Here is a 72,089-nt window from a genome sequence, read left to right as displayed (position 1 = left end):
ATTAATAGCATTTTCCATTATAGAAACTTGAAATTTGGTACCACGTCACATCTTGACAGTACTTCTAATATAATCCAAATAGCCTGATTAGTTGGTGTCTCTATAAGATGAGAGACATAGGTCCTTCGATTTTTTCAGTTGGGCCCAAACTGGAAAAACCAAAGTCCAAGATTTACTGGAAATTTTAGAGTCCAAATTGTTTGAAACTTTGATTTTTTGAATGCCTGTCAAGAATGCCAAGAAGGCTCAAAATCCAAAATATCTGGTTGAAATAAGATTCCTTAAAATCATGACATAACAGACCAAATTTGATCATTGTTACAAGGTGATTATTCAAATCTTTGAAAATAAGCACATATTTAAATAACCCATAGCTCTTAATAAAAATGCAGCTGTTTTTGAACAATTAGAATTTAACAGACATCAAGAGAACATAATAGATTACTTTAACACATTGCTTTAACAGAGCATCAGAGTTTAATTCTATGTCAAAGAGAAATTGAGCTTCCTGTGATCTTTTGCTGTGAGGTTTCCTTCCTTTACCTTCTTTCATATTGATGACCAGGTTTCTGTGTTTCTGTGTGTAACACATCTTTAAGCATCTTTTGCAGGGCAGGATGAGTGGCAACAAATTCTTTCAGTTTCTGTTTGCTATGAAAAGTCTTAATTTCACCTTCATTCACAAATGAGAGCTCTGCAGGATATAATATTCTGGGCTGGCAGTTTTTCTCTCTTAGTACCTGGGCTATGTCTCGCCATTCCCTTCTAGCTTGTAGGGTTTCTGATCAGAAGTCTGCTGTGAGTCTAATTGGAGATCCTCTGAGAGTAATCTGACATTTCTCTCTTGCACCTTTTAGAATCTTTTCTTTATGTTTCACTGTGGTGAGTTTGATTACAACATGTCGTGGTGAGGATCTCTTTTGGTCATGTTTATTAGGGGTTCTATAAGCTTCCTGTACTAAGATGCCTCTGTCCTTCTCCAAACCTGGGAAATTTTCTGCTAGTATCTCACTGAAAATGCCTTCTAATCCGTTCTCCCTTTCCATGCCTTCAGGAACTCCCAGAACCTGAATGTTAGGTTTTTTAATAGTATCCTGTAGATTCCCGACAATATTTTTTAGATTTCTAATTTCTTCTTCTTTTCTTTGGTTTGCCTGTTTCCTTTCCAGTTCTCTGTCTTCTGATATTCTCTCTTCTGCTTCGCCCATTCTGTTTTTAAGGCTCTCTAATGTGTTTGTCATTTGATCTATTGAATTCTTCATTTCATTATGATTTCTTGTCACTATCACAGTTTCTTGTTCTACTAGTTGTTTCATTTCATTTTGATTCCTCCTTAATATTTCACTTTCACGAGAGAGATTTATCTTGTCCATTAAGGATTTCTGTAGTTCAAGAATTTGTTTTTGAGAACTTCTTAATGTTCTTATCAATGTTTTGAGATCCACTTCTTGCTTTTCTTCGATCTCATCATCTTCATAATCTTGAATTGGGGTGTCTTTTTCATTTGGAGGCATTATAGTGTCTTCCTTGTTCTTGTTACCTCGGTTTTTGCGTTTGTTGTTTGTTTGGCATGTTGGAGATATTTGGTATCTTCACTGTGGTGTTTTTTCTTGTTACACTATGGCTCTATATTAAGTGGACTGTCTACTTTCGGTGGAGCCTTAGAGGCTTGAGATGGGTGTGGCCTGAGTTCTGTGTTTGGTTCCTCAGGGTTGAGGGTGTGCCAAAGGTGACACTCCCAGGTTAGGTGTGGTAAATCTCTCTCTCTCTCTCTTTCTCTTTCTTTCTTTCTTTCTTTCTTGATTCAAAAGGGGAGTAATTCCGCACAGCTGAACGTAATTGGAGTTAGTTAGCAGGTGAATGATATAGCCACAGGAGCCAGAGATCAGAAGCTCTTTCCCAAGGACCACACAGGGAATCTCTGCTGCCCTCAGTGTGGGCTCCAATTCTCCTGCAGTCTCCCACTGGGTTGCCAAGTCAGATCCTAATCTCCTGTTATTTCACCCCTCCCCCCAGAGTTAGGTTTTTCTGCTAGGCTCAGGGCCGGTGCAGACCTGAGGTCGCCCTGCTGATGACGTATGTCCAAAATGGCGCCTGCTCTTTGTCTTGCTCGCCCTTGAGGAGTGAGCGGAGAGAGAGAAACTCGTGTCGTAAAGGTCACTTTTTTTTTCCCCTCTCTCTCTTCTAGTTAGCCTGGTGAACTTTTCCCGACTGAGTTTCAAGCCTCGTTCCCTCTAGTCTCCTCTGTGTCTTGGGCTATTGAGGTTCGGCTCACCTCGTGTTCCAGCGCTGGTTTGTTGAGTCTGCCGCTGGTGTCCCAAACTTGGGCTCCCACGCTCTCCACGCAGGTCCACTGTGAATCACTAGTTCCGGAAGAGTTTCTCTGATGTTTCTTCCCCTACTCTTCCTTGACCCTGCAGTATCTCCACTTTTATTAACCTGTGTCTTCGTGAACTATCAGTGTGCTCCCTTCCTATTCCACCATCTTGTACAGAATTTTGTTTTACTTGAAATTTGTACTAAGATTTTTATGATGGCAATCAAATTTAAACACTATAGTATACACAAAATTGTTATATAATGTTAACATTTATAAGTTAATCTATTCCAGATATGACATTTAACTGTACGAAAAGATGTAAATTATAATTCTTACTGAATATTTTATAGAGTAGAATAAGTAGTTCTCTCTCTGGATTCATCTGTTCACCTCCACAGATAAAGGAGAATTTGCCTTTATTATGACTTTAACACATGCTGTATTTTAAGTTAGGTTTTTATTTAAATGCAAAACATTGCTATTTTAAGTACTAAACAAAATCTCATTTGTTCTCATCTTCTGTTACACATTCTAATTTAATTTTGTAGTCTATTGGCTCTTTCCCTTTATCTGTGGGAAGTTAGTAAGGTAAAAAAAGACACACAGATGTTGAAAATTTAGTCACTACTGCATAAAGTCTAACAAATCTGTTGTCTGTTAACTCCCCGTACAGGGGTACTCTGTGTTTACTCACAACCACCTCTCACATGTTTGGGGGGATTTGTACTCTTGCCATAAGGACGTGACTTCTGAGGTTATTTTTTCTTTATTTCTGTTATGTAACAGCATATGTGAATAAACATGAGAAGCCATTAAAAGTGTTCTCTTTGGGGAATAGTTTCTCTAATCACTTTCACAATAACATCTATTCTATTTCTTTTAATGTGTGATTTCTAATTTACTAATACAAGTTCTCTGGTAAGCTGTCTGGGGGCCTGTAACCTTGTTCCTCTCCTCACACTGCCCAACTAGTTATTGGCCTTGTGGAACAACAAAGCATTTTAAACAAATTTCCCATTTACCCCCAATTCCCTTTACAAGAGCCCTGAGTCTGACCCAGGCACAGATGGCCGCGTTTGACCAGCATCCCCAGCCTGCTGCAACATCCGTCACCATCACCTTTCTCCACAGTGAGATGGATGGAGTGGAAAATAGTATTAGTCTTCAAGAGCAGGATTCATGCATGATTGACCCTAGACAACCAATCATTTAAAAAACAATTTAGCATCACAAACTGGGTGTCATTTTGGAGAAACATAAACCAGAACTGAAGAAATGTGTTTCGAATGATTCTGCTGGTTGGTTTCAATGAAGCATTGTGTTGGGCTATCAATCTGATGTTTCAGAAATACAACCAAACCATATTCTGCCTGAAAACAAAAACAAAAACAAAAACAAAACACGAAAACACTAAGAGAAAATTGGCACTGGTGATTTTTTACCATAATTGGCACTGATGTCAAGACCTTTTTATTTTGGGGCCAGTGTTGTGGTACATCAGGTTAAGCCACTGCTTGTAATAACAGCATTCCATACAGTTATTTTGGGAGTGAAATTATATATGGAAGATTTCTCTCTCTCCATTTCTCTACCTGTCTCTCTGTCACTCTGCCTTTAAAATAAATAAAATAGATCTTTAAAAATTCTCTTAGTTTTAGATTATCATCATCATGTACTGCCTAAATGATTTTCCAAATGTTTTGTTTTAATTTGAAGGCCAGGGAGGGAGAGAGAGACAAAGAGAGAAAGAAAAATTTTCTCGTCTGATGCTTCACTTCCCCAAAGCCTTGAGTGGCCAGAGCTGGATGGGGCCACATTTGAGAGCTAGAAACTCAATTCAGATCTCCTGGTGAGTGGCAGCAATCCAACTACTTGAGCCATAACCTGCTGCCCCTCAGGGTGTGCATTAGCAGGAAGTTGGAATCCGGTGTAGAGTTGGAACTCTAACCCAGGGACTCTGATAGAAGACATAGGGAATTTCATCGGGTGTCTTAACCACTAGGCCAAATCCCCCTCCCCATTTTTGTTTGTTTGTTTTACTAAAACAGGTTACTATTACTGAATTGATTATTTCAACAAAAATTGAAACTAGGTTAAGTTATTAAATTCATTCTGTAAGTTATTTTTAAATTTTTTGTTTGCAATACAGCCATGTCCAGTGGCCTTGAACATTTTCTTTATCAGTTCAAGATTCTATAACTAAATAATACAAGCTGTGTAGCTTAAAAACAAACATTTATCTCACACTATGCTGTAGACTTGGAAGCCCAAGATCAAGGGGCTGACAAATCTGGCAAGGGGCTATTTCCTTGTTTGCAGATGGCTGCCTTCTGTTGTGTCCTTTCGTGGCTCCGGGTGGGTGAGTAGGGATAAAGGGTATTAGGGGGAGACAGTGTTCTAGTCTCTTCTTTTTATTATGATGTCACCCCCAGCATGCAGCTGCACCTTCATGACCTCACCTAAACTGAATTATTTGTCAAAAGCCCCACCTCCTACCACTGCACCAGAGGCTGAGATTTCAACATGTTAATTTATATGTGTGTGGCAGGGAGACACAGACATTCAGTTCACAATAAACATGAACACAGGGATTTTGTAAAGTAACTCAAAGAATATTTCTTTGCCAAAGTGGTGCTTCCTAGCATCTTTTTTAAAGATTATTTTATTTGAAAAGCAAAGTTACAGGGTGTGTGTGTGAGGTGGGGGAGAGAGTGAGAGAGACACACACATACACACACACAGACATCTTTCATCTTCTGGTTCACTCCCCAAATGGCTGCAATGGAGTTGGGCCAGGCTAAAATCAGGAGCCAGGAGACTTATCCAGGTCTCCCGTATGGGTACAAAGACCAGAGTATCTGAGCCATCCTCTCATTTACTGCTTTCCCAGGAGCATTAGCAGGGAGCTGGATCGTAAGAGGAGCAGCCGAGACTCAAACAGGTGCCCCTGTGGGATGCTGGCATGCCAGGCAGCAGCTTAACACACCATGCCACAACGCTGGTCCCTATCTAGCATCTTTTAAATGAAAGGTTTCAATCTCTATAGGATAGAAGGTAAGATGGGGTAATCAAAGAAGAATCCATCATTCAATTTTTGCTTTTGTTGAGGATTATCATGCTATCAATCCATTTATTTCATTGTTTAATCTACAAATCTTTCAGGTGGAAGATATTTAGGAATTAATTTTTATGGAATTTTTGGTGATTTTTCCCAGAAGACAGAATGCTGTTCCATGATTACCAGCTCCCCCCGGGGTGAGCTGTGTATCTATGAAGGTGTTTTTGAGAAGGGTTTTTTAAACAGGCCTTTTCTATGGCCTTTTGAGCATTGTAATGAGGTAGTTTTACCATAGTTTGAACTTGCTCTTGTGAAATTAGGGCCCACGCTCTTTATTGGGGTGGAGGGAGGAGGGTTTATGAATATCCAGTGATGCTGAAGCTGAGGCTGCCCTAGGGGATTGCTTAAATCTGGGATGAGCAAAGCTTCAGGGCATTGTACACCTCAGTCTTGCCAGGTCATAGAGCAAGGCTATTCTACAGGTCAACTGCCAAGGAGATGGCAGGTCTAAATCTCCTTTGGGTCAGATTGTTTCTAAGAAACCCTGAATGGAAGACAGATGCTCATTTGCTTGCCTGAGTGGAACTCATCCTCCTCTAAGATCTTCGGAGGAGGTAAGCTGCATCCAATATTTCTTTCTTTCTTTCTTTCTTTCTTTCTTTCTTTCTTTCTTTCTTTCTTTCTTTCTTTCTTTCTTTCTTTCTTTCTTTCTTTCTTTCTTTCCTTTCTCTCTCTCTCTCTCTCTCTCTCTCTCTCTCTCTCTAATATTTATTTGAAAGGCAGAGGTACGTAGAGAGGGGGAGACACACACACAGAGACCTTCCATCTGCTGGTTAACTCCCTAAATGGCCACAATAGGGAGACAGGCATTCCATTAGAGTCTTCCACATGGGTGGCAGGGGCCCACACCCTTGGGCCATCTTTTGCTGCTCTTCCATATACATTAACAGGGAGCTGGATAGGAAATGGAACAACTGGGACTACAACTGGTGTTCATATGGCAGGCCAGCAGTGCAGGCAGCAGCCTGAGCTCCTGGGTCACAAGTCCAGCACCCCATCCTGTCTCCTTGATTGAGGTTGAAGATACTAAAGAATTGGAAGCCCTGAGTTGGGACATTGTAAGGGGAGACAAGAAAAATCCAGGGAGTGGGAATTCTTCCTGTGGGAGGAAAGGTATTTGGAATGAAGAGGCTTGAAAAAGCTTTCTGTGCTGGACAGATGGTGATATTTCCCCTCCCACATGGTGATTCCTTTCTGAAAAGTCCCTGAACAAGCCTGCACGCCTGTCGAGTGTAGTGGAAAAAGGGTAGGGAAGCTTGTCCATCCCCAGCCTCCAGGGCAGGAAGACCTCAGCATGTCGAGGGGATGGTAGCAGTTTTGGAGGGGTGGATGAGGATATTTTTCAGGTCTAAGGAGAGTCCACTCCACAACCAGAGCAGCCCTGGGAGACCCTCCCAGGAGGCTGAGGGGGCAGCTTGAGAGGACGCTGCTGGATAACACCACCAACAGACTTTGTAGTAACCCTGGAAATATGTAGAGGGGCAGAGGGTGGTGCACACTCCTACACTGATCTCAGCCCAGAGGAAGAGAAAGGAGGCCATGCAGAAGAGAGACTAAGAGTGTGCACAGCCACCACTGCCATAAAATCTTAGAAAAAATGAAAATCATAACCACTGCTAGTGATCAGGAGCTGCTGTATTTTATAAATGGAAACAGGCACATTCTTTAAAAATAAAGGAAGTGGTGTTAAGTTCATGTTGATTCAGGTTTTATGTCTATCTCTTCTCTCACTCTGGGCTGCAGTCATACCGGCCTCTATCGGCTCCTAGGACTTTCCTGGCTCAAGAACTTGCTCAGGCTGTTTGCTGTGCTGGGCAGAACAGATCCCTTTTCACCCAGTTTGAGGCAATGTGTGCAATGTATTCTCAGAGCATTTCCTTATCAGCTTAAACCTATGTCTCTGCTGGAATCCTGCTTATCTCCTATCCACCATGTCTGCAAACCTGTAATTATTGTAATCATATATTTATTTTTTGCTTCCTGTTGGTCTAATCTCACAGAAGATAATGTTCTCCAGGGCAAGGATCTTGTCTGTCTTGCTTAACTTTTGTTATTAGTACCTAGCACAGCGCTTGAAGCTTGGAAATTGCTCCTCCTCCCCCTTTTTGCTAATTAATGAAAAAAAATGTATAATTGGTAAGTTTTTATGTTTAATTGACACAAAAGTGCTGACAGCAAATTCTCAGAAGTTACCTTTGTCTCAGGGGCTTCAGGAAACCCACCTTCTAATACAGTTGTTCTTTCGGTTTTAATTCCTTTCCAAATGAATGCATCTCCAAAAGAAATCTCATTTATGTCCTGTAGGTTTTTTTTTTTTTTTTAGTTGCCTGTTCTCCTGTACTGTTTGCTAATGACTTAAAGATGGTGCACTATGTGATAACTGAACTGAAAACACTGGTGCTGCTCTGTTCTAACGTCTGCCAGCCCAGTGATTATCACTGACTTCGCAGGCCAGGTGGGAGGCTGCTCATTCAGTAAAGGACCAGCTTTCGCAGGGGGAACAAGCCTTTCCTGCACAGAGATGGGCTTCCTACTACTTTCCCAAGAGTTGTTTCAAAAAGCTAACAGCTGACTGTTAGGAGGGAATCCTTTATAGGTTTCTTGTGTTTCAGCACAATTTGGGTCAGTGCTGATTCTCAAAAAAAAATTTTTTTTAAGGATGCTTAACAAATAGTCCTGAAAGAGACTATTTCTGTGCAGGCAGAGAGCAGGGTTTGCTGCTGTCCAATACAGCAAAGACACAAGATCTCCCCTAGGACAAAGGTTGAGTTTGATAGCAGCTCCATTCTGCCTTTGAGGGTTTCGTAAGGTCAGGGATTCTTCACAGGAGTTGAAACCCATTGAGTGCGTTGCATCCACACCAGCTGTGGAACCTCGCCTTATAGAACTGTGTGTGTTGGGAAGTGGCAAGGACACGGAGGGTGGGGTGTGGAGTTCATGTTGCCTGCTGCGCATTTGTCTTTGACCCACAGGTCCTGGGTTCGTTGCCAGCAACCATAGAACTGGCTTTGATGCTCTCTAGTTCTTAGGACTTAATCTCAAGGAAATCTTAAGCTGTTAAACTTAAAAAAAAAAACAACAATTTTTTTCTGAGTGTAGTTTTGCCTGCCTCCTTGTTAGGCAGGGAGATCTTTCTCCCAGGGACTCTCTCACCCTGGTTTGTAGTGAATTGTAACCAACACCCAGCTAACATAATAGAGATTTGGTAAAATAGAAAAGAAAGAATGTCAGCATTATAATCCTGCAGATAAATGCAAAAAGAGACTTTTTATATTAATTCAAAAAAGGTTTTTTGTTGCTGTTGTTTTTGTCTTGAAGATATTTCCTTTTGCGGGGGGACATCTTCTTTACCCACTTTGCCATCCATTGCTTCATATCTGCTGTACCGGATGGGCATAAAACAGCCTGCCTCCAAGCTCTGAGGAAGCAGTGGTTGCACTCGAGAGAATGCACCATGTGAAATCTCTCAGGGGCTGGCGCTGTGGCTGTGGTGTAGGGGGTAAAGCTGCCACCTGTACTGCTGGCATCCCATGTGGTCACTGGTTGGAGTCCTGGTTACTCCTCTTCCAATCCAGCTCTCTGCTATGGCCTGGGATATCAGTAGAAGATGGCCCAAGTCCTTGGGCCCCTGCACCCTCGTGGGAGACCCGGAAGAAGCTCCTGGCTCCTGGCTGCAGATAGGCACAGCTCCAGCCATTGTGGCCCTCTGGAGAGTGAATCAACGGGAAGATCTCTCTCTCTCTCTCTCTCTCTCTCTCTCTGCCTCTGCCTCTCTGTAACTCTGCCTTACAAATGAATAAATAAATCTAAAAAAGAAAAAAAAAGAAAAAACCGCTAATGCCCTTGGATTAAAAAAACAAAAAACAAACAAAAAAAAACTTCTCAAAAACAACACTGCTCCAATACGGAATACGGACAAAATATTTTTTTAAAAGTTTTAAAAAGCAGGCCAGTCGGCCGGCGCCGTGGCTAAACAAGCTAATCCTCCGCCTTGCGGCGCCGGCACATCAGGTTCTAGTCCCAGTCGGGGCGCTGGATTCTATCCTGGTTGCCCCTCTTCCAGGCCAGCTCTCTGCTATGGCCCGGGAAGGCAGTGGAGGATGGCCCAAGTCCTTGGGCCCTGCACCCGCATGGGAGACCAGGAGAAGCACCTGGCTCCTGGCTTCGGATTAACGAGATGCGCCGGCCTCAGGGGCCATTGGAGGGTGAACCAATGGCAAAAAGGAAGACCTTTCTCTCTGTCTCTCTCTTTCACTATCCACTCTGCCTGTAAAAAAAAAAAAAAAAAAAAAAAAAAGCAGGCCAGCGCCGCTGCTCAATAGGCTAATCCTGGCCGGCGCCGCGGCTCACTAGGCTAATCCTCCGCCTTGCGGCGCCGGCACACTGGGTTCTAGTCCCGGTCGGGGCACCGATCCTGTCCTGGTTGCCCCTCTTCCAGGCCAGCTCTCTGCTGTGGCCCGGGAGTGCAGTGGAGGATGGCCCAAGTCCTTGGGCCCTGCACCCCATGGGAGACCAGGATAAGCACCTGGCTCCTGCCATCGGATCAGCGCAGTGCGCCGGCCGCAGCGCGCTACCGCGGCGGCCATTGGAGGGTGAACCAACGGCAAAAGGAAGACCTTTCTCTCTGTCTCTCTCTCTCACTGTCCACTCTGCCTGTCAAAAATTAAAAAAAAAAAAAAATAGGCTAATCCTTCGCCTGCGGTGCTGGCACCCCAGGTTCTAGTCCCAGTTGGGGCACCAGATCCTGTCCCGGTTGTTCCTCTTCCAGTCCAGCTCTCTGCTGTAGCCTGGGAGTGCAGTGGAGGATGGCTCAGGTCCTTGGGCCCTGCACCTGCATGGGAGACCAGGAGGAAGCACCTGGCTCCTGGCTTCAGATCGGCGCAGCGCACTGGCCTGGCCACAGCACACCAGCCGTAGCGGCCACTCAGGGGGTGAACCAATGGGAAAAGGAAAACCTTTCTCTCAGTCTCTCTCTCACTATCTAACTCTGCCTGTCCAAAAAAAAAAAAAAAGGTTTAAAAAACAGGAAAGTATCCAACACCAAACAGAAACAAGAAATAACTTTGTTCTTGAAAAACTGCATCTGGGCGTGCTAACAATTGTGTATCAGGCCTTGATACTTGAGTGTTCCCCAAATCCTATGGAGGAGAGGGGACTGCTACTGTAGCAGTGGAAAAAGTTTGTGGCTAACAGAGTGGGTGAGCGTTTAAGAGGGAAACTCTGGAAATGAAGGGACTGCAGAAAGGACGAGACCTGAAAGCCTGAGCATAAACTCTGCCTGCATCTCTTTCCATTGTTAAATTTTGCACACACAGAGGAGACATCAGAGATGCAGGGGAAAAGCAGAGATGGACAGAGTTGTCCTGGGAAGCCTGTGTATTTTTGTCTGCGAGATGCTACCTGGCTTGAAATGTCTGAGCATAGAATCTGACTCTGGAAGAGTAGCAGAAAATTAGGGCTTTAAATCTCTCCCAGGGAAAAAATACACAGTGCTGACTCAGCAGTTGATGCAGCTTTCTCTGTCCTAGAGCGTGGGAGTAATATCTGGGAGTAATAATCCTCTCCAAACTTGAGTTCCTCTCAGGGGCAGCTACCTGCTTTTTGTATTAGCAAGAATCATGAAGGAGTAGATATGGAAAAAAAGGAGAAATAAACTCATGTTCACCAATAATATTGTAGCTTCATTCCCTGGAGTAAGTTCTTTTCTGTTTTAAATAAATAGAGTGCTTTCTATTTTTCTGGTTGAACCTTAACTGACACCTGCTATGTAAGGCTCCTCTGGCCAGCTGTATTAAAGAGCAGGGAAGCTACTAAGGCCAGAAGGTTAAATAAGCTTTTTTCTGAAACTAAGATAGGTGGGTCTGCAGAAAAGATTAAATGAAAGTTTATTTGTATTATCTAAAAGACAGAGACAAACAGGAATTTAATCCATGTCTTCCATATGGGTGGCAGGGACGCACATATTTGAACCATCACCTGCTGCCTCCCAGGGTGCACATTAGCATGAAGCTGGAATTGGGAGCTGAGCCAGGACTCACACCCAGGCACTCCGATATGGGATGTGGGTGTCTAAACTAGAATTTTAACTACTGCCCCAATGCCCATTCCCGGAGAGAAGAATTATCTGCTTAGTCTCAAAAGGAGTGGCTGGAATACAATGAGTACTGTGGACTCATTGCTATGAAAAATCAGGGCCACACCAATGTACTAATGGAAGAGACACATGGAAGAGAAGCAACAGAACACGACTACAAGTCTTTTAAGAAAAGGCAACCTTGTGGGGGAGGCTGAATCTGGAGAGGCCTAGAGGAAACTTCCTGAGCCTGCCTGGAATTTGAAAATCTGTCTTTAAGTTTCAAATCCCTGGTGGCAAACACCCCAGCCCCAGGGCGCTTCTGCCTAAGGATCATTAAGGTGGTACAATAGGAGTGGCTAAGACCCTTTTGCATCACATCACCCCACCCCTTGCCCCCGTCCTCTCATCCACTCTGTACCATCCGCTCTGTACCTCAGCTATATGTACACCTCCCTTTTACAATAAAGTGAGATCCTGCTTCCACTGGGCTCCCCACCGCGTCTTAGGAAAAGGCTGAGTGGTGGGTGGCACACTTCCCCTCCTCGGCCAAGGCAAGCTGCGGGCAGCCTGCCTAAATCTCCGGCGGTGGCGAGGAACAGTCACCACACAACTCATATGCAAGTACAATGTAGGCCAATAACCAATCTGTTGGTCACCTTCTCCTCTTCATAGAAGGGCAGAGTAAGGGTGAAGGCACTAATACTCATGGGGAAAGCTGAACATGTCCACCAGCTCTGAGTTGTGTTAGAAACCAGGGGAGATGGGAAATGCAGTCCTTGTTCATAATAGAAAATTCAACCAATCCTATCAGCCTCACATGAATAGAAGAGGTCCATGTCTATAACTGAGACAGCCACATAGGTAAAGTGATGAAATCTGTATCTCATTAGCTTTCTCTTTTATCAGCAACGCAAAAGCTGGCACGCTTCCTGTGTGACTGAGTCCTTGTGCGATCCCAGATTCCAAACACAACCAAGGAAATACTTTATGTCTGATGATTCTGAAACTCGCTTGAGAGAAAGAATTGATTGGAAATGGCTACAATTTTATATACTCTCGGATTTGACTCCTTGGCTTGGCACCTGTTAGAGTGCTGATTACAGCAGAAAGGAAAGGCGATACATACATTTAGACCTTGATGAAACCACGTGTACTTGGAATGGTCAAGCTAGAAGTAGCGTAGAGAAAGGGAAGAAAGTTGTAGTGTTTCTTCTAAAATGTGATTCTCCGTGTAACTTTGACATTTTCTCCCTATGTTTTGCAACTGGTCATGGAGCCAACAGACCTAGTTTCTTCATATAACAAATAATGTTTTCAGTGCAGTCAACTCCTGGTTTTTTGTATCTTGTGTGTGTGCTAATGCTTTCAAAGAATTCCCACTTCATTAATTTCTTTTAGAAACTGTAAAGGATGTTAACAATTTCAAAATGGTGCAGCATTTCTTAGCCAAGCAAAACTTTTCCTGAAAGAAAAATCTGGATTCCCCGGGTACATATGGGGCTCCTATGATTCTTGGTGCTGTGCTTGGCTCTACTGCTTGTTACATGTCAGCATGATTCACTATTTTTGATAGGGGCATTTGTTGATATAAAAAATCTTGGAAACAAAATCCTGAAAGAAGTTGTACTTATTTTGAAAGGTGTTTTTTTTTTTTTTTGGTCAAGAAATGGGAGTTAGGTGCAAAGTTCTTCCCCATTCCACAGTTTATTGGCTTTCCCAATAGAAATGCTTGTAACAAGTGGTTGAATGTCACATGGAACTTTGCTTTTTTGGGGAGAAGAGGAAAAATAAATATATTCTTTGAGTAATTTTGGCATTAGAATGGCTCATTTATAGGTTGATTTACCTGATGATAATTTTGGTTTTATACCTGAGATAATCTTTTGATGGAAGGTTCTGCAATGAAAAATATGTGTGCTACTCAAACATTACAAGCGCTTTGAATGAACTGCTGCTGGAGGGGGCCAAGTTTGTAAGTTTTCTGGTCCTGGATGGAGAAGAACTTTTATGCTCTGTAATGTAAATGGAAAAGCCAAGGAATATCGATGTATAGATTTCTGGCAATATGGCGGAGTTGTTGTGAAAGTTATTTTGCACAGATAAAATAGGAATTTGGATTTGCAATTCCTTCCCTGATAACAAAGATAGCACCAATGATTTAGACTCTGCTCAGACACCTTAACAGACAGGAGGACAAAAGAGAAGAATGGAGGTTGTTGTTTTACAGAACATTATCCTACTCTGGCCAGTAGAGTGATGGCAACTGTGATTCTGTTTACTGCAGGGAAAATGCAGGAAAAACTCAAATTTCCTCCTAGAGACAACTGTCTTTGTTGGGATTCAAGCTTTGAAAAATGTGTCACTGAGAGGGATTTTGTCACTGCCCAGTTTCTCCCAAATGTGGTGGGGCTGGTACGGTGGCTCCCTGCTAATGCGCCTGGGAAAGCAGTGGAAGATGGCCCAAGCACTTGTGTCCTTGCACCCACGTGGGAGACGTGGAAGAAACTCCTGGCTCCTGGCTTTGGCCTGGCCCAGCCCCGGTCATTGTGGCCATTTGGGAAGTGAACTAGCAGGTGGAAGGACTTTTTCTTTCTCTTCCTCTGCTTCTCTGTACTTCTGCCTTTAAAATAAATAAAATAAATCTTTTTTCTTAAAAAAAGAGTAGTGACTATTTGGTGCATTTTGGATGTGATATGTCAGACAAAGGTCCTGCTAGTGCAGGATGTCAAGCCCTCCCCCTTAGACGTGTAGTGCTTGAGCTTCCTGTGATCTTACTGGTGTGGCTATGGGGGGGGGGGGGTGGGTGAGCCAGCATTGGCTCAGCTCCCATCAGCCTCCCTATGGAAAGTGTGACCAGAATGAAATACAATTATTACTATTGGATAAAAGTAGGCAGTATGTCTTTGGGCACCAGTGGGTTTCCAAGCTTCAGAGAATGGCTGTAACTACTATGCTTAGTAGAAAGAGAAGAATTTAGACCCAAATAGTAGAGCTTTGATTGATGCTCAAAACTGTTGCTTGCTGTGATCCCTCTGCAAGAACCCTACTAAAGATTTAGTCAAATCTATTTTTAAAAATAAGATTTATTTGATTATTTGAAAGGCAGAGTGATAGAGAGAGAAAGAGAGACTGAGAGAAAGATCGATCTTTCATGTGCTGGCTCACTCCCCAAATGGCTGTAATGGCTGGGGCTGGGCCAGGCTGACATCAGGAACTCCACCCTGGTCTCCCACATGGGTAGCAGGGACCCAAGTATTTTGACCATCTTCTGCTCCTTTCCTAGGTGCATTAGCAGGAAGCTGGATTGAAATCTGAACAGTCAGGACTTAAAATGGCACTGCAATATGGTGTGCTGGTGTGAAAAGCTGAACCACCAGGCCAGACAATCAGTTAAATCTATTGTCATAGAATCATGGTGTGTAAGAAAGAGCTAGGATGGGGTCAGGGCTGGTTGGGACAGGGCAGTGTGTAAGAACACCATAACTTAGAGATGGAGGAGGTCAGACAGATGCTAGTTGATGCAGATGGCGAAAAACCTTGAAGTAGAGCTTTGGCTTTCCATAGGCTATGAAATTATTGAGCATAAGGAAATTTTACCTAAGATAAAGAGGGTAGTGAGGCTCCCGGCTGTCTCAAAGGTTATAATAATGTATATCTTTGTGATTAGGCATTTATTTGAAACAAGAAGTGGAACTACATTGGGTATTAAAGCTGCCAGTGTGTTATGTCAAAGATTTCTACAGTTTTACCTTATTCGTTCCAGATAACTTCTGACTTCCCATTTATGAGCAGTCATCAAATTAATTTATATTTCATTGGAACAATTTTAATTTATTTCAGCTTTTTCAGGAAGCTGTTATTAATTTCTGCAACAGGAAAAAGAAAATGTACCAGACAGTGTTGATGAAGCAGAAAATGATTTTACTGTAAGAAAATGGAATTCCTCTCAGTTTCAGGGAGGACTGTGACACACCTTGTGGTGAAGCCAGCAGGGACAGTGGAGGGTGAGGCAGTCAGAGCCACTGCTAAGATTGCACCCAGGAACCCACCTGGGGGAAGCACATTGCTTCACTGTTGCAGTAAAGGCAGTGAGCACTGAACCCAGATGCTCAGCTCCCACCAATGTAGCAGATTCTCTGCTGACCCTGCTTCCTTATCCAAAGTCATAGTACTGGGCTGCTGCATTTGTTTGGCCAGGTCTGGTTCAGTGGCTCATGCCTTACTTTCTAAGGGCTCTGGCAACAAGTTTCTGGGTTTGTGGCTCCCCTACTTGGGAAGTAGTTGTGAGCAGTGAATGAAGTTAATGTGAGGATAATACGATGGAAAGTCATTACTAAAACTGATTTCTTATGTAAAGAAATCATGCTATATGCTCCTAAGATAGCCTCAACAGCCAGGGGTGGGCCAGGCTGAATCAAGGAGCCAGGAGCTTCATCTGGGTCTCTTACATGGGTGCAGGGGCTCAAGCACTTGGATCATCTCCTGTTGCTTTCTTGAGTGCATTAGCAGGGAGCTGGATCGTAAGTGGAGCAGCTGGGACATGGACTGGCTCCCATATGAGACGTTTGTGCCACAGGCATCGGCTTTACCTAATACACCATTATGCCAGCCCCTCTTCTGCTTCTGACCCAGCTTCCTACTCTTTGGGAGGCAGCAGAAAATGGCCCAAGTGTTTGGGTCCCAGCCACCAACATGGAAGACCAGGATGGAGTTTCTGGCTTCTGGCTTTAGTCTGGCCCAGACTCTTCTTTCTCTGTCACTCTGCCTTTCAAATCAATCAACAATCTTAGCAAAAGAGAGAAATTTATTATCGCAGAGTTCTGGAGACTAGAAGTCCAACATCAGGTGTTCACTGGGTTTGTTTCTTCTGAGAGCCTCCCTGCTTGATGCATGCCTGTCTCTTCCCTGTGTCTTTGCAAGGTATTTCCTCTGTACATGTGTATTCTAATCTCTTTTTGTAAGGACACTGGTTATGTTGCTGTAGAGCAAACCTAAATAATCTCATTTTAATCTGACATTGAAAAAGATGCTATTGTTGCAGGAGTCTGTGGTTCTTTTTTTTTTAAAGTTTTATTTATTTATTTGAAAGTCAAAGTTACACAGAGAGAGGAGAGGCTGAGAGAAAGAGAGAGAGAGAGAGAAAGAGAGAGAGAGAGAGAGAGAGAGAGAGGTCTTCCATCCGTTGGTTCACTCCCCAATTGGCTGCAATGGCCGGAGCTGAGCCTATCTGAAGCCAGGAGCCAGGAGCTTCTTCTGGGTCTCCCACATGGGTGCAGGGACCTAAGGACTAGGACCATCTTCTACTGATTTCCCAGGCCATAGCAGAGAGCTAGATTGGAAAAGGAGTAGCTGGGACTAGAACCAGCACCCATTTGGGATGCCAGCACTTCAGGCCAGGGTATTAACCACTGAGTCACAGTGCAAGCCCCAAGTCTATGGTTCTAAACTTCTCTGGTTCCTGTCTCATGATCACAAAGAATTTAAGAGTGTGGATGGCCAAGAAAGAGTAGGTAAAGCAGAAAACAAGCAGAGAAAACAAAAGCAAAAGCTCACAGAAGCACAGAGACAGGTCTCTGAAGGTGGGAACTATTGAGGACTGATTGTCTAGGGTTTTTCTATGGGCTCCAAAAGGGGATTTCTCATGATTGGTCCAGGAGAGGTACTGAGAAGTGAGTTTTAATTGGTTAATTGGGTGAAACCTAAATCTTCAGTTGAGACTCAGTAAAGACAACAGAAAACATATGAAACTTTCCCTCAAGATGCATAAAATGCTCTTTACATAGGTCAGTTATAATAGCACAGAAAACCCTTGATTAAATGGACCAGCACATAACATTAACATCCTTCACAGAAGCTGATGGTTAAATTTTCTCAGGTCTTCCAGGACTAGAGATGGTGGGGAGGGGACCATGGTTCTCTTCTACCTAGCTGGGCATCTGTATCTCTACTACCAGCTCCAAACAGTGACATTGTGAGGTACTAGGAATTAGGAATCAAGATACAACTTTTGGGATCACACAATGCAGCTGGTGACCATGGATTTCATCAACCTCTCAAAATCTGTGCATTATCTTTCCTGCCCCATGCTAACTTTATTTCTCATTCTCCAACATCTGAAGTGTCTGAACACATCAAGAAAACCTCAACCTCAACGTGAGTTTTAATCTTTTAAAATTCAATTTACTTATTCATTTGAAAGAGAGCAGAGATAGACAGAGAGGACTCCCATCTACTGGTTCATTCCCCAAATGTTCACAGTGGCTGAGACTGGGCCAGGCCAAAGGTGGAAGCCAGGAAATCCAAGTCTCCTACATGGGTGACAGAAACCCAATTACTTGAGTCATTGCTGCCGCCTCCCAGGGTCTGCATTAGCAGAAAGGTGAAATTAGGAGTTGAAACTGGATATGGAATTCAGGTACTTGATATGTGACATGGGCATCTTAACTGGGATCTAACCTCCAAACTAACTTCCTGCCTTAAACATCTTAAAATTTTTAAAAAATGCAGAAGCTCTCTCAGAATAAGAAAAATGCAAATTGAAACTATAGTAAGGAACCATTTTTTTAATCAACAAGATTGGCAAATCCCTGAAATTTGGCAATCTACTGTGCTAGGGAAGCTGCTGAAAGCAGGCTCTTGCTTATATTGCCAATGGAAATACAACATTTTATTATCCCCATGGAAGAAACTTTGGCAAGATTCATATATAGCAAAATCACACATACACAATTTTCTTTGAGGAACCTAAAGAGGCATTGGCAAAAGTACAAAGTAACATACACACAGGGCTTTTCATTGTGGCATTATTTAATGTGCTAAACACAGCAGACAGAATTCCAAGATGGATCAAGATTCTTGTTCCCTGGTGTGGGCTTTGTATAGCATTTCCTTTTGAGTCTAAGCAGAATCCGTGAATATGACAACATGCTATTCTGTGGCAAAGGTTTAGAAATGTCTTAGATGTGCTGAAGGTCCCTAATTAGTTGACTTTGAATTCATCAAAAAGGAGATTTCACTGGGTAGGTCTGACTAGTCAGTGAGCCCAGAAAAGATGGAGTCCTGATGACTTTGGAGAAGTAAGCTTCATTTTTTTAAAGATTTGTTTCTTTGAAAGGCTGAGTGATGGGTGGGGGGAGAAGAAGAGAGAGATGAGGGGAAAGAGAGAGAGAGAGAGAGAGAGAGAGAGAGAGAGAGAGATCTGTTGAATCAACAGCCAAGTCTCAAATCTGGGCCAAGCCAAAGCCAAGACCTAGGAATTCCATCCTGGTCTCCCACATGGGTAGCAGGGGTGCAAGTACTTGGGCCATTTCTGCTGCCTTCCCAGGCACATTAACAGGAAGCTGAATTGGAAGTGGAGCAGCCTTGATTTGAACTGCCACTTCCATTGCAAGTTGTGACTTAACCTGCTGTGCCCCAGCACCAGCCCTGTAAGCTGTTATTTTGAGAGAACCCCTGGAAAGGTCCTATGGTAAGAATCTGAGAGGGTCTCTGGGAGTAGTAGCAGTTGACAGCTATCAAGAAAACGAGGACTTTGTTTTACAATCACAAAGCACTGAATCCTGCCAATAACCAGTGATTTGGAAGAGTACTCTAAGCCTTGAATGAGATCACAGACCCAGCAGCTGTCTTAATTTCATCTTGGTGAGATGCCAAGTGGAGAACCCAGCTAGTCTGTACCAATTGCTCCTGAGTCACAGAAACTCTGAGATAACAATTTTGTTGTTTATGTAGTTGCTAAACTTGTGATAATTTGTTATACAGAAATAGAAAGCAAATACATTGACAAAAATACCACTATATGCAAAAAATCAGAGGATAGAATACATTACAGTACATTCAGACAACGGAGTAATACGTAGTTGTAAAAGGAGTAAAGATCTGGGGGTGGACATTTAGCATAACAGTTAAGACCTCACATCTGGTATCTAGGGGTGACCTCAAAGATCTCTGAATGCCTTCAGTCTTTCATCCTCATTGTTTTGCCAGTTAGCACATGACTCCCCTTTATCTATGCTAATCTCTTTCTGTCCTGATCACAGAGAGTACCCGGGTATGATTCCTGACTCTGGCTTCTCATATCAGCTTTCTGCCAGTGCAGACCCTATGAGGCAGCTGTCATGGCTCAAGTAGCTGGATCCCCTCCACTCACCACAACATTTAATTCAAAATGGATCCTGGACCTAAATATAAGAGATAAAACTTGAAAATTTTTAGGAAAAAACACAAGTCTAAGTCTGTGACCTTGGAGTAGGTAAGGATTTCTTACCCAAACCACAACCAATAAAAGAAAAAATAGATTAGAATTCATCAACATTAAAAACTCACGTGCTTCAAAAGACACTGTGAAGAAAATAGCCAACAGAATGAGAAAAAATATTTGCAAATATTTCTGTGAAGGGCTTGTACTCAGAATATATAAATCCCACTCAACAGTGGGAAAGGACTCTGGATAGATTTTCTCTGAAGATAGAAAAATTGATCTATGAGCACATACAAAGATGCTTAGCATCATTAGTCAACCGAAAAATGTAAATGAAGTTGAGACAAGGATTGGAGAAACTGGAAGTCTCATACAAGACATGCAAAGTAGAACGGTGCATCCTCTTCAAAAAACAGTCTGAGTGTTCCCCAAAAGGCTAAAATAGTACTATAATACAACCCAGCAACGCCTCTCCTAGTTATATACTCAAGAGAATTGAAGACATTTTGCATTAAAATCATGCACATAAATATTAATAGAAGCATTGTTCCTAATAAAAACATTAAAAGTGATCTAAGTGTCCATCAACTGGAGAATGAACAAAATGTGCAATGTCCACACCATGAAATATTATTCATCCATTAAAAGGAATAAAATATGGTTACTGCCATATTCTACAACAGGGACGAACCATGAAAACATAAGTGAAATGATGCAGACACTAAAGATCACGTGTTGTATGAGTCTGTGTTTATACGAAATGTCTATTCTAAATAATTCTGTGGGGTCAGAAAACAGATTAGTGGTTGAGGGAGTGGAGTGGGACATGGGAGAAATGAGGAGTTGGCTTTGGTGATGAGTGTGGATTTCTTTCTGGAATAATTTTGAAAATGTTTCAAAATTCATTGTGGTTATGTTTACAGAGTTCTGTAAATACACTAAAAATGACTGAATTGTATAAATAGGTGAATTGTATAGTATATGATTTAAATCTCTTTTGTTATGATTTTTTTACAGAGAGTGAGAGAGAGAGGAAGAAACAGAGAGAGAAGTCCCACTTCTGGTTCACTCCCCTAAAGGCCGTAATGGCTATGGCTGGGTCAGGAGCAGGAGCCAGGTGCTTTCTCCGGGTCTCCCACATGGTTGCAGGGCCCCTAGCTACTTTCCTAGGCACATTAATAAAGAATTGGATTGGAAGTAGAGCAGCTGAGCCTTGAACATGTACCTATATGGGATGCCAACTTCACAGGCAGTGGCTTTGCCTGCTATGCCACAGTGCAGACCCCAATTTATATCTTAATAAAGCCATTATTTAAAAATGTCTAATGAAGTCATGATAAAAGGGTATAATAGGAACCAACTGGAAACTTTTCCCAATGGATGGGACAGTTTGAGCATCAAAATGACTGACTGCATTGAACTGAAAAACAGAACAAGCATAAAAAAATTCAATGTTTGTAATGATAGCAAATCAACACAACAAAATATGTCATCATTCACCACTGGGGGTTGCTAGAGTACCAATTATTTCTCTGAAAAATTGAAAAAGTAAAAGAGTCAGTTTCATCCTGTCTTGTATGAATTGCATATTTATAGAATTGAATACTTGATAAGAGAAAATTTTTCTCATGAAAGAACTGTAGCCAACAGATGCAAAAAAATGACAGAATTATAAATTCACTATTTTGGGGCACTATTACCATTTGACGTAGTGGTAAAGATACTGCTGAGGATGCGGCTATTCCATATGATAATGCTTGGATTCAAGCCCCAGCTCCACTACTGATTCCAGATTATTGCTTATGAACACCCTGTGAGGCTGCAGGTGATGACTCATGTACTTGGGTTGCTGCTACCCATGTAGGAGAGTGAGTTTGAGTTCCCAGGTCCTGGTTTAGACTGGCTCAGCTTCAGCTGTTGTGGATGTTTGGGGAGTGACCCATTGATAGGTGATCTCTCTTTCTCTCTCTCAGTTTCTCTGCCCTTCAAAAACAACATTTAAAAATACATTTGCTATTTTTCAACTTATGAGGAAATAATGCTTCTAGGCATCAATTACGTTTAAATGTTAAAGGTTTGAGGTAAAAGTTTGGTGGGGAATTTTGTGTCAGAAGAACAGGCTGATATAATCTGAATCTTCTGATTTCATCTTTTTAAAAAAATAATATCTGGGGCTGGCTCCGTGGCTCACTTAATCCTCTGCCTGTGGCACCAGCATCCCATATGGGTGCCGGGTTCTAGTCCCAGTTACTCCTCTTCCAGTCCAGCTCTCTGCTGTGGCCCGGGAAGGCAGTGGAGAATGGGTGCCTACACCCATGTGGGAGACCAGGAAAAGCACCTGGCTCCTGGCTTCGGATTGGTGCAGTGCCGGCTGTAGTGGCCATTTGGGGGATGAAGCTTTCTCTCTGTCTCTCTCTGTCTCTGTCTAACTCTATCTGTCAAATTAAAAAAAAAATCTATTGGGAAAATATTTTACATAATAAAGTTTACCCTTTATTTTTTATTTTCTAAATATTTATTTATTTTGAAAGTGAGAGTTACAGAGAAAGAAGGAGAGAGAGAGAGAGAGAGAGAGAGATATCTTCTATCCTTCCACCTACTGGTTCACTCCCCAGATAGCCACAATGGCCAGTGCTAGGCGAGGCAGGCAGAAACTAGGAGCTAGGAGCTTCATCCAAGTGTCCTAGGAGGGTGGAGGGGACCCAAACACTAGAGCCATCTTCCACTGCTTTCCCCAGGCCATTAGCAGGGAGTTGGATCAGAAGTGGAGCAGCCAGGACACAAATGAGTGCCCATAGCTTTACCGGCTATGCCACAATGCTGACCCCGTAAAGTTCACCCTTTAGAGTGTACAATTCAGTGGTTTTCAATATAGTCACAGAGTCAGGTAACCAGCATCATTATGGCAAACACAAAATTATCACAAGTTTAAGTGATGGATCTTAATAGACTTTTATTTGCAATTGAGCAACAGCTCATTCTATACAATGAGTGAGTGTTTCAGCGAGCTGATTAGAAAAGATCAGCTTCATAGGCAACAAATAACTGAAATAGAAACAGAGAATAAGAAGCACACTGGGGGCTCCCTTGTGTTGGAGACAGGGGTCAGCTTGCATCATGGAAGGTCTAAAGAAAACTGCATTTCAGGATCTATTTTTTTTTTTCAAGACACTCCAAGGACACTCCAACACATCTTTTTATTTATATACTAAATTTAAAAATACAAATCTTATGAAGAATGCTTATTGGCCAGTGCCGCGGCTCAACAGGCTAATCCTCCGCCTTGCGGCGACAGCACACCGGGTTCTAGTCCCGGTCAGGGCACCGATTCTGTCCCGGTTGCCCCTCTTCCAGGCCAGCTCTCTGCTGTGGCCAGGGAGTGCAGTGGAGGATGGTCCAAGTGCTTGGGCCCTGCACCCCATGGGAGACCAGGATAAGCACCTGGCTCCTGCCATTGGATCAGCGGCGGCCATTGGAGGGTGAACAAACGGCAAAAAGGAAGACCTTTCTCTCTGTCTCTCTCACTGTCCACTCTGCCTGTCAAAAAAATTAAAAAAAAAAAGAATGCTTATCAAACATTGTATACATAAGTACTGTCAAATACTATTGGATTATGACATTATGTACATTTGCTAAGGTCAATTAGAAACAGAACGAAGTAGCAAAACTTGGCTGATACTGAATTTCAAAAGTGAAATGTTATAAAGTTTGGCAACTGGGAAGCAGTGATCTGCAGAGGAAGTCTGCAGAGATAAATGCTAAGAAAACAAACGGAATCATGCAGTTACTCCTGCCCTAAGTGTTCACAGGTAGCGTGCTTCCTCTTCCTCTGAAGTCTCATGGTAACAGAAATTAAAGTGCACAAGACCACCAGGAATACTTGGTTTGGTTGTACCCTGAAAGTGTACTACAGCCACCTGTGCTGCCACACGAGGGTCTCGACTCTGTACGGTTCCTGAGGCTTTGAAGTGAATTTTGAATGTGGCGAAGGGCAAGGAGGACATCTTCTAAATTGCACCAAATGGCCTTACAGTCTAGAAACACCAAAGGTAAAAACACAAATTTGGGAACAGATGCAAGGAAGCGACCTCTGTCTATTTGGCCACAGTAATAAAATTAGGACAAAGACCTAGTTTCACCTCTGGAAAATGCTTACTAAAAATGTTTCCAAAAAATCAGACATGTACAGCAAGCACCACATACTGTCAGCTACTGTCCACTCACATACAGCGCCATAAATACCAGGTACAAACACAGAAATACAGGGAGAAGCGTGTTAGCACTTACACTCATTTTACTAACATTAAGTATAACTCATAAAAAATAGGTCACTAGGCCGGCGCCGCGGCTCACTAGGCTAATCCTCCGCCTTGCGGCGCCGGCACACCGGGTTCTAGTCCCGGTCGGGGTACCGATCCTGTCCTGGTTGCCCCTCTTCCAGGCCAGCTCTCTGCTGTAGCCAGGGAGTGCAGTGGAGGATGTCCCAAGTGCTTGGGCCCTGCACCCCATGGGAGACCAGGAGAAGCCCCTGGCTTCTGCCATCGGATCAGCGCGGTGCGCCGGCCGCAGAGTGCTACCGCGGCGGCCATTGGAGGGTGAACCAACGGCAAAAGAAGACCTTTCTCTCTGTCTCTCTCTCACTGTCCACTCTTCCTGTTAAAAAAAAAAATAAAAAAAAAAATAAAAAATAGGTCACTACCAAACAGTCAAGAAAGAAAAGGAAAGCTTCTATTCTACAAAAGTGCTCCTTTTAGCTCTCCAACCTGATAGTTTAATTGTGGGTAAAACAAGATTGCAGGGTAAGGCCATCAGCTCTAAATAAGCTGATGATACCATATGTACATACTCACATAGACATGTTGCAATCTCAATTCTGATTTAACACCAATCTACTAGTACAAACCATTTATAGGAATCATTTTATCAGTCTTATTTACAAAGAATGACAAAGATATGGAAAAAATTTAAGTGTGGATAAAAGTAACCACAGTTCACAAAGATGAGACATTATTTACGTAACTTTAAAAAAAAGAAAGAAAAAATTCTAGAAAGAAATCCCTACTATATATTGTTCATTGGACCTAATTGGCAAATAAATGCAATGATCATGACTGATTACTGTTTTTTATAAAAACATCAATCTGAGGTCTACTTAAAGTATTACCTACAAATACACATTCTGTCATGATTCAGCGAGAATATTGTTATTGAATACATTTTTTTCCTCTCATGGCACATCACACTTTGTAACACTAGTAAGGTAGGTTTAGATAACACTTAAATCATCATTATGAATGTTTAATTGAATATTTTCCTTTCTGTAGCTGTGAAATGTAAAGCTTAGATTTGCTTCCATCAGGTCTCTTAAACCAAACTTCATCATGGTTAATTGTTGTAATTACGGCACTTGTAGGACACTCATCTTTTTTATCAATACAGATGGTCTGTCCACGTATATACCACTTGCCATCGTAATACAGTCTTCCTTCTTCACATCTGGCACTGTGCAGATGTTTTTCCAGTTTCACAGGTGGTTCTATTTTCACTCTGTGTGGACCCAGTGTAGCCATCGCCTTCCTGATTGTTGTCCAGTCTTCAAGAATATCAAGATCTTGTAGCATATAAACTATATATGGACCTGAAACAACCACTGGCTTCTTTTTGTCGGGACTGAAAGGCTCCTTCCTCTTCTTTCTTGACTGAAGCTCATCATTCCACAGCTCTGAGGTGATGTCCTCTTCAAGCCTCCGGATCTTCTCCTCGAGCTAACTCTGCACCGTATCATACAGCAGAAGCTTCTCGCTCTCACAATGCTGGAGAGAGGCTTGGATTTCACATTCATATTTGTTCTTTACAGATTCTAAGCAGAGCTCTCTATAGATTCCTGCTACCTTTGTACGAATTTGCATATTTTCTTGTAGAGTTGCCAGTGGTTCCAAATATTCTGGTGCCTTCCCAGCTATGACCTCCTGTAGTTTTGCATCCACCTGACTTTAATCGCTCTTTATAAAGTTGATCTTTGAGATCGGTAAACTGTTTTTCAAGGTTGGACATTTCATCTAAACATTCCATTCTTCTTTCACAGTCTTCATCATCCATTTCTGAGCTATCGCCATCCTCCGAGACCGACAAGCTCTCGGTGTTCTCGTCCTCGGAGCTGCTCCCCTCGTTCTCGGCGTAGTCCACCTGCATCTCATCGTGATGGTTCGTCTCCTTCTTATCCCCCCGGGAATGCACCGGCATTTTCCAGCCGCGCCGTCGCTTCCCACGCGCGGCACCCAGCCCGGCCACCGCCGCTTCAATGAAGGGCTCGCCGAACGCCCGGACCCACCCAGCGGCCCCAGGATCTATTAAGGCTACAGTTCTACGTGGTGATGGCCCAAAACATGTCCCAGTGACCCAGCACTTTTCTACTCAGAATCTGGCATGTGTGTGTAATGGCCAGGCTGAGCCTGTCTCGTGTCCTGGTGATTTCTTCCATCATGCCGCTTCATAAGCACAGAAGCTCGTCCCTGCTCAGAGGCCTGTGCAGAAGTAGAAACAAGCACAGGCAGCCAGTGCACCTCGCCCTGCCTCCAAGCCACAGAATAACACCCCAGAGAGAGAGCAGCCCAGCTGTCAGCAAACGGAAATAATCCTGAAACGGAGCTGACATCAAACCAGAAGAACGAAGAATCCAAAGCAGGCAGTGGACAGTGGACTTTGGAAGGTTTTGACATTGGTAGCCTGCTGGGTAAAGGAACGTTTGGTGATTTTTATTCGGCAAGAGAAAAGCAAAGCAAGTTTATCTTGGTTCTTGAACTGTGGTTTAAAGCTCAGCTGGAGAAAGCAGGAGAGAAGCATGAGCTCCGACGCTATGGCTATTTCCATGATGCTGCCTGAGTTTATCTGATCCTGGCACATGTACCACTTGGAAGTATGTATACAGAACTTCTGAAACTTTGAACGTTTGATGAGCAGGGGACTGGTGCTTCCATCACTGAACTGGCAAACGTCCTGTCTTAATGTCATTCAAAGAGGGTAACATAGGGACATTAAGCCAAAGAACCTGCAGGAGAGCTAAAGATTGCAGACTTCTGGGTGGTTGGTACATCCTCTGTTGTCCAAGAGGACCACCCTGGGTGGCATGCCTGTGCCCTGAGATGATTGAAGGTCGCATGCATGAGGAGAAGGGGGGCCTCTGGAGCCTGAGAGTTCTTTGCTGGGAGTGTAGTTGGGAAGCCTGCTTTTGAGGCAAAGAGGGAGCCAGGGACTTCATTTCGAGTCTGTCAAAGAGCAATCCCAGCTGCAGGCTCACTCTGGGAGAAGTACTAGAGCATTTCTGGGTCACAGAGAAGTCCTTGAAACTTTCTGACTACTCAAAGAGCCAACTAGCAAACCATCTTAATCATCCAAGGAGAGGAATCCTTGAGCCAGGGCTGCTGTATAGCCAATTCTCTAGGAACCTGCTATGGAAATATCCCCTACAATGTACAGCCTGCCTTCAGTGGAGAGCACTACAGGAAACACCTGCTTTCCTGGGCGAGTGGTACCTCAGCCTCCTACTCAGAAACTTTGCTTCAGTAAACACGACCCTCTGGAGTGGGTGTAGCCATGAGAGTTGTGCGACTTCTACTGGTTTCAGAATCTGGAGGCAAGGTTTGACTGCACTCTCTACTGCCTGTGCTGGACAAGTTGTCCCTGTAGGAGTCATATTTGGTGTCTGCTTGTGAAGAAAATGACCACTTTGCCGTGACTTGTTCAGCTAAATAGCTGTACAGTAACCTTCCAAGTACCTGGTGTGTAACTTATTCGATGGCCAAACCCTGTCAATCTGTTGGAATGAAAATGTGTTTCTTTAATTTTAGATGTTAAAATAAAAATTTTTGTATAGACTTGTGGTTTTTCTCCTATGGTACCTTCTTAGGTACGCTCTCCATGTCTGTCAATGCTGTTCAGGCTAACTAGGTTTTTGGTCCTCAATCACTTTGTAAGCTTAGCACACAAGCTCTGCCTCTATCTCAGGACTTGTTGGGACACAGAAAAGACCAAGTGTTGTGGAGCTGTTAAATGTAAGGGCTTACTTTTCTGCATTGGAGTTATGGCTTGTGTACAAAATCTAAATACATGAATAAATATGTCTACTTGGTGGGTGGGGGTCGGGGGAGAAGCACTTTGTGGACTTCTTTATTATGCCTGCTAACACTGGCTTGTTTGGGAATTTGGCAGTTATCTCTCTGCATTAGTTAGATTTTCATAGCTACGACATACCATTCAAGAAGGAAACAGGTCCATTTTGGCTCACAGTTTTGGAGCTTTGCCGTCCAAGATCAAGCAGCTGTATTTGTTTGTCACTCCTGTTGGCAGAGTGCCAAGCTGTTGCAGAACATCACATGGCAAGGAGTTAGAGTGACTATCTCTCTCCTTTCAAAGTGATTCAGTCATGGGAGCTCCACCTTAACAATCTAATCCAATCTAGTTACTTCCCAAAGGCCCACCTCTGAACACCATAAAAGGATTAACTTTCTTCCCTCTTAGTAACAGTACTTTGTGACTTTGGGGATTAAATGCCTACATGAATTTGGCAGTCATATCCTCTTTAAGCCATAGCGTACTCTTTCATTTTCCTGAGTCCTTGGAAGGGCAGATAAACAATGGTAGCTTCTATTTTGTGGTAAAATAGCAGAGGGGAGCAGTAAATAATGTAAATAAATGCCATGGCTTTTCTCCAGTAAAACTCTTCTTATGAAGCTGGCAACAGGTCAGATTTGCACTGTTAGCCAAAGTATGTCAACCCATTAAAAACATTATACAGGAAACCCAGGGGATATAAATGTACCTTAAATCAGCCATGTCCAGAAAGAGAGGCAAATGACTCAGTTTCTTAAAGAAAATGTTAATGGTATGAAAAAGGCTCACATCCTACTTTCATAAATTTACGCTGTCTCTCTGAGCAGCATAGAGACAGAAAGAGAGACACATGCACACACACACACACACAGAAAGCTCTAAGCTATTAGTTTACTCCCCAAATGCCCACAATGGCAAGAATTGGTGGGGCCAAGATCGGGAACCAGGAACTTAATCCAGGTCTCTCATGCGCATGGCAGGAACCCATTGAGCCATCACCACTGTCTCCCAGGGTCTTCCTTAGTAGGAAGCTGGAGTCAGGAAGTAGAGCCAGGGATCTAGCCATGGTACTCTGTTAAGACAAGGTTTATCCGTGTCTTAACTATTAGCCTAAACACCTGACTCAGTGTTCTCTTTTTGTTCTTATACTACAAGTTGCTTGCTTGGGAAATCAGAAAAGAAAGCCTGAATGCATTTGAAAGAGCACAGTGGTCTTCAGGAAACCTTCTAGTGGCTTTACTGTGCTTATCTTCCACTAATGGCGAAAACCCCTCTATCTGGACAATTACAGTTCTTATACGTACACTCCTAGTGATCTCTTAAACGTTTGATCTGTAGCAGACTTTTCAGAATTTTCCACTTAGGTTTATTTTTTTTCAAGTGAAGCAAGGTGAGAAAAGTGTCATTTTAATGAAAGGCTCTTTCCAATAGTATCATTAAATTTTTTTTTTTTTCACTTAGTGGAAGAGATATGGTTAGTCAGTTAAATTCTTAAAAAGGTTTTCTTGGAAGTTCATGGATGAAATGTTATTGCTCATGTAATTTAGTTGACAGATTTTAGCTAATTGCTGGAAGATAATATCACCGTGGTTAAAATAGTTTAAAAGGGAGGAGAACTTGAAATTATGGTGAGCATGTTATTTGGGATAATTGCCATTCTAAACAAAATCCAAAAGAAGTAATTAGAGGTATTCAAAGCAATTAGCTAATGGATCTTAAAAGAATCATGTGAGTTGAATTTATTTTATATAGTTAAAGATCTTAAATATATAATACTAAAATTACTTTTGTACTTTATTTTTTGACTGTTGTACTTTAAAAAACATTTTTATTTATTTATTTGAGAGAGAGAAAGAGGGAGCAGAGAGATGGTATAGACAGAGAGAGAGAGAGAGAGAGAGAGAGAGAAACTCCCAACTACTGTTTCACTCCCCAGTTTCCCACAACAGCTGAGGCTAGGCCAGGGCCAAAGCCAGGAGCCTGGAACTTAATTCGGGTCTCCCATGTGCTGTTCCTGCTGCTGCCTCCTAGGGACCACATTAGCAGAAACCAGAGGCTGGAGCTTGAGGCAGGGAATGAACCCATGCAAGACAAACACTCACCTTTGTTCTACATTTTTGATAAAAGAAACTCTTTTGTAAAAGTCATGTTGCTTAGAACACTAGACACATCTATTGTTCTGAATATGTTCCTTAGTTACCAAATTTGATTTTAGACTTACATTTAAATTTTTAAATAAATATGAATATACTCCAGCTGTAATGTTTAGGTGATGCATAGCTTGAAGTTTTTTCCTTATTACTAATTCTAATTTTTAATAATTTTTCATTCTTTGAAAATGTTACAACTAAATGGAAATTTGTTGCTTCAATAATAGCTACATTTTTGTTTATATTTATACATGACATTTATTTTTAAGGAATGCTATCCTAAGGATATACTTTCTTCTCGTGATTCATGTAATTTTTGTGCATAATTTGATTTATATAAGTTGTATGAAGACAAACTGAATTTTCTTGAGTTTAAATCAATATTTAATTTTATGTAAATAAGTATTTTAAAATTGTGTTCTTGACTTTCATTTCTGTCCATGATGTATTAGGGACCAGATTTATCTTAAACCATTAAATAAGCAGACAAAATATACAAAACAATTATTTTCAGATATTGGACAATAGGTAGTACAGAAGAGTGATTTCTGAGAAAACAGAACAACTAGATGAGCTCTATGGTGGCTCAAGCTTATAGGATAGAGATTTTAGGTTTTAATGCAGGCCTTCCATCCCCTGGTTCACTCTCTAAATGTTTGCAACAGCCAAGAGTGAGCCAAGCCACAGCTGAGAGCCTGAAATTCCATCTGGGTCTCCCTTGTGGGTGACAGGGACACAAGTATTTGAGCCATTACCTGTTGCATCCCCGGGAGTGCAACAGCATGAAGCTGAAATGGTCCTAATGGCCAGGGCTGGGCCAGGGAGAAGCCAGGAATCTGGTTCTCCCACATGTGTAGCAGGGGCCTAAGCTTTTAGGCCATCTTCTGCTGCTTTCCTAGGCACATTTTCAGGGAGTTTGGAAGTGGAGCAGCAGGGACTCAAACTGGCACTCAGATGGGATGCTGATGTCCCAGGAGGCAGCTTAACCTACTGAGTCACAGTGCTGGCCACCAAGTGGCTTCGTAACTGCTGTGCCAAATGCCCACCCCAGGCCAATGCATTTATAGAGTACGTGGTAGAGTGAGAGGAGAGAGCTGCACAGTTGGAGAGTTCTGGAGAGCTGCGTCTCAAATATCTATCCAGAAACTATCAGACATAACAATACGTAGAGCTCACACAGTGCCAGTGATAGGTTGTGTTTCTACAAGTCACAGTGGAAAGTCCCTTTTACTCCCAGGGCATCGAGTAAAGGTAGAGCTCTAGACTGGAACAGACCAACTATGGCTTTTCTTTGCACACGGTATAAACTAAGAATGATTATTACATTTTATTTCTTATTTTTGAAAGATTTATTTATTTGAAAAGCATAATTAGAGACAGAACAGGAGAGAGGGAGAGAGAGATCAGTCCTCAGTGGCACAGTGGCCAGGGTTAGGTCAGACTGAAACCAAGAGCCTAGAACTCCATCTGGGTCTCCCAGATGAGTGGCAGGGGCCCAAGCACTTGAACCATTCTCTTGCCGTTTCCCAGGCACATTAACAGGAACTGGATAGGAAGCAGAACAGCAAGTATTCTAACACGCCTGAGCATGATGAAGAGAGAAACAGAAGATACCGATAGGATGCTAGCTGATCTGGTAGAGCTGAAAAAAACACAAAGTTTGAGATTAAAGAAAAAAAAAAAACCACAAAACACTGAATGGAATGGACAGGAGTTTAGGTACTGCTGAAGGAAATGCTGTGCCGGTGCTATGGCACAGTGGGTTAATCCTCTGCCTGTGGCACTGGCATCCTATAAGGGTGCCAGTTCTAGTCCTGGCTGCTCCTCTTGTGATCCAGCTCTCTGTATGACTTGGGAAAGCAGTGGAAGATGACCCAAGCTCTTGGGTCCCTGCACCCGCATGGGAGACCTGGAAGAATGCTCCTGGCTCCTGGCTTCAGATCAGCCCAGCTCCAGCTGTTGCAGCCATTTAGGGAGTGAACCAGCGAATGGAAGACCTTTCTCTCTGACTCTCTCTCTCTCTCACTGTCTATAACTCTACCTCTCAAATAAATAAAATCTTTTAAAAAAAAAGAAGGAAATGCGGTGAACTAGTAGACATATTATTTGAAGCTATCTTAATGAAATACTGATGAACTGAGCTTTAAGTACTTGCAGCTGTCATAAGAATTCTAGGAGAGGAGCGATGTGAGAGGAAGGGCATAGAAGTATTTGAAGAAACAATGGCTGACATTTTACCAAATTTGATTAAAAATTATGAACCCCATAGGTTTAAGAATTTCAGCACTCCAATCAGAAGCCATGTGAAGAACACCACACAGGCAGGTAATCAAATTGTTTGAAACTAGAAATATAGAAAAGAATAAGTCAAAGAAAAAAGACACACAGAGAAGCAAATATAAGAATGACAAAGAAAAACACAAACAAAAATAGCAGAACAAAACATTTAAAGTGCAGAAAAAAACCATACCAGAAATTTACATCTAGCTAAAATATTTTGCATTTTTATAATATTCACAAAATGAAGATAAAATGAAGAGTTTCTCAGATATACAAATGCTGGTAGTGTTTATCAAGAGCAGAGAAGCACTATAGGAAATGTCATAGAAATTCTTGAAGACAAAGGAAAATGATGGCAGATGAAAATTTATAGCTACTCCAATCAATAAAGAAAACCAGAAATAATAAATATTTAGGTAAATATAGGAGTTCCCTCCTTATTTTAAAAATCCCTTTAATGGATAATTGTTTAAGACAAAAGTGGTAGGAAGTATTGTGTGGTTTATTACATATGTAGACATAAGCTATATGACAGTAGTGCAAAGTTGGGGATTGGAAGTAATGCAACATTGTTTTAACTTCTTAATATAATCAGTGTAATTCACAATATTAACAAACTCAAAAAGAAAAGCATGATTGTCTTAAAAAGATCCAGAAAAAGCAACTGACAGAAACTACACCATTTCTTAATAAAAACTATTTTTTAATAAAAAGAATTATTTATTTGAAAGGTAGAGCTAGAGAGAGAGAGAGGGAGAGACAACAGTGGGAGAAAGAGATTTTCCTTTTGCTGGTTCACTCTCCAAGTGGCTACAAAGGCCAGTGCTGAACCAGGCAGGTGCCAGGAGCCAGGAGCTTTTTCTGGGTCTCCCACATAAATAGCAGGGGCCCAAGCACTTGGGTCACCTTTCACTGATTTTCCCAGGCTATCAGCAGAGAATTGGATCAGAAGTGGAGCAGTGGGGGCTCAAGCCATATTTATTTATTATACTACAAATTCTTTTTAAGCTACTTTTTAAATTGTGCTCTTACTTGTAAAAAAGTTTGTAAAATAGTGTGCATGTTACAATGACATCAACTTCAAAAATCTGTTTACTATGTCTCTCATTTGCATTAAGAGATCATGTTACATGATTAACCTATACTATCTATGTTTGTGTATATTATATTTAATCTGTGATACTTGCACAGTGTGAATAGCACCTAAAGGTGTGTTTATCAGGATGTGTCTCTGTTGCTAAACAACACAAGCCTATATTGGTTGCCTTCCCTGCCCTGTCTTACCTCCCGCCCCTTGTATGATCGTCCTGAGTACAGTAAACTATTTGTACTTGTTTGGACACATCACCTCAAAATATGACTGAGGTACATCAGAATATGGTACCCCAAACCACTTCATTAGCACCATTTCCATAGCTTATTTTGAGAAAATGCAGACATAAGAATAACTCTGAAAAGCTGTGATTTTGTAAAGGATATTGTATCTATAAATGAAGTCGACATTAGTAAAAGCATCTGTGTCAGGAAAAGAGCTGCTCTAAGACAACTTCTGTTACCTAGGGACTCTTCATCTTCATAAGGCAATCTTTATTCACCATAGTTTTACTCCCTCCCTTCTATCTCTTGTCTCCAGTGCCACAAAAGCCCTAAGCTCCTATTCCATTGTGCATGTCAGGATGCCATATAAGTTTCATTCATCTGGACCTTCAAGTCTTACATTTTGTAGGACTCCTGAGTGTATGTATGTAATTAAAGTGACTTTTCTCCTGCTCCTGTCAATTCTCTATCTACTGTCAATTTAATTTGTGGTCCAGACAAAGAATACAAGAGAGTATAGGGAGGCCATTTGCCTTCTCCTCTATGCTAAAAAAAAATGATGTGGCCTTTTAATTATTAAAATGTTTCAAATGCTTTTAGTAGTGATTCAACTAATTATTATATTACTTTATTATGAAGTTGATGAATAGAATATTTATCATTAAAAATATGGACTCTGCTTGACTACGTATTTTGGAATGATTTTATCAGCTTGACTGATAATGAAGGTCAAGATAATGCAATGCTAAAAAATTGAGAAATTTAAAAATAAACATTATACTTCACAATATCATCAAAATATGAAATAGGAATAAATTTGACAAAAGTTGTTCAAGACTATATTAATACTTCTGAGAAAATTTAAAGACACAAGTGAATGGAGGGATTGACAAGCTTATGGATGTCAATTCTATTTAAATTGGTCTATATTAATTCAATTTCAATAAAAATCTCTGAAGGAATTTTCAGTATAAATTGATAAGCTGATTGTCAAATTTATGTGGAAAAGCAATAGATTTAGAGAATCAAAACTATTTTGAAGAATAAACCTTTTTGCCCATGTTATATATACTTGGTCTTCCTCATAACATGCAGTTCCTAAAACTATTGGTATCTTGGGGCTGATAAGAATGTCTTTTTTGCAGGCTAATGAGATGACTAGTAACTGGGAGAACCTAGGTAAGTAGCTTCAGAATACAGACTGGTCGCCACAGAAAGACCAAGGCTTCATCGGGGGCTGAGACTTGCAGTTGGTTTCCACTTAGCATGGAGGAGGGGTGAGGGGCTGAAGGCTAAGTTATCATTGATGTAATCAGTGTAATCAATAATGTATACATAATGAGGCACCCATAAAAACCCAAAAGGACCTGAGTACCTACCTGGAGGTTCTTGGAGAATGGTACACTGGAGAGGGCAAGGGAATGATGCATTCCTTCCCACATACTTTACCTTATGCATCTGTTAAAGTTACTGATTCATCTGTATCTTTTGTAATATCCTTTATGATAGAAAAACATAAGCAAGGTGCTTCCCTGGGTTCTGTGAGCCACTCTAGCAAATTAATTGAACCTTAGGTAAGGTCATGGTAACATTGATTTATACCCAGTTGGTCAGAAGCACAGGCCATGACCTGGGCTTTCAATTGGCCTCTAAAGTGACAGGCAGGGTTTTGGAACTGAACCCTGAACCTGTATGAATGGAAACTTCCTCCAGGTTTAAAATGTCAGAATTGAATTGCAGAACCTGCAGCTGACACCTGCTACAGAATTGCCTGATGGGGAACTCCTGCACAGCTGAGGTCTCAGAAGTGTTCAGTGTTGGTGAACGAGAGGACAGAAAAATAGCTATGGTTTTTGGTATTCCTATTAACACTATCGTATTCCTAGAATTTTTACATGGCAAAAATAATTAAGATACTGTTATTTTGGTGTAAAGATAGATATGAATCAATGGAACAGAGGGGGAGTCTAGAAATAGGTTCATGTATATATGAGGGGAATTCAAAGTGTTTATGAAAAATAGAATTAAAAAATGTTTGTCTTGTTACACAAAATTTTTGAAATTCATGCTTTCTAGAGATCTTCACAGGGTTAATGGAAAATGCATTTAGGAAAAACTATGTATGGATTTCATACTTTTTTAGATCAAAATAAGTTTATCTTTTAATTCTATTTTTCCATAAACTTTTTGACAAACCCTCAGATTTTTAACAAAGGTGCTAAAGTATTTCAATGGAGAAACAATAATGTTTTCAAGAAATGGTGCTGGAATAATTGTATAGCCATATGCAAATAAAGGCAAAACCTTAACTCTTACCTTATACTATATATAAATATCAATTTGAAATGATTCATAGATTTAGTTATAACCTAAAAATCATCAGCCTAAAACCATAAAAAGTCTAGAGAAAAACACTGTATAAAACATTAGAGATCATAGATTTGGCAAAACTTTCTTAAATAAGACACCAAAGACATGATCTGTGAAAAAAAACCAGTTAATAAAATTAGATTTCCTTTTATTTACTTGAAAGAGTTACAGAGAGGGCAAGGCAGAGGCAGGGAGAAAGAGAGGGAGAGAGACAGAGAGAGAGAGAGAGAGAGAGAGAATCTCTTCCATCTGCTGGTTTACTCCCCAAAAGGCTGCAATGCAAGGGCTGGGCCAGGCTGAAGCCAGGAGCTAGGAGCTTCATCTGGGTCTCCCATGAGGCTTCAGGAGCCAAAGGACTTAGACCATCTTCCGCTTCTTTCCCAGGTGCATTAGCAGGGAGCTGGATTGGAAGTGGAGCAGCTGGGACTCAAAAAGGTGCCTATATGGGATGCTGGTGCTGCAGGTGGTGGCCCCACCTGCTACATCACAGTGCTGGCCCTAAAACTATATTTGTTCAACATTTAAAACATTTGCCCCTCAAAAGACATTGTTAGGAAAAAGCAAAGGACAGATGTAGAGGACATATTTGCAAAACATATCTGACAAAGAAAGTGTATCTAGAAAACATATATATGTTTATATATATAAAAACAGTATAATGAAAAAATGGACAAAGTATTTGAATTGACACCTCACTAAAGAGGATGTATAGATATCCAGTAAGCATATGAAAAGATGCTCAACATTATCAGTCATTAGAGATATATAAATTAAAACCATAATGCAATACCATTCCCTAATCAGCTGATGGCTGATATTAAAATTTACAACTTTGATAAATATTGATAAAGATGTGGAACAACTGAAACTCTTATACTCTGCTCTCAAAAATGTAAAATTGTTTAACTAGTCTGGAAATATATTTGAAATTTACCAAAAAGTCAAGCATTCATCCCTTTAATATGATTCAAGGAGGCTATATTGCTTTTTCTGAAATGATAGTGTATGTGTACATAAAGACTTGTAAACAAATGCTTATGATACCTTTGTTATAACTTCAAAGTGCAGCCAATACTAATGTCCATCAACAGGTGAATGGACAAATAAATTGTGACATATACATTCAGTGGAATTATACTCAACAGAGAAAGTAATGAGTCAGATACAGATTTCAGCATGAGTATCTTTCAGAAAATATTATGCTAGTGAAAGTAGTTGGATTAAAAAATAGTACAGCAGGGCTGTACACTAAGTTAATCCTCCGCCTGCGGCTCTGGCATCCCATATGGGCGCCGGTTCTAGTGCCAGTTGCTCCTCTTCCAGTCCAGCTCTCTGCTGTGGTCTGGGATAGCAGTAGAAGATGGCACAAGTGCTTGGACCCCTGCACCCGCAAGGGAGACTTGGAAGAAGCACCTGGCTCCTGGCTTCGGGATCGGCGCAGCTCTGGCCATTGCGACCATTTGGAGAATGAACCAAAGGAAAGAAGACCTTTCTCTCTGTCTCTCTCTCTCACTCTCTGTAACTATACCTCTCAAATAAATAAATAAAATCTTAAAAAAAATAGTACAGCTTCTTCTGGCCCCAGGTGCTTTGGGGGCCATGAGTTTACAGGGTAGACATGGCCAAGTTCAAGAAGGATACCACACAGCGCCATTCCTAAAAACGGCATCAAGAAACCTTGATCACAAAGATATGAATATCTGAAAGGAGTGGTCGTCAAATTCCAGAGGAACATGCATGTTGCCTAGAATCACAAGAGGGGCCTAAAGAAGATGCAGGGCAACAACACCAAGGCTGTGAGTGCTTGTGCTAAAGCTGTCATGGCCCTCAACAAGCCCAAGGAAGTTAAGCCCAAGATTCACAAGGTTGTCAGTTGCAAGCACAATCAGTTTGCCTACATTACTCACCATAAGCTTGGGAAGCTTACTCATTTCTGCATTACCAATAGTATTAGGCTGTCCCAATCAAAGTCCAAGGCCAAGGTTCAGACCGAGCCCAGGCTGAAGCCCAGGTTATAGCTCCAGCTCTGCATTTGGCTCAGGCTTAGGCTCCCAAATGCATTCAGGCACCTAATGTCGTCCAGTCCCCCAAAGGTGCTCAGACCCCATGAAGGCCCATACTGGTAGCCTCTGTCAGCCAATATGGGGATAGAAGGACTGGTGTGACCCTGGGCTGCCATCTGCATGGGACTGGTGTCCTCTTGTGCTGTTTGTACAAATAAACCTGAGGTAGGGTAAAAAGCAAACAAACAAGCAAAAATGAAAAAATAATAGTACATATTACGTAGTTCCTTTAATTATAAGTCTAAGAAATGGAAATGTAATTATGTTGCCATAATGCAAATCAGTGGTTGACTGGAGATGAGATGAAGGCAGGAAGGGATTACAAGTGGACATGTGGGAACCTTAGGAAGTGAATGCTCATTATGTTGATTGTGGTGGTGTTTTTATAGGTATAGCTCCATGTTAAAATGCCTTAAACTCTATCCTTGGAACATGTACAGTTTATTGTATGTGATTATGCTTCATAAGCTGTAAAACAAAGAGAAAATAATAAGCAAAAACAAAAAAGCTTGCATTATCTTGCCTAAAGTACATTTTAGACTTGGTGTTGTATAAACTGCTTATATATTATGTCTGAGGGGGCTGGTGCGGTGGCATAGCAGGTAAAGCCGCCACCTGCAGTATCAGCATCCGATATGGGTGCTAGTTCAAGACCCAGCTGCTCCACTTCTGATCCAGCTCTCTGCTATGGCCTGGGAAGGCAGTGGAAGATGGCCCAAGTCCTTGGGCCCCTGCACCCACATGGGAGACCTGGAGGAAGCTCCTGGCTCCTGGCTTCGGATGAGCACAACTTCAGGTGTTGTGGCCAATTGGGGAGTGAATCAGCAGATGGAAGACCTCTCTTTCTCTCTCTCTCTCCTTCCTCCTCTTTCCTCTCTCTCTCTCTGCGCCTCTCTGTGTAACTCTTTCAAAAAAATAAATAAATCTTTAAGAAAATATATTATGTCTGAGTTTCTCTAATAGTTGATCTTGAAAATTTTGTTGCATCAATATATGCCAATAATATTCAGAGTTACCAGTAATTTCTTATTAATTATAATAACACACCATAATTAAATACTCACCTACTCAAGGCTGGGTGAGCAAAATAGATGAATTCAAATTGGAAAGCAATCCACAGAAAAACTCTTCTCTTCGGCTTAACATTTTTTCATGTGCTTAAGTATTGTCTAATTCACAATGGAGAGTTTTTGTGGTTTTGAATTCCTGCCTAATCAGTTTCTCCTTTCATCCCTTTATAAAAGGAGAGAATTGAAAGACTCAGCAAGACTTGCTATGGGCAGAGAGAAGCCAGTCTATTTTGAGCAAAGAAAATCAGGGTGCTGAGACTTCGGTACTCTTACTCTGTAACTAAGTCCCAGGTGCAGAAGTGAAAGACCAATACAGGGACTGGAAGATAACCAGGCATTAGAAATGAGCACAACAACTACTATTGGCAAATACCAAAAAAGACAAAGTGACTATGGTATCAGGAAAAGTAGCTAACACTTGTTTCTCCACAATTTAAAAAATTTCTTTCCATACAGTATCTTCAATAACAGAAGACTGTTGTGGACTCTGTGTTGCTGAATGAAGGAATTAGAATTCTTACCAGCATCTAGGATGATTCTCCTTTTATTTCACACATTTCTGCATATTTTGTGAGCAGAAGAATTGGCTGCCTTTGGTAGAAACTATCTTGGAGTGGGCACTGTGACATAGTGGCCTACAGTGCTGGCCTCCACAAGGGACTCCGGTTCCAGTCTTTACTGCTCCACTTCCAATTCTGCTCTCTGCTATTATGCCTGAGAAAGCACTGTGGGAAGCCCGACTCCTTGGGCCCCTACACACATGTGGGAGACCTGGAAGAAGTTCTTGAATCAGGGTTTCAGATAGGCCCAACTCTGGCTGTTGTGCCCACTTGCAGTGTGAACCAGAGGATAGAAAATCTCTCTCTTTCTCTTCCTCTCTGTAACTCTGCCTTTCAAATAAATCAATTTAAAAAAAAAAAAAAGAACCTATCTTGTTGCACAGGTTTTTGTAGTAAACAGCCTTAGAGATAGATGGTGTCTCTCTGGAGCCAAGAGCAGACTTGCTCATTATCCAGTACAATAAAGATTTCTCCTTCAGGAACAAAGGTCAGAGAAGTTTACTTACTGTAATAAAGATTTGGGACCCTTACGCTAAGGGTTCTTTTGTCCTACCCTGTACTACCTAAACAGGTACCATTTGGTCCTCTTGGTGATACTGTAGGAATTGAGGCCTGGGGACCTGGCACAAACATTGATGCTTTCTGGTTATTGTTTTGCTCTGAGCAATAAATTGTCCTTTGTCTTTGACCCAGGAATCTCATTTCTTCCACCAGATCCATTATACTGTAGGGGGCTAATGTGTTAGTTTGCAAATAGGCTAAAAATCTCAGATCCTTCACAGTTCTTGATTCTGTAGACATTTTTTGGCAGCTAGGTGCATAATCTCAGGAAAGCTTTAAAAAATCAGAATAAGTCAATAGTCAAATATATTGAATAAAGAAAATCAGCAAGTGAAATTTAATGCAAAACACAGCTTCTCCATCCTGCAGAACAAAGTTACTAATAAGCGAATTCTGGTCATCATCTGGCTGTGGGGAATAATAGGTAATGGATAATGAATAATGAATAATAGGTAATTAGTGGCAAGTGAAACAGCCTAATTATCAGGTAAAAACAATTACAGGGACCAGAAGAAATAAAGAAATTGGAAGACAATGGAGTCTTAATGTGCGGGAAGTTAATCTTAATTTTAAGGAAAAGTTGGTGCAGGAAGCTTCCAGAGAAGTATTATTGCCATTAAGATGGCACTGAGCCTTTTGTAATCTCTGGAAGGAATAAAAAATACTACTGAGAATGATTGTTTCTCAAAAGCAAATGGAGTGGCAGAGATCTACTTAGTATATTTTGAATTTTGAACCATCTGTAGGTAGTATTTTTAAAAATTAGTATACAGACCAATTTTAAAGCATTACATAATTTTTAGAGCTGGTAAACACTAATTATTTTTTAAGTGAAAAAAACAATTACTTGCAGGGCAGGGATATTACATTTTAAAATTTTACTGAAAACTTGTTTTTTAGAATTGCAGGTAGTTTGGTTTCATGGAGGTAAAGATGTCTTTAGAATTGATTACTTTTATTAAGGAAATTCTTCAGAATAGGCTCTTTCATTCTAGGTATGTAAAGTAAGTAAATACCCACCTATTGCTTTTGGAGAAAAGTATGAGATTACTTTGAATTGGAATGCATCTATTGTGTCCCATTTAGAACTGTCAGATGTACATATTTTAGTGCTAAAGGACATTCAATCCGGGACTATTAATGTCCTCTCCTTGAGTTTTTGAGATTGAATAATTAAGAATTTGAGATGGAACTTTCAGGAGTAGAGAGCTTGCTTTTATTTGTACTTTTGGGAAGTCAAAGGAGTATACAGTTCAGCCAGGCTTGGGGCAATTTGCAATGGTCAGTGTTCTGGTCACAGAGTGTGTTCTGGCCCAGCACTGAGAGGAGAACCAAAGAGCAAATTGGCCTGGATAGCTTTGATTCCCATTGGCAGTAAGTGCAGGTGTTTGTTGTTGGGCTATGTGAGGAGACTCAGATAATAATAGCAACAACACACAGGGGTTTACCCATTAGATTAAATGAACTATGCTGAGTCCTTGAGACTATCTCAGAAGAGCCCTGGGAAAAAGAGAGGGCTCTTTTGCAATTGTAGAATAGTACTTAACTAAATACTATCATTCTATGAAGCAAAGAAAGAAGAGGATGCGGAAGGGTCCAGTGAAGACAAACTAGGCAGGAAAACCACCTCAAACAAAGGTAAGATTTGTCATCCAGAATTAAACTGATTCCGTCTTCATTGGCTGTGTGTTACCCTCCTCTTCCTGATCAGAGAGGGAGACATCTTTACTAATGAAGATTTCCTTTATAGATGTACGTTCTCCTACAAAAGGGCAACTTTTCAGAGCTACCCCTGCCGCTGCATGTCGTAGTCATTTTTGCATTGCTGTAACAGAATACCATGGAGTGAGTACCTTATAAATGATAGAAATTTATTTTCCATAGCTTTGGAGGCCAAAAAGTCCAAGATTGAAAGGCCTACATCTGATAAGTCCCTTTTTTTAAGTGCCTACTTTCTTTTTTCTTTTTTTTAAGATTTATTTATTTGAAAGGCAGAGTTGGGGGAGAGAGAGAGGGAGGGAGTGAGGGAGTGGGGGAGGGAGGGAGAGAAGAAGAGAGAGAGAGAGAGAGAGAGGACCTCCATCTACTGGTTCACTCCCCAGATGGCTGCAATGGCTGGAGCTGTGCTGATCTGAGCCAGGAGCCAGGAGCTTCTTCCGTGAGGGTGCAGGGGCCCAAGGATTTGGGCCATCTACTGCTTCCCCAGGCCATAGCAGAGAGCTGAATTGGATGTGGAGCAGCCGAGACTCAAACCGGTGCCCATATGGGATGCTGGTGCTTCAGGTGGTGGCTTTACCCACTACGCCACAGTGCCAGCCCCTGACCTAATCACTTCTTAAAGTTCTTCCCTTTCAACATTCTTGAATTCAGCATTAGATTTCCAAACACATGAGATTTGGGTGATATATTCAAACCATAACACTGTAGTTTCTCAAGATAATCAATTCAAAATAATCCTTAAACCAGATAGGCATAAATTGGAGAGGCAATTCTGTTCTCCCATAGTCATGTTTTAGAATGGTGTGTTCTGAACCTGGTCATGTGGAAAGTGGTGGGTTAGTTTTAAGGAAGGATAAGTTGAGAAACATGAAGACTCAGAGAGGACTTCGTTCTTGGGATGTAAGTTGCCACTTAGAAAAGGTAATTCTAATATAACATGTATGTGTTATTTAGATTTATCCCCAGGCTAACTCTTCTTAGTCTCACGTTTGGGTTCTATGTAGGGCAGGAGAGAGAATCACAGAATGATATATAATTCGGATCTGGCTAAAAGGCCCATGAGAGTCTCACAGGCATGGAAAGCCACAACACGGTGGCAAAAACAATCTAAATGAAAGATCCTGGTGAACAAGACCCCAGCAGAAGGAACAGGCCATCAAGGAGAGAGGCGCCTTTCTCTGAAGGGACGAAGGAACCTCCACTGTCATATGGCCTTGACTAAACAAGTTCAGAGTTGGTGAACTCAAGGGACTTCCATAGTCTAGACAGCTCATGGCAAGAGCCTCGGGTGATTGCTGATGTCATAAATAAGAGTGTCAATTGTTAAATCTACAACAGGAGTCACTGGGTGTAGGCTCCCCACATAGGATCTCTGTCCTTAATGTGTTTTACTATGAAACTTAAAAACACTACTAATCAAACAATACTCTATACCTTGTGCGGTTGTGTGAGGGCAGCCTGTTGAAATCCTTGCTTAGTATATACTAAGTTGATCTTCAGTATATGAAGGTAAGTGAAAATGAAACTTGATGAAGGGCGGGATGGGAGAGGGAGTAGGAAAGGGGAGGGCCGTGGGAGGGAGGGAGGTTGAGGGGGGGAAGCCACAACAACACAAAAGTTGCACTTTGTATATTCACATTTATTAAATAATAAAAAGAATAAAAAATGATATATTATTTAGTTAGTTAAATATTTATTTATTTATTTGGAAGACAGAGCTATGGGGGGAAGGGGAGAGAGATTCCATATGCTGGATCACTCCTCAAATGGCTGCACTGCCCATAAATGGGATTGAAGGCAGCAGCTTAACCCACTGTGCCACAATGCTGGTCTGTCATATAAATTTCTCTAAGACATGAAGAGAACAACAGTTTGTATGAAGGCTGCTCCACAGGAGTCTAATGCAAGGGAGGAAATATCTCCCAACTTCCCAATATATAATCCACTACTAGCAGAGTGGAGGTGGAGTCCAATAGATGCCTGAGGGGGCTGGGTACAGTGGGCCATGCCGGGCCTGTGGGACCAGCTAGTAAGGTACTACACATGCTTGGGTGAGAGTTTTAGGATGTAGATATAAAGACAAGAAAAATTTAAGCAATTACCCTTAGGGTGACATAGAACCTGAAGAAGAATTGGTTTACACATGTACTTTATTGTTGATCTGTCATTAAGTCATTGGAGTTGTTTTGTAGCAGCATGGAACCATTTCCACATGCACAGACTCACCAAGCTGCTTGAATTGAAACAACTGAAATAGTTTTCATCTTACTTGGCACTTTACCATGTATTTAAAAAAACATGTAAACATAATGCATACTAGTGATGGATGCAGATTAGCAAATATTAATTGATTTTTATAGAGGGAAACTATAAATCTGTCAGACTTTAACAAAATGTATGATATAAAAGAAACCATTTTTAGTGTTTAAATTGAATTGCTGATATATTGCAATATTTCACAGGCCCCTGGTGAGAGATTTGCCTATATTCTGGAACTCTACTTTATTGAAAAAAAGCTCTCAATGTTATAAAACTTGAATATTTTCAGGAAGCAAAAAGCATTTTCAAATATAAGTTGTTCAAGGAACATTAGGTCTCTTATTGCTTGAATCAATGGGAAAAAAACTAAATGGTTTTAAAAAAGGTTTGAAGCAACCAAAAAGATAATCTTTCTTTTTTTGAGGCAGTCAACTTGAATGATGAGCAAGTAGAGGGAAATGTTTAGTTGTTAAATTTTGACTTTATTTACACATTAAATTATGAAATACAAGGATACTCTCTCAGTTTTCCACTATAAGGTTTATAATTTTACCAGAACTGAAAACAAATGAATTTTTTTTTGCAGTAAGATTTTCAATAAGAGGGAGAATAAAACAAAACTACATAGCAATTAAAATCTTATAAAGAATAAAATTAATTTTAGACTGGAATTTTCAGATTTCCATGTTGCCAATGCAACTTTAATTTTTGAATAAAGTAGGCTTAAGGTAAGATTAGATTCTTAAAAACAAAAGTCTCTGAAATATGAAGATCGTCTATTGTATCCAGTAAGAGGAGCTTTGTCCTTTAACTTCTTTCTCTTTTGTGTTTGAGCAAACCAGTCAGGGTCAAGTGTGCAGACCTGTTCCATGAGATACACATCTGGGGAGCAGAGGTCAGGGAGAGATAGAGTGAGCTAAAGCAGAGAAGCCTTCTGGACTGGGGCCCAACAAGACTGATTTACTTGGAAAGAAAGCAAGCTGTCAAGCTCCTTCACTTCAGGGTCAGGAATATAATCTGCTTGGTGATGTAGTTGTTTCATAAAAGGAGTTTTATTCTGAGCCTTCATTGTTTTCCTCCTAAATGGCTTACTTCCAGTACAAATGCTAACCTGAAGAGGAATACAAAATGCTGTATGAAGCCCATTCATATATATCTACATATTTTTTCTACTGCTCATAATTTGAATTGCACTTTGCCCCGTTTTCTTTTTTATAATTTAATACATGGAAAGACTTCTTTAAGTGAAGATTGTGATGCCATAGAGACTGCATTAGTGCAAAAAAACTGCCAAATTTCAGGTGAAGCTATCCAGTCACAGAAAGAGTGCAGTTTATTATAGAATAGGTCAGAAGCCAGAGGCACAAGGTTGAGTTTTATCCCGGAGTTCTTGGTGAATATCTCACTATAGAGATGATGCTGTCTCAGGGCCCCATGTCCTCTAGACTCTTGAGTGGCTAGAAAACTGATGTATTCAAAGAAGTGCCCCTTGTTAAAAATCACTTACCATCATCAAGCACAATGGGTAGCAGTGTTTAGAGACCTCAGTACCTCCATCAGGCTGTGCTTCTGAGAAACGTTGCTTTGATTGTTTAAAATAGCTTTTTCTCTAGATGTTGTGTTGGATTTACTATAAACAAACTCTTCCTTTGAAGTGTGTCCCCATTCACCTTTCTGATATTTAAGAAATATTTCCCCCCACATAGACTGTGTTGCCAATAATTCTATCTTTGCTTCCCATACTTGCTATGATTCTCTGTGGGGATTATGATTCCCAGAACTACGGTCATTGGATTTGACCATGTGTCTTGCATTGGCTAATTAAATACGAAAAGAAATGACCACACAGATTTTAATCTGAAGCAATGCTGCATTTTTCTTTCATCTTGCTGCCTGCTGCCATCCAAGTTAAACATACAATGGACAGCTGCTGGTCCCAGTACGAGAGACAGATAGGGCAGGAATAAACCTGACCCATGTCTTGTGAGGCAGCTGCCTAGCCAACTTGTGAACTGTAAGTGAGAAATAAATGAACACTTTTGTTGTGAGCCGTTGAGCTTTTTAAAAGGTTCTTGTTCAAAGCAATATCACAGCAGAATCCAACAATCGTTAACATTGTGACATTTCTGTTTTCTCCCTTTTTGTTTAATTTTTTGAGGACAGTTGAAAATAGGTAGACTTCATGACACTTCATTCGTAAATACTTTAACTTATAGATCTAAAAATGAAAACACTCTTATTTAGTTTGGGCTGCTATCGCAAAAATCTGAAAAAGTAGGTGGCTAAAATGCAGGAATTTTCTCATAGTTCTGGAGACTAGGAGTTAGATCAAGGTGCTGGCCAAATGGGTTCCTGATGAGGTCCCTTTTCCTTCCATGGTGGAGACAGAGAGATCATTTCTCTTGTGTCTCTTCTTGTCAAGGCACTGTTGCCATTCCTAAAGGCCTAATTGCCACCCCAAATCCCACCCTAATGCAATCACATTGGGAATTAGGGTTTTGGCATATTAATTTTGGAGGGACTTAAAATTTCAGTCTATAGCAAAGACATATTCCCATTCAACTAAAAGTGAATTAACTTATAAATGATAAAAATCTTTCCTTTATATTAAATGCATAAGAATGACCAAGAGTAAGCTAACATTACAGAAAATGTGATAATATTGGAGGTATGTGGCATATAAAAAGCAACCACAGCCAGTGCAGAGTGAATTGAAACTGTCCAACAACTTCTTGAAAAACATTATTTTCAAGTTTATTAAATGTAAGGAAAGATAATGATTTATAAGCACAGCTACATATATTTTATCAGCATTGCTGAGGGCCCAGGCAATGAGGTGTTTTAAGCTATCTCAGTTTAGTGGTACATAAATCCATCTAGTGCCAGCATGCCAGGGAGTGCAAAGAATTAGAGGCCGGCATGAATTCCTAATGTGACTCAGCATAACGTGTGACTCCTGCTGAACACTTTCAAATGAATTGATGAAGGGCTGTGGGCCACACTCCTTTAAACATAATGCTCAAGGTTGTTTCTTGTACTTCAGCAATAAAACTCTGCACAAATACCCAGAAAGGAGGAAGCTGAAATATGATAGACACATATGGATTGGAGATAGTAAATAGTATAGAATAGGCTTTCCAGCTGGCTTTGCCACCAGACAGACCTGATAATCCTGGATGCTGGGCCCATCCCTCCCTGAATAGTTATCTTTGGTAAAATTTTTAACTTCTCTGTGCTTGGTTTTCTCAGCTATATAACGAGGATAATGAGATGCTGTATTTAAAGACTATACTGTAAATTTTTAGCTCCCAGTAGACATGGACATTTGATCATTTAGCTTCTCTTCCTCTCCTCCTGTCTAAGGACAAAAGCTGTTTGGGAAATTTGGTAGAAACAGTGGAAAAATAAACTGACAGATCAACTGTGGTCGAGTAGAGGGCAGCAGACATTAGGGAGACATAGAGTCAAGATGGAAGCAGTTGGAGGAAATGACCATCACAGTACATAGGAGTCAAGGAGGGCTTTCCTGGGAGTGCAGTATACTTGAGAATGTAGCATAGTGTCCATAGGCCCTTATATATTTTAGTAGATGTAAGTCTGGATTGGAATCAGATCTGGCTCTGCATCATGAAAATTATAGTTCAACAGGAAGCGTATGTAAAGCTCATAACACAGCGTTTCGCATGTGGAGTGGTTAGTGAATGGGAGTTTTGGTTCACTTGAGTCTAGAGACAGAGGCACCTTAGAACCATCTAGTCCATTGATTCTCTTTTACTGTGGATATCATTTAAGGTGGTTGTTCTTTTAAATCTTTTGTAAAAAGATCTAGTTATTTGAAAGGATGATGCAGTGATGGAGTGTGTGTGTGTGTGTGTGTGTGAGAGAGAGAGAGAGAGAGAGAGTGAGAGAGAGAGAGAGAGAGAAATCTTCCATCCACCGTTTCACTCCCTTCCCATATGGCCAAAACAGCAAGGTTTGGGCCAGGCTAAATCCTGGAGTCAGGAATTGCATTCTGGTCTCCCATGTGGGTGGGGTGGCAGTTTGGGCCATCTTCTGCTACCTTCCTAGGTGCATTAGCAGACATCTGGATTGGAAGCAGAGTACCCAGGACTCTAATGAACTCTCTGATGTGGGGAGTTGGTGTTGCAACTGTTGGTTTACCCTGTTATGCCATAATGCCAGCCCCTGGTTTTTGTTCTTGTATAAAACATAGCTCCTAGCTCCCACATCCATCAGTTCTGGCCTAGAGAGTCTGAGGTAGGACCAAGGAAGCTGCTTTTTTCTTATTTCCCTTTCTTTTTATCCTTGATTCAGGTGGTCTATCTACAGACTACAGTTAGAATGTAGACTCCAAGGCTATCATCTGATACTAGTTCTCCTTCTTGGTGCTATTCTAGAGAAACAGTCTTTTGTGTGCACTATAAATAATATACGAGGATAGTTACAACAACATTTGGTAGAAGTTAAAAAATTGGAAAGGGTCTAAATATCCCTCAGTTGATGACTAGCGTACAAAGTATAATGTATTCCTATAATGGAATCCTATGCAGCAATTAAAGAAACTAGGGGAGATCTTTATGTTCTGATGTGGAAAAATCTTTAAGACATATTGCTTAATGAAAGTGAGTTCAAGAACAAGATATACAATGTGGAATTATTTTTAAACATAAAGAGAACAGTAGTACCTATATATTTATGGGGAGATATATGTATGTAGACACATGATGTAAAAGCTTAGAAAGGTTTGGAAAGATTCAAACATGCTAACAGTATTCATTTCAAGACAATGAGTGCAGTGGCCAATAATTGGGGTATTGTTCTTTGTGATGCTTTACATATTTATAGGGCAAATTATTTATTTATTACTTGAATAATTACAAATGTATGAAAAAAGACCTAGCTAAATGCTTCCCAGGAACCTGATATTTGCCTGCCAATGATCTCAGTCTTAAATGTGGAACTCATGAACTTGATTGCTTGTTCCAGGGCAGGAGCTTATTTCTTCCATTCTCAGTGGAGCTATTCAGGGACTGAATATGAGAATGCAGTAGCTATGGCCATACCCTCAGTATCAGGTGGCAGTGGCTGTTAAGAAAGGCCAGCGGGGACTGGGCAGAGATGCTGCAGGTGGTAGTTAGATTAAACTTGAACTTGTCAGTATCTGGCTATGGTCAGATAATCAGAAACACAAAAATAAGGAGGAGACAGCTTCCTAGAATGCCTATTAATTTATAGTGAAAAATATAACATGGGCTGCTATAGTTCTTTTGGTACAGCCATGGCGTTCTCTCCAAGTGGAAAAGCCATAAGGAAAGTCAAATGATGAATAGAGAGCAATACTGCAACTTACCATGAGCCATCACTATATCAAAATGTTTGAAGTCTTATGAGGAATGCATTTTCTCAGAGGCCAGAATCAGAAAGGACTTGGTATGTGTAGAATCAGAAGGGGAAGATTTGCATTAATCAAACATTTCATGCCACCTGGTTAAGCTAATCAACCACATCCAGCTCCTGCTGGGGATCAACTTACTGAAGAGGACTGGCCTATTTCAGTCCCACTGGACCAGGCTCCTTGGGACTGTCCGAATGGGTGGTAATTCTGTTTGTACCTCTCAGCTTCTTGTTTCTGCTTTGATATCTTGTCAGCCCTGCTCTATAGATCAAGTATTAGATCTGCTAATATATTCAATCATTTTACCATTTTGCACGTCTGGGATTTCATTTGATTTTCTTTGTATCTTTGCTCTGGTCCATTGTGTGTTGCATTCACAGTCCAGTGCTTGCTGCCGTTTCAGGGCCTCCACAATTGGGGTGCTCTTCCCACCTCCTCTGATGTTTTTTCTAGATACTTCCTTTGTTATTTGGGTTTTTGCAGTTTCAAGGTCAGCTTGTTAGAAAGGCTTTCCCTGAGCACTCAGTCCCACAAAGTCGCTCAGCCATTCTCTATTGTTCCACATTGTTTTAGTTTGTGCATAGTTCTTATTAGCTTTTTAATATCTAATATTTACTGTTTATATGCTTGCATTTTAATTTTTGGTTGTGTTTCTCGTAGGATATAAGCTACATAAAAGCAGGGATCTTGTCAATCTTCCTTCTGCTCTATGTCTGGCACTTAGAACAGGGTCTGGCACTTAGCAGGTTCCCATGAATGAATGGATGAAAGATGTATCAAGACTGCAATAGTACTTTTGTAATTGATAACTTCTTGTGACTTTCAAATAATGACGAAGATAGCTTAGAAATGAGCCAGGCCAAGGATCTGCAGGTCTTGGTCAGTTCCCAGTGAGTGGCAGGCTTGCCCAGTAAAGGGTAGGTTAGAAGGGGATGTGTTCAGAAATGTTACCAACACGGTCATTATGAAGAGAGTGGTCTCTCAACAGTGAAAACAGATGCAACTGAGTATTCAAATGCTGCCCACATAACAGCTTACAGTGAGCATACTTCAGAAAACCACAGTACTGATTCAACAGGAGATAATCCTGCAAACCAAGAGGAAAGGGAAACAAAGTCAGATCAGTGAAGAGTTAAGAATTCAATATTCCCAAGACATTTGCATTTCATCAGATTTCAGGGTCTTTCTTCAGAGTCTGAAAAAGCTACCACTCCCCTCAACATAGAGTGTTCACCTCTCATTGGGTAGGGACAAATCTTGAAAGAAGTAAGAGAGACCCTTTTTGAATGGTGAGTGAGATTGAATTTTCTAATGAGCTATCCAGGAGAAGGATTGCTTACAAGGAAATATCCATAAGGTAGGAGATGATTATAAACATTGATTTATTTTATCTTCTACCAGGTCTTGTGCAAAATGATCCTAGGCTTAAAAATTTCCCGTTGATATAATCTGCCTTGAGGAAATAAGAATATGAATAGAGATGATAAAAGCATGAAATGACAAAAGGCAATCTTTCTTCTCTGGTATTAAATCTATTTTTCATATTGATTTTCAAAATGTGGAAGTTTTTGGCATGGAGTATAGATCCATTCTTAAAGTCATGACATTTATAAATATCTGTCTAATAAAGTAGAATAAATAAATTCTAAAGGAAGAAATTAATATGATGGCATTACTGAGGTTAAAGTATATATTTTTGGTGCCATGCAATACTTAATTGTCTTTCAGAGATGATATGTTAGAAAGGTCCTAAAAATCAGGTTTCGTTTTGATTATAATTATGTGGAACATCTTTAGTTAAGATGAAGTAGGTAGTTACATAACAAATGTAGTTTATAACATAACAATTATCTGGTAAGAAGAAAATATTTACTGTTAAAAATATTGTAGGCTGGTGATATTTTACAGAATAATTATGAATAATAATAAAAATTTATAATGTATTTAGTTTCCTATGATATGTAGAATGATATGTAGAATATTACATTTCCCCACCTGTTGGTCATTTTATTTTTACTCCCTCCTGTAAAGAATTTATGATTCCTAAATAAAAATTAACTGCTGGCTTAAACTTGACTTGAGGGTTTTTAGGACAGAAATTAATGTTTGTATATTATATTCTTTCTGTCCACTATTATTCAGGGCAAATAAATAAGGTCATTTATATGGATGCTAAATATTATTTGCATTTTGAAATTTTATGAAGAAACTTTCATTTATTTTCTATTTTGAAGAAGTCAGTTTTTCTCATAACATATCTACAGTAAAATGTAAGCAAAGAGATACTATTGTATCTATTGTATTCTATTGTGAGAATAAGACCAAGCAAGTCATTAAACAGGAGACATCTTGCCTGAAAATCTGTAAGAAACAGGTCTCCTTCTGAAATTCACATCTTAACTACTCTTCTTCTCTTCTTCCTCCTTAAGTTCATTGGCAAAAATACAAAGGAAAATGAATAGATATATTTTTGTATCTTTACAAAATAATTAATGAGAGATTTACAGGTATTACTTAACTCAGCCAAAGATAGGCAAGAAGATATTCATTTCAAATGTGATGTCCTTTATTGTTGAGTAAAGACTGAACACTTGGCTGCTTCTTCCAGTTCCTAGAATTTATGAGATATTTGACAAGAGTCCATATTAGAAAAGAATCTTTATTTTCATTTATTTGATACCTGCTGTAGTAATATGACATCTACTATAATTTAGTCTTACTGGGTAGGTTATAAGATTTGAAATGTAAGTGTTTTGCATCATTTCCTTCCAAGTGTTTTAATTGACATTCTGCTATAATGAACCCCACAGGCCATTACCTGGCTAATTGCTTGAGTTACAGTGCTTATACAATGCCATTCTTTGTCCTTGGTCTTTTGGGGTATTAAATAGCAAGGCTGTCCTGAAAGAGGAAGTGGCTGCTGTTTCTTGTGTGAGACATTAACCTCTTGGTAGCTTTTTCAGGGACAGACTCCCTTCTGTTCTTCTCTGGGCTGATACTTAACCTGATGCTTATCATAGAAATCTTTTATTCTGGGATTTCAACTCTCTCCAGGAGGGCCCTTGACCTCCAAAGTGTCTTCAGAGCCACTGCCACAGGCAGACTTTTTCATGAGCTGTCTCTAAATCCTGAAATAGCCTTGGACCAGGTGACAGAATAAGGATGTAAAAATATTTATTTCTCCAGCACTGATAATGATTAGCCAGGATTCACTGGGAAAAGAATCTTAATACTTTAGAAATAGAAAAGGGTGCTGAGTTGGCTTATCTAGTTCAATCTGATTGTTTTAATATAATTATTCTAGGCTCTACAAGTGAAGAAACATAGGCCAGGGTCACACATCCATTAGTGACTCAGATTCAGGGCTCCCATTAATGACCCCAGATCTGTGATGCAGGCTTAGAGCCTGAGGCCAATTATGGAAGTGAGCGCAAAGCAGGAAAGGCCCAAGGTGAGCATGCCAGCACAACCCAGAAAGCTGCCATCTGGCTTAGACCTTCACATATTTTCTGCCTACTTGAAATTTTTTTAAAATTAATTTTATTGTAACTTTTTAAAAAAGACACAGAGAGAACAAGACTGAGAGTGAGAGCAACAGCAAGAGGGAGAGAGAGAGAGGAAGAAAGAGAGAGAGAGAGAGAGAGAGAGAGAGAGAGAGAGAAAATCTCATTTGCTGTTTTATTCCCCAAATATCTGCATCAGGCAGAGCTGGGCCAGGCTGAAAGCCAGGAGCCCAGAGATTAATGCAGGTCTCCCACGTGGGTTGCACAGACCCAAGTCCTTGATCTACCAACTCTGACTTTCTGAGTGTGCATTAACAGGAAGAAAGAATTGGGAGCAGAGCTGGGACTTGAATCCAGAACTCTGATAGGGGATGCAGGTGTTCCAGGTGGTATCTGAATCACTGTGCCAAATGTCAACTCTAATTTTCTGCCCATTTTTGATGATGGTATGAGTCAGTGATGGTGGCTTCCTAATTGGTGAGGCATAATTATGGGCTTTTCAAGAACTTTTTGAGAACCAGACACAGAGTAAGAACCAGCTGTAGTATCTATAGGTCTAGATTAAGTTATCTCAGCTACTTCTGCTTAAAATGTTTCTATAGGATGTGCCCTTAAGTTCATCCTTGATGCTAAATGGCTCTGAAACTGGTTCAGATTCTGATAGGCAGAAGAGGATTAATATCTTTTGGGATATACGAAATGTCTATTGACATCCTCAAACCTCTGACTTTGCTGATATTTGTTTATAAAATATTTCAGAGTGTTGGAATAGGTTTAGAACTGCACCGGAAACAAACAAAAAGGCAGATCTTTTAATCTTCAGATCAATTTAATCTCTCATTGCAGAAAGAAAAATGAAAGTTTGGTAAGGAGGCATTTTTATGATAAAGCTTATTTCGTGCCACATTTTTAGTGGTTACATTTTATGTCTGAGCTTTTTACACATGGGAGTACAGGGGAGCTGCTTAAGGGATCAACACAGGTCTTTGGACACTGAGAAGCTAGGCTATCAACAGAAGGTAAGCTGCTTGTGATGAAAACGTCCTATCTATCACCTTATCCAACAACAGCTTCTGCTTTCAAAGACAAACTCTTGTGCTGTAAAGTTCACTGGGCTGCTAGATTCTGTATCCTGAAGCTTTTCCAGAACCTCTTCTGTAGGCAATCTCTGGCTAATTTTTAGACAGATGGGAAGGATCAGAAATGAGTTTATTCTCAGTCTTTTTCTGTAATACCCTACTGAGGAATTCCCTACAATGTCATTCTGCTTGATCTCCAAAGAGGTGAATAGTATTGCTTAGGTTTGCTTATATTTAATTCTAACAGATATATAAATAATTCATAACAAGGAAGTAGACAAGTCTCACTGAAATCTCTACTTTGTGGAGAAAATTTCTAACATAGAGCCTGATTTGGCTTCCTTGTGGATTTTTGTTAACATGCTAAAGCCTAACAAAAATATACTTCAGATATATGTAAGTTTTAAACTCAGGTATACAATAAAAAATGGTAATAGATAGTGAACTTCTATCAGGGGCAACTAACAAATCAATCAATCAATATATTCAGACTCCATTTTTTCTCTTTTTTAAATGAATGAACTTTATTTTTTAGAGCAGCCTTAGAGTTACAAAACAATTATGCACAAAGAATACAGAGTTCCATCTACCTATTCCCTCACTCTTCACACAAAGTTCCCCACTGCTTTTTTATGATTAGGGAAATGTATATGTCTTCAAAACTTACTTCAGAATCATTATCCAGTTGTCCACTCATATGTCTATACTGTCCCCATACCCACTTCCCTTAGTTTTCTTTGTCCCTATAATAAGGAAATAACTAATCTAATCACTACAGCACTTGTATTCAGATGTACTGAGGGAAATTAAAAAGATGAAAGTGAATAATCAATTTTGCTCTTTTTGTTCTTGCCTTTGCCTAATCCCATTCTTAAGGATTTTTTTTAAACTTCTAAAATTGTGGAGCTGACACTTCGTTTATGCCTAAATTTGATCTACATTTTCCCTTGTCTACTTCTCTATGCAAGTGACTTTGCTTTCCCATCAACCAGTAACTTAAATTATTTCTTGGTTTTTGTCCTGGTTGATTTCTCTCTTAAATGCAGTTTCTTTTCCACATTCCACCCTATGTCGTGGGTCTCCACTGCAACTTGTAACATTCTGCTTCCTGTCCTGCTACTTAGATTTCAGGAAAGGAGGGAGGGAACTGGAAAAGTGGCACCAGGCAGAGAAGGGGAAAAATCCACATTTGTAGCTGGACTCTTTTTATGGTGTTATACTCTGAGCCAAAGCCAGTCCCTTGCTATCTGATGGAAAAATACCGAGAATATTTTTATTTTCCTGTATACTTGCTAAATGCAAGCAGCATTTAACTTGATAAAATAAAAAAAAAACAGTGTACTTAATAAAATTATGATGGATTCACTTACTGAAACCCTGTGGAAGAGTTCCTACTGCACAAAAGACATTACCAGGCTTTGCTGCATGTATCAACACAAAGGGATGAGCAAAGATCATCAGAGCTGTTTTCAATTACTCCAGAATTGTTCCTGAAGAATAAAGTAGATAACAGGAATCCACAGTTACCAAGTTTCTCTTCTTCCTTTTATGTGATGTATATTTCTGAATGAACTCAAGATCTGAGCTCTAGAAGTTTATGAGAAGATTTGGGGCAGGAATAATAGTTTATGAAAAATTCTGTCTAGTTCACTTTCATGGTTGCATAGCATGGAGAGCACAACACCGGGCTTACCCAAAAGGAAGTGAGGGTTTTTTGAGGGATGTAGCTCTCAGGAGGGGCTACTTAAGAGGAGTGGCAGCAACTGCCCCTGCCTGCTTCCCTTCTGACATCCTTGTGTACCATGTGCTTGTGGTGGGGCCTGCAGCTCTGAGTGAACCTGGCTGAAATGGGTGTGATGGTGATGATACTTACATTCCCTCTTGGCTGCCACTCCTAACCTTCAGCTCACTTTTAGTTGTTTATTTAAAGAGATATGTATGCATTTATTTATTTGAAAGGCAGAGCTATGGGAGGGGGAGATCTTTCATGTGCTGGTTCACTTCCCAGATGCAGCAGTAATCTGAAGCCAAGAGCTGCTTCCAAGTCTCCCACTTGGGTGCAGGGGCCCAAGAACTTGAGCCATCTTCTACTACTTTCTCAAGTGCATTAGCAGGGAGCTAGATTGGAAGTGGAGCAGCTGAGACTTGAACTGGCACCCATATGGGATGCTGGCACCACAGGTGATGGCTTGACCCGCTGTGTCACAGCACCGGGCCCCTTAGTTGCTTATTTAAACAGGAAAGTCACAGGAAGCTCACAATCCTCAGCCCAGAAGTCATTCCATTTCTTTATTTCTTGTCTTGCATTGCAGGCCTCTTATATCTTTTTTTTTTCCTTTCAATCTCTCAAGCCAGAGAAAGCACCACAGATCACTCTGGTTTATTTCACTCAAGATGTTTTATCAGAAGCTGGGCTGAGATGTCATGTCGCCCCTAAAATTCACTAAGGCAAGCTAAGATTTAGTTACTTTGGTCTTAGAGGGATAAAGTTTAACCAGTACCATTTTCATGTAAACATTTCTATGACTAAGTTGTGCTGCCAACTACGAAATCACTTCTGATTTGCTGTGTATTATATTTTAAACTAAAAGTTAACTAGTAACTAAGCCTTAATTTATATTTCCTAAATAAAATAATTATTAATTATTTATCATATTCTTCAGGAAATTTCCCACAAACACTAATACTGGGCCTTTTTTCTTATCCTTACTTTTTTGGAGATGGCAATTAAAACCACAATCTACAAAATATTCTAGAGACCAAATATAAAGGTAAACTCTAATTTACATTGAAGATGCTCTTTTTGGATAGAATGTAATGTGATGATTATTTTCCATAGCAGATTGATGTTTTCATTTGTGAAATAATGTCAACAAAATGTTCAAAGCCATCATCATTTCTTGCTTGGACTACTAGCCTCCCAGTTGCCTTTACAGCTTATTGCTTTGTTTTACCTGTAGCTATGCTCTGCAGAAGAACCAGGGTGACACTTGAAAGCTCAAAGTTTATTAAATCTCTCCCATGCTTTAACTTTAAGTGACTTCTGTCAGCTTGTAGAACAAACTTCAGATCCTTGTGATGGTTTATAGCAGCTTACATGCTGTGCCCCAGATGGCCACACCAGCCTCGCTCCTTCTGACTCCATGCATTTACGGCAAACTGGCCTTCCTTCTCTCTTGTGCAAAGGCACATCCAGTTCTTGCTGCTTGGAACCCTTGTCTTGCTCTTTCCAAGGCTGGCTCCTGACTCATCAGTGCTCATTCCTCAGGCCTTTCCTATCTTCGTAAGTGCTACTTTCCTATGTTTTCACTAGACATTTTTCTGAAACAATCCTTTACCATAAGTCTTTAGCAAATCCACTTATTTATTCCTTCATACATTTACAATAGTATGAAATATTTGTTTACATCTGATATTTGTTACTCCCACTGGGATAGAAATGCTGAGGTCAAGTAGTTTGTTCTATAACTCCTGCCCATAATAAAGTGGAAAGCATCAACAACAGATGTGATGAGGCAGAAGAAAGAATATCTGAGCTAGAAGACAAATTTTTGGAGATATCTCAGTCAGACAAAAGAAAAAGAACAAAAAATTAGAAAAACTTAAAATAGTATTCAACATTTAAGGGATACCATGAAACAAACGTACATGTCTTAGGAGTTCCTTGAAGGCATGGAAAGACAGATAGATTAGAAGGTCTATTCAGTGAAATAATAGCAGAAAATTTCCCCGATTTGGAGAAAGAAAGGGACTTCAAGTCCAGGAAGCTCATAGAACTCCTAATAGACATGACCAGAAAAGAGCTTCATCACTACACATTATAGTCAAGATTTCAACAGTAAAACACACATCTTTTATCATGCATGGAACTTTCTCTAGGATAGACCATATGCTAGACCATAAAGCAAGTCTCAACAAATTCAAAAAAATTGAAATCATAACATGTATATTTTCTGACCACAATAGTATGAAGCAAGAAATTAATATAAAAATCTCTAGGAATTATGGTATCACATGGAGACTGAACAACGTGCTCCTGAATGAACAGTGGGCCATAGAAGAAATTAGAAGAGAAATCAAAAACTTTCTCAAAACGGATGAAGATGACAACAGAACATGTCAAACTTATGGGATATAGCAAAAGCAGTGTTAAAGTTTAATAAAATAGGAAATGAAAAAGGAGTTGTTAAATGGATACCACAGAAATTAAAAGAATCAGCAAGAGTAACTACTAAGAGCTCTATGCCAATAAATTGGAAAATCCAGAATAAATGGGTAGATTTCTGGACACATACAATCTACCAAAATTGAATCATGAAGACATAGAAAACTTCAATAGACCAATAACCAAAATGCAGATTGAATCAGTAACAAAAATCCTCCAAACAAAGAAAAGTCCAGGACTACATGACATTGCCACTGAATTCTACCAGGCTTTTAAAGAAGAACTAATTCCAATTCTTCTTAAACTACTCAAAACAATTGAAAGATAAGGACTCTTCCCAAACTCCTTCTATCTGGCCAGCATCACCTTAGTTCTAAAACCAGAAAAAGATAGGGAAACAGAATTATAGATCAATATCCCTGATGAACAAAGATGCAAAAAATCCTCAACAAAATATAGTTAATTGAATCCAACTAAACATCAGAAATATCATTCATTTGGACCAAGTGGGATTTATCCCTGGTATGCAGGGATGGTTTAACATTTGCAAATCAATAAATGTGATACATCACATTAAGAAATTAAAGGATAGAAACCACATGATTATTTCAATAGATTCAGAGAAAGCATTTGATAAAATACACCGTTGCTTCAAGATAAAAACTTTAAGCAATTTGGTTATAGAAGGACCATTCCTCTACAAAATCAAGGCAATATATAACAAACCCACAGCCAGAAGCATATTGAATAGTGAAAAGTTGGAAGCATTTCCACCAAGATATGGAACAAGACAAGGTTGCCCACTTTTGCCATTGCTATTCAAAATAGTTCTAGAAATTTTAGCCATAGCTATTAGGCAGGAAAAAGAAATCAAAGTGATACAACTGGAAAGGAGGAAGTCAAATTATCCCTGTTTGCAAATGACATGATCCTATATATAGGGAATCGAAAAGACTCCACTAAGAAACTCTTGGAACTCATAAGAAAGTTTGGTAAAGTTTCAGGCTATAAAATCAACACACAAAAATCCATAACCTTCATATACACAGACAGTGCCATGGATGAGACAGAACTTGTAAGATCAGTTCCATTCACAATAGCTACAAAAATTTTTAAATGTCTTGGAATAAATTTAACCAAGGAGGTCAAAGTTCCCTTCAATGAAAATTACAAAACATTAAAGGAATGAATGGAAGAACACACCAAAAAAATGGAAAAAATTTCCATGTTTATGGATTGGAAGAATCAGCATTATTAAATGTCCATACTACCCAAAGCAATTTACAGATTCAATGCAATCCCAATCAAAATAGCAATGGTATTCTTCTCAGATCTACAAAAAATGATACTAAAATTCATATGGAAACACAAGAGACCTCAAATAGCTAAAGCAATCTTACACAACAAAACAAAGCTGGAGGCATCACAATACCAGATTTTAGGACATACTGCAGGACAGTTTTAATCAAAACAGTCTGGCATGTAGATAAATGGAACATAATAGGAACCCCAGAAATTAATACCACATATCTACAACTAACTAATATTTGACAAAGGAACTAAAAATCACCTTGTTTATTTAGGTCTGAATTTCTGATACACAAAGCTATTTGTTATGATAAAATGGATGTCATCTTAAACCATTGAGTGTAGGATACTTTGTTGAACAGAAGTAGGAAACTGGAACATATAAATGGGATTGGTGAGTATTGACTGATCTTGGTTGCTTTCAGCTGGTCTTAATTGGGCTCACTCATGTGTCCTTGGGTCAGTGGAGATTCTGCTCTAGGGTGTGTATAGCTAGGACAGTTCAGCTGGGACAATTCTACCCTGTGAGCAATAATTGAGGCCATTCATACCCTTTTCAGTGCAATGGCAAAAGTAAGAGGGCAAGTAGAGAAATACAAGGACCCTTGATACCTAGGCCTGGGACTGGTATTCTATTTATTCTACCTCATACTATTGGTCAAGTCACATGACTGAATTCAGAATCAAAGATTAGGGCATCAGCTCTGTTTCTTTTATGGAAGTTAGAACAAAATCCATATATCAGAGGATTCAGAGAGGGATGGAAATTTGGGATAATAATACAATTTACTAAATTTACTTCATTTCAGTTTAGCTAATATCTATGGGATACCTACTATTTCCTGAACATTATGCTAGTCATTGGGAACATAGAAATAAAAGGACTTCTCTTTGCGTTCTTGAAATGCTTACTGTCTTGGCAACATTCAGGGTAGTAAAAGGATTTACTGTATTTAGGTTTTTGATTGGAGATCTCAACTTCCTATTTTGGCCTTTACTTCTAACCCTTCTGTCAAGATCTACACCTGCATTATACTTCAGGCCTAGAATTTAAGTTCTGTTTTATTATTCTATCAATTTAAAATTTGGTCAGAAGTCCTTTTTTGACTGACCCATTGTAAAATTTTATTTGGCAGGGTATTTATGCTTTTGTGCAAATGTGAAAACATTCTAATGTAAAGCAAGTGACATGTCTGAAACATCAGTCAAGTTACTGCCAGATATTCACCATTGTCATTTGAAGGGCTTAATGTTTTCCTCATCACCAAACTCCTGGAAAGTTTTATCATAAAGTGTAACAACGTTATCACTATTACCTGTATTTAAATTGGGAAGAAGAAATCCACAATATAAAAGGAAACTTACATGAGCACAATTCATGCTCGCAAATAAGGACACTGAGTATCTTCCTTATACTGGTTGACTCTTTTGTGTCCTGCTGTATGAATTGTGTTCCCCACTGAAACTTGGTTTGCCCCATACCAGTGTATTCACTGTCAGAGCTGGGACTTCATAACTTTCCCCTTCCTTCCTCATCTCTTCCCTTGAGATCTTATTGCCTGTCTATGGGATGCCACTTTTATTTTATTTTTTGTTTTTAGTGAAGGGCCTAGAGTTGAGCTCCGTGAAGGATCCAGCCCAGTTCATGGCAGCTGCATCCCAGGCCACTCATTAACCCAGAGGCAGTATGGCACAGGAGGGAGCTGCTGGTCTAATTTCGGAGCCAAATAGGCTAGATTTTAACTCAAACTCCGTGACTTACTAATATTGCAATTTGGGCAGATCACTTAACTTCTCCTTGCCTCAGTTTTTTAATCCATTATCAGAGCATACTAAATCTCATTTTACACGGTTCTTGTGGTGTAAATGAAAAATAACAATTATAAAGTTATAAAATAACAGTGCTGGTTGTCTTAATGTTGATTCCCTTCCCCTTACCCCTCTCTCCAGTTCTCTCTTATTTGCCATTTCAGGACTGATTTACCAAGAGTTATCACTGCATGTTTTTAGGGTCAAAATACTTTTTATGGCTGGCATGGTGGCTCACTGGGCTAATCCTCCGCCTGCAGCGCCGGCACCCAGGGTTCTAGTCCCACTTGGGGCACCAGATTCTGTCCCGGTTGCCCCTCTTCCAGCCCATCTCTCTGCTGTGGCCCGGGAGTGCAGTGGAGGATGGCCCAGGTCCTTGGGCCCTGCACCCACATGGGAGACCAGGAAGAAGCACGTGGCTCCTGGCTTTGGATTGGCACAGTGCTGGCTGTGGCAGCCACTTAGGGGGTGAACCAATGGAAGGAAGACCTTTATCTCTGTCTCTCTCTCTCTCTAACTCTGCCTGTAAAAAAAATACTTTTTATGTATGAAAGAATAAAGCAGAATAAGTAATAAGTAAAAGGGAGGATTATTTTCCCACATGATCTCACTTGTTCAAGAAAACATCAAGGAATACCTGGCAGCATTAGCACTCAACATTCTGCAACCCCCAATTTTTCTTATAATAAAATGTTGAGAGAATTCAAAGACATTGATAATTTACTTTAGGCTTTCTGCCAGATCTCTGATTTCTCTGTACCTAAAGATGTGGGCCTGGTTATATTTGGATGCTTAATGCTGTAAAGAGCCATTTGAATGGGCTGCATCTTACCATCTTTATCTCGTAGGACTAAGCACTGTAATTCTGAGATGTTCACATAAATGTTTGTACAGCAAATGAATATTTTGTTTAAGGCAATTGTAGGAACTAATGAAAGTTCAATGATTTTATACCTAAGCAGAATATTTTATTTTGAGTTTTTGCTTGAGTTGGCTTTAGTTGGCTGATGCCTGGTAACCTCATTATCTGTGCTCACTCTTGTAGGGTGGAGGGGTGTGTGTGTGTGGTTGGGAGGGTCTGCATTTGGAAAGATGCAGTATGCTCAGCTTTTACTTTCATTTTTGCTTTTTTCTGGTCTCTCATTTTTCTTGACTGTAAACTCCAGGAGGACAGAGACCAGGGTTGATGTTTAGTGTTACCATATATACTCTCTCTCTCTGCTTGAGATATTGTCACTATTCAGTAAATATTGGTTGAATGGAAGATTACAGCAGCAAAGACAACTCAAAGTAAAGTTAGCATTTTTGGATTTTTATATGATTTTGGAAATACAGCATCCTATTTTTGTGCCTTCTCATCTGCTCTAATTTATATCTATCTCCTCTATAGCTCAGTTCCATTGAGCTGTGCTTGGATTTATTGTCGTTTAATATCATCTTTATAAATGCTGCATGATTTGGGGAAAAGAGTTTAAAGACTTTTGAATAAAGCAGATTTGGATTTAGGTCCTGAATCCCTAACTTGCTAGTTGTGTGACCTTGGGCAAAGTATGTAACCTCTTGTTGCCTGTTTGTTCAGGTGAAGAAAACTAAGAAGGGGAAAAAATAATATGTCATCCATCTGGAAGAGCTGTTTTAGGAACTTATTTGATTGATGACTGTAAGGCACCTGCTCACAGTAGAGACTCTACAAAAGCAGGTGTTTCTACTATTCTTACTTCTATTATCCTTACTCTCCTGCTATTTGTCCTCATCACTCCTGCATTCTCCTGTCAGAAAGCACAGCTACTGGGAGCTGATAGGAAATAGAATACTATGAACTATCAAAAGTTCACTTCTTTGGGAACCTTATATCGTATCACTTTGCACACTGATAAAAGCCTTCATAAGAATAACCATACTTGCCAGAGGATCCAAGATGGTGGAATAGTGAGGGCACGCACTGATAGTCCAGGAAAAGATAGTTTAATAAAAGTAGAGTTACTGTAGTCTCAGGAAAAGGCTTGGGAAAAAATTGCAGAGGAAACTCTTCTGGATCTAGTGGATGTGACACGGAGGACGAGGAGCAAGGACACCCATGGCGAGGAAGCTGAGGTGTGGGAGCCAAGGCGCGGAAGCTGAGCCACGGAAGCAAAGCCGCAGAAGCCGAGCCGTGGAGTCTGTGCGCCAGCGCTGGAAGGGGAGGTGAGACAAAAACCTCGGTAACCCAAGTCATTGGCAGGGAAAGGCAGAAAGAGCCTAGAGGGAATGAGGCTTGAAGCCCCACTGGGCAAAGCTCACCAGGCTGACTGGAGGAGAGAAAAAAATAAAAAACGAATAAATAAGGGAAACTGGCACGGACACTAGCCTCTCTCCACTCACCTTACAAAGCTGAGCAAGACAAAGATCAGGTGCCATTTTGTACATACGTAAAGCAGCACCCACCATCAGCCAAGCAGAAAAACCCGACTCTAGTGGGGAGAAATAACTAGAGGTTAGGACCTAGTGAAAGTGTGGAGCTAATGAACTGAGACTGTGAAAATCTGAGGGTGGGCGAGAGAACTCACCGAGTACACAAACTCGGTAACCTTGGCAACCCGGTGAGAGACTGCTGAGAAATTTGAGACCACACTGAGGGCTACATAGACCTTTTGTGTGGTCCTTGGGGTAGAGCAGACTAATACCCACAGGGGCCAGATTTCATACATCAACTACCCTCAATTCCACTCAGCTGTGTGGAATTACTTCCCTTCTGAGTCAAAAAAAAAAAAAAAAAGGGAGAGAGAGAGAGAGAGAGAGAGAGAGAGAGAGAGAGAGAGAACAACCTGGGTGAGTCACCTTTGGCACACCCGTAACCCTGAAGAACCAAACAGAACTCTCTGGCCACACCCATCACAGACTCTAAGGATCCATCAAAAGCAAACAGTCCACTTAATCTAGAGTCATAGTATAATGAGAAAAAACACCACAGCGAAGAAACCAAAGAATATCTCCACAATGCTAAACAACAAATGTAGAAACCGAGGTAACAAGAACAAGGAAGACACTATGACGCCCCCAAATGAAAAAGACACCCCAATTCAAGATTATGAAGATGATGAGATAGAAGAAATGCAAGAAGCGGATCTCAAAAAATTGATAAGAACATTAAGGAGTTCTCAAAAACAAATTCTTGAACTACAGAAATCCTTACTGGACAGGATAGAAAATCTTTCTCGAGAAAATGAAATATTAAGGAGGAATCAAAATGAAATGAAACAACTAGTAGAACATGAAACTGTGATAGTGATGAGAAATCATAATGAAATGAAGAATTCAATAGATCAAATGACAAACGCATTAGAGAGCCTTAAGAACAGAATGAGTGAAGCAGAAGAGAGAATATTGGACTTAGAAGTCAGAGAACAGAAAGTATACAGTCAAACCAAAGAAAAAAGAGGAAATTAGAAATCTAAAAAATATTGTTGGGAATCTACAGGATACTATTAAAAAACCCAACATTCAGGTTCTAGAAGTTCCTGAAGGCATGGAGAGGGAGAAAAGATTAGAAGACCTTTTTAGTGAGATACTAGCAGAAAATTTCCCAGGTTTGGAGAAGGACAGAGACATCCTAGTAAAGGAAGCTCATAGAACCCCTAATAAACATGACCAAAAGAGATCCTCACCAAGACACGTCGTAATTAAACTCACCACATGAGACATAAAGAAAAGATCCTAAAATGTGCAAGAGAGAAATGTCAGATTACTCTCAGAGGATCTCCAATTAGACTCACAGCTGACTTCTCATCAGAAACCCTACACGCTAGGAGAGAATGGCGAGATATAGCCCAGGTACTAAGAGAGAAAAACTGCCAGCCCAGAATATTATATCCTGCAAAGCTCTCATTTGTGAATGAAGGTGAAATAAAGACCTTTCATAGCAAACAGAAATTGAAAGAATTTGTCGCCACTCGTCCAGCCCTGCAAAAAATGCTTAAAGATGTGCTACACACAGAAACACAGAAACACGGCCATCAATATGAAAGAAGGTAAAGGAAGAAAACCTACCAGTAAAAGATCATAGGAAGCTTAAAGCATATACTAGAAAATATCTTTGGGAAAATGTCAGGGCAAAGTCACTACTTATCAATAGTCACATTGAACGTTAATGGACTCAATTCTCCACTTAAAAGGCACAGACTGGCTGAATGGATTACGGAATAAAACCCATCTATTTGCTGCCTACTAGAAACACATCTTTCCAACAAAGATGCATGGAGACTGAAAGTGAAAGGCTGGAAAAATATATACCATGCCAACAGAAATGAAAAAAAGCAGGTGTAGCCATATAATATCAGACAAAATAAACTTTAACACAAAAACTGTTAATAGAGACAAAGAGGGACACTATATAATGATTAAGGGTTCAACTCAACAGGAAGATATAACTTTATAAATGTATATGCACCTAATTACAGGGCCCAGTTTATTTAAAAGGTATGTTAAGGGACTTAAAGGGAGACTTAGATTCCAATACAATAGTACTGGGGTCTTCAATACTCCACTCTCAGAAATAGACAGATCAACAGGACAGAAGATCAACAAGGAAACAGCAGATTTAATCGACACTATTGCCCAAGTGGATCTAACAGATATCTACAGAACTTTCAATCCTACATCTAAAGATTTTATATTCTTCTCAGCAGTGCATGAAACCTTCTCTAGGATTGACCACATATAGGCCATAAAACAAGTCTCAGCAAATTCAAAAGGATTAGAATCATACCATGCAGCTTCTCAGATCACAGTGGAATTAGCAACTCAGGAATCCCTAGAGAGTATGCAAACACATGGAGACTGAACAACATGCTCCTGAATGAACACTGGGTCATAGAAGAAATCAAAAGAAAAATCAAAAAATTTCTGGAAGTAAATGAGGATAACAACACAACATATCAAAACTTATGGGATATGGCAAAAGCAGTGTTGAGAGGAAAGTTTATATCAATAGGTGCCTACATCAAGAAATTGGAAAGGCACCAAATAAATGAGCTTTCAACGCATCTCGAGGATCTAGAAAAGTTGCAGCAAACCAGACCCAAATTTAGTAGGAGAAGAGAAATAATTAAAATCAGAGAAGAAATCAACAGGATTGAATCCAAAAAAAATTAGAAAATATCAGCCAAACAAGGAACTGGTTTTTTGAAAAAATGAATAAAATTGACACACCATTGGCTCAACTAACTAAAAAAAGAAAAGACCCAAATCAATAAAATCAGAGATGAAAAAGGAAATGTAACAACAGACACCACAGAAATAAAAAGAATCATCAGAAATTACTACAAGGACTTGTATGCCAGCAAACAGGAAAATCTACCAGAAATGGATAGATTCCTGGACATATGAAACCTACCTAAATTGAATCATGAAGACATAGAACACCTAAATAGACCCATAACTGAGACAGAAATTGAAACAGTAATAAAGGCCTTCCGAACAAGGAAAAGCCCAGGACCAGATGGATTCACTGCTGAATTCTACCAGACATTTAAAGAACAACTAACTCCATTTCTTCTCAAGCTATTCCGAAAAATCGAAAAAGATGGAATCCTCCCAAATTCTTTCTATGAAGCCAGCAACACCTGAATCCCTAAGCCAGAGAAAGATGCAGCATTGAAAGAGAATTACAGACCAATATCCCTGATGAACATAGACGATATAATCAAAGCAATTTATGAAAAACCCATGGCCAACATCCTATTGAATTGGGGGAAATTGGAAGCATTTCCGCTGAGATCTCGTACCAGACAGGGATGCCCACTCTCACCATTGCTATTCAACATAGTTCTGGAAGTCTTAGCCAGAGCCATCAGGCAAGAAAAAGAAATTAAAGGGATACAAATTGGGAAGGAAGAAGTCAAACTATCCCTCTTTGCAGATGATATGATTCTTTATTTAGAGGATTCAAAGAACTCTACTAAGAGACTATTGGAATTCATAGAAGAATTTGGCAAATTAGCAGGATATAAAATCAATGCACAAAAATCAACAGCCTTTGTATACACAGGCAATGCCACAGCTGAGGAAGAACTTCTAAGATCAATCCCATTCACAATAGCTACAAAAACAATCAAATACCTTGGAATAAACTTAACCAAGGATGTTAAAGATCTCTACGATGAAAACTACAAAACCTTAAAGAAAGAAATAGAAGAGGATACCAAAAAATGGAAAAATCTCCCATGCTCATGGATTAGAAGAATTAACATAATAAAAATGTCCATTCTCCCAAAAGCAATTTATAGATTCAATGCGATACCAATCAAGATACCAAAGACATTCTTCTCAGTTCTAGAAAAAATGATGCTGAAATTCATACGGAGATGCAGGTGACCTTGAAATGCTAAAGCAATTTTGTACAACAAAAACAAAGCCGGAGGCATCACAATACCAGATTTCAGAACATACTACAGGGCAGTTGTTATCAAAACAGCATGGGACTGGTACAGAAACAGATGGATAGACCAATGGAACAGAATAGAAACACCAGAAATCAACCCAAACATCTACAGCCAACTTATATTTGATCAAGGATCTAAAACCAATCCCTGGAGTAAGGACAGTCTATTCAATGAATGGTGCTGGGAAAACTGGATCTCCATGTGCAGAAGCATGAAGCAAGACCCCTACCTTACACCTTACACAAAAATCCACTCAGCATGGATTAAAGACCTAAATCTACGACCTGACACCATCAAATTATTAGAGAACATTGGAGAAACCCTGCAAGATATTGGCACTGGCAAAGACTTCCTGGAAAAGACCCAAGATTCAGGCAGTCAAAGCCAAAATTAACTGTTGGGATTGCATCAAATTGAGAAGTTTCTGTACTGCAAAAGAAACAGTCAGATGAGTGAAGAGGCAACCAACAGAATGGGAAAAAATATTTGCAAACTATGCTACAGATAAAGGATTAATAACCAGAATCTACAAAGAGATCAAGAAACTCCACAACAACAAAACAAGCAACCTATTGAAGAGATGGGCCAAGGACCTCAATAGACATTTTTCAAAAGGGGAAATCCAAATGGCCAATAGGCACATGAAAAAAATGTTCAAGTTCACTAGCAATCAATGAAATGAAAATCAAAATGACAACGAGGTTTCACCTCACCTTGGTGAGATTGGCTCACATTCAGAAATCTACCAACAACAGATGCTGGTGAAGATGTGGGGAAAAAAGGACACTAACCCACTGTTGTTGGGAATGTAAAGTGGTAAAGCTACTATGGAAGTCAGTCTGGAGATTCCTTAGAAACGTGAATATAACCCTACCATTAAACTCAGCCATCCCACTCCTTGGAATTTACCCAAAGGAAATTAAATTGGAAAACAAAAAAGCAGTCTTCACCTTAATGTTTATTGTAGCTCAATTCACAATAGCTAAGAACTGGAATCAACCTAAATGCCCATCAACAGTAGACTGGATAATGAAATTATGGGATATGTACTCTATAGAATACTATACATCAGTAAAAAACAATGAAATCCAGTCATTTGCAACAAAATGGAGGAATCTGGAAAACATCATGCTGAGTGAAATAAGTCAGTCCCAAAGGGACAAATATCATATGTTCTCCCTGATCAGTGACAACTAACTGTTCACCAAAAAGGAAACCTGTTGAAGTGAAATGGACACTATGAGAAATGGTGACTTGTTCAGCCTTTGCCCTGACTGTTGATGAACAACTTAATACTTTACCCCTCCTAGTATTTTTTTTGTTTGTTCTACTTAATACTATTGGTTTAATTCTGTAATTAATACACAGTTATTCTTATGTGTTGATACTTAACTGAAAAATGATCCCTGTTAAATATAAGACTGGGAATAAGAGAGGGAGGAGGTGTACAATTTGGGACATGCTCAAGCTGACTTGCCCTAAACGGTAGAGTTAGAAACATACCAGGGGATTCCAATTCAATCTTATCAAGATAGCATGTACCAATGCCATCTCACTAGTCCAAGTAATCAATTTCTGTTCACAATTCATCATAATGATAGGACTAAGAGTCAAAGGGATCACATAAACAAGACTAGTGTCTGCAAATACTAACTGATAGAATAAAAAAGGGAGAGAACGATCCAACATGAGAAGCAGGATACACAGCAGACTCATAGAATGGCGGATGTCCTAAACAGCACTCTGTCCTCAAAATCAGCCCTTAAGGCATTGGGATCCAGCTGAAAGCCCTGAGAGTATTTCAGGCATGGAAAGCCAAGACATTCTGTCAAAAAAAAAATGACCTAAATGAAAGATCTCTGCGAGTGAGATTCCAGTGGAAAGAACAGGTCATGAAAGGAGGAGGTACCTTTCTCTGAAGGGAGGAGAAAACTTCCACTTTGACTATGACCTTATCTAAATATGATCAGAGTTGGTGAACTCAAAAGGCTTCCATAGCCTTGGCAACTCATGACAAGAGCCTAGGGTGATTACTGATGCCATAAACAAGAGTGTCAATTTGTTAAGTCAACAACAGGAGTCACTGTGCACTCACTCCTCATGTAGGATCTCTGTCCTTAATGTGCTGTACATTGTGATTTAATGCTATAACTTGTAGTCAAACAGTATTTTTCACTTTGTCTTTCTGTGTGGGTGCAAACTGATGAAATCTTTACTTAATATATACTAAATTGATCTGTATATAAAGAGAATTGAAAATGAATCTTGATGTGAATGGAAGGGGAGAGGGAGCAGGAAAGGGGAGGGTCGTGGGTGGGAGGGAAGTTATGGGTGGGGAATGCCATTGTAATCCATTAGCTGTACTTTGGAAATGTATATTCATTAAATAAAAGTTAAAAACAAAAACAAAACAAAACAATAATGCCCCCTCCCAAAAAAAAGGAATAACTATACTTTACTCCATTAAAGCAATGCAAGGATACATGGAAGTTTTTAGAAAAACCTATCAAATTATAAGGCAAAGAGAGTTAAGTGGCATATAAATAATTTAAGGCAATAACATATATTCAAATTTATGGTTTTTTTATTGTCTCTTTCCATTTACTGCAATAGATTTTAGAAGACTGCTCTCACAACAGGACCATTATCCCTTGTAGATTTAAGGACTATTATACCAGCATTTTTTTAAATAATTGAGTTTGTTGGAATAAACTCTTCAGCTCAATATTTTTCATCTCTCCCTAATACAAATATATTTGATTCCTATAAATCTGAGTGAGGTCAGTCTGGAGATTAAATATATTTGTTTTCCACTGGGTATATGAACTATTAAGTCATGTTGCATTTATTATAGATCATGTTTGCTCTTTGGCAAGATAATTTGAATGATTCAGAACACTATTTAGAATATGTAACTCTGAGAAAGCAACTAGAAAGGAAAATTGTAGCAAAGTGTTCCTTATAATAACTAAGTAAATAAAATGTTCTGTGTGATTCAAGCATACATTTACATGACAGTATCAAAAAGATATCATTCTATACCAAGTAAACTGTCCGTTCTTGTGGTTCATATATATATATATTTTTTTTTCTCTTATAGTATTTAGATAATTTAGTCTTTCCATTCAGATCTCAATTAATGTGCATGTTTTCCTATTATATCTTCCAGCTTCAAATATGTGGATATTTTCTTGTTTTTGTGCCATTTTAATTATTTTGGCTATTTCTGGTATTGACACAATAGCAAAGACCACACCATATACCAAATTTACAAAGAAATCTGAGGGAAAAGAAATACCAAAGGGTCTGAAGCCAGCCAGTGGCCCATCTCCGGAAGAAGAGACTCCCTTCACAGAAATGGCTGAACCAACCACTGACTCTTTGGCCCTGGATCCTGCCTTGGGTGCTGCCACTCTCTTTCCCTTTGAAAACTTCACTCTTGACACGGCTGACTTCCTCCTGAATTGCTGTGATTGTTGTTCACCTGTCGCAGGGCAGAAGGGAGAACCTGGAGAGATGGGAAAGCCAGGTAAATAAACGTATTCATAAACATATGAAGTCGCATTTCTCACCCTTACATAGTTAGAATTAAGAGATGGGTTGGAAAGAACGGGGCCATCAAAGAAGGAGGTACCCTTCTCCGAAGGGAGGAGAGAACTTCCACTTTGACTATGACCCTATCGGAATAAGATCAAAGTCAGCGAACTCTAAAGGCTTCCATAGCCCTGGCAACTCATGACTAGAGCCTAGGGAGATTACTGACGCCATGAACAGGAGTGTCAGATTGTTAAATCAGCAACAGGAGTCACTGTGTACTTACACCCCATGTGGCATCTGTCCCTAATGTGTCGTCTAAAGCGAAGTGATGCTATAACTAGTACTGAAACAGTATTTTTATACTTTGCGTTTCTGTGTGGGCACAAACTGATGAGGTCTTTACTAATTATATACTGAATTGATCTTCTGTATATAAAGAGAATTGGAAATGAAAAAAACAACCTGGTGTTAAAATGGAAATGGCATAGAAAATTAATTAATTTGAAAAAAAAATTATGTAGGATCTCTGTCTTTAATGTGCTGTACATTGCTATTTAATTCTATAATTAGTAATCCAATGGTAGTTTTTTCACTTTATGTTGCTATATGGGCAAAATGTTGAAATCTTTACCTAATATATACTAAACTGATCTTCTGTATATAAAGAGAATTCAAAATGAATCTTTACATGAATGGAAGGGG

The 72,089-nt window shown here is 40.1% G+C and overlaps 1 protein-coding gene and 2 pseudogenes across 1 annotated transcript in view; 2 read left to right on the top strand and 1 right to left on the bottom strand.

Annotated features, from left to right (window-relative positions):
* Window positions 1-24,987: 24,987 nt before the first annotated feature.
* On the bottom strand, window positions 24,988-25,966 carry LOC133749075 (breast cancer metastasis-suppressor 1-like protein; annotated as a pseudogene).
* Window positions 25,967-26,015: 49 nt separating this feature from the next.
* Window positions 26,016-27,426, top strand: LOC133751599 (aurora kinase A-like; annotated as a pseudogene).
* Window positions 27,427-71,027: 43,601 nt separating this feature from the next.
* Window positions 71,028-72,089, top strand: part of OTOL1 (otolin 1) — an 11,344-nt gene continuing 10,282 nt past the window's right edge. Inside the window, exon 1 of the mRNA XM_062181746.1 lies at window positions 71,028-71,379. Within this exon, the coding sequence (XP_062037730.1) occupies window positions 71,028-71,379 (352 nt within the window). The remainder of the gene's footprint in view (window positions 71,380-72,089) is intronic.

Source organism: Lepus europaeus, chromosome 2, assembly GCF_033115175.1.
Source record: "Lepus europaeus isolate LE1 chromosome 2, mLepTim1.pri, whole genome shotgun sequence".
Classification (NCBI taxonomy): Eukaryota; Metazoa; Chordata; class Mammalia; order Lagomorpha; family Leporidae; genus Lepus; species Lepus europaeus.
The sequence above is the reverse complement of the archived record's forward strand: the minus strand, read 5'-3'. Positions and strand labels throughout refer to the sequence as shown.